This window comes from Brachyistius frenatus, unplaced genomic scaffold (genome assembly GCF_029030835.1).
Source record: "Brachyistius frenatus isolate BFR_SWC_R1_liver_20210118 unplaced genomic scaffold, ASM2903083v1 Contig_8, whole genome shotgun sequence".
Taxonomy (NCBI): domain Eukaryota; kingdom Metazoa; phylum Chordata; class Actinopteri; family Embiotocidae; genus Brachyistius; species Brachyistius frenatus.
Genome location: NW_027210607.1, coordinates 3,978,216 through 4,049,332, shown reverse-complemented (window position 1 = coordinate 4,049,332; position 71,117 = coordinate 3,978,216). Strand labels below are relative to the sequence as shown.

General features: G+C 39.8%; 1 protein-coding gene across 3 annotated transcripts; it reads left to right on the top strand.

Moving 5' to 3' along the window:
• Positions 1-10,417: 10,417 nt before the first annotated feature.
• Positions 10,418-28,161, top strand: fam204a (family with sequence similarity 204 member A). Of its 3 annotated transcripts, none has more exons than XM_069689943.1 (7): positions 10,418-10,733; positions 11,001-11,085; positions 11,461-11,491; positions 12,078-12,180; positions 13,763-13,852; positions 27,105-27,214; positions 27,415-28,161. In XM_069689943.1, exons 1-7 carry the CDS (start codon positions 10,542-10,544, stop codon positions 27,464-27,466), a joined length of 663 nt encoding a protein of 220 aa, XP_069546044.1. In that variant the 5' UTR covers positions 10,418-10,541; the 3' UTR covers positions 27,467-28,161. The 3 variants fall into 3 exon arrangements, with proteins under 3 accessions (XP_069546044.1, XP_069546043.1, XP_069546045.1); XM_069689942.1 differs by having other exon boundaries at positions 12,075-12,180; XM_069689944.1 differs by lacking the exons at positions 27,105-27,214; positions 27,415-28,161 and adding an exon at positions 23,477-24,402 and having other exon boundaries at positions 12,075-12,180.
• The last annotated feature ends 42,956 nt before the right edge of the window (positions 28,162-71,117 follow it).

Below are 71,117 nucleotides of genomic sequence, written 5' to 3'. Positions count from 1 at the left end.
TCAAAATATAGAAGTAAGGGTAGAAAGGGAATAATTTACTGAGTATAAGAGCGCTGCATGTCAGTAAAGGGTGGAATTACATTTCATTATCATAAATAAGGGAAACCAAACTGTAGCTTAGTTATGAGGAGTTTACAGGCTGGTGAGCCAAAGAATCAACCCCAGATCCTCCAGTGCACATTTCTTTTAGACCTTTCGGCTGGTTGCGTTTGAAGATTTTGGTCAATCATCAGAATAAAGTAGGTGGCACTGACTGGTTTAAGAATAATAGACATTTAACCGTATGAAATGCCTTTGATTAACTAACTGTACAGTCATATAAAGATTAAAAAGTGCAAAGCAACAAATCCCAACCCTGAAAAGGAACTCTGTGCCCAGAAACAGAAGATCAAGCTCCATCCACATTCTCAAAGTGGCACTAAATAACAGAGCCACACACAGAGCAGTGGTGGTTTACAGTACAGAGGACTGTTGAACTAACTTGACAAAGGGCCCAGACACCACTACAAAGTGGAGATAATGCTGTGGAATCGACTCAAAGGACAGAATTACTGTGGATCTGAAAGCACTGCACAACATCTGTGATTTATTTGCCTTGTACTCATTTTTCCAAGGAAAGAAACGGCTCCAAATTGTAAAACAAGCTGACTTACACAACGTTACACAGCGGCTTTGTCAGTTCTCAAACGCTCAATAAAAATCATTACAATGGAAAAATAAAGTCTTCAATCCAATCAATTCATAAACAAAGCCAGCAACGAATAAACAATGTTTCAATGAACAGCAGCAGTCAAGTTTTTCTTCTTAGATTGGAATCATAACATGAGTGTAGTTTGCTTATCATTATTATATGTTGAGTGTCAAAACCAGTTTATAACTGAAAAACACAATTCATTTATATGGAGGGTTTTTATTGGGGTTTTAAACTTTAAGTGAATTTGATTGTTTCAAGTCATTTTTCTTTGCATTTGTCTTAATAGTAATCTGTTTAATAGACTTCGTGGTGGAAGAAGTCATTGATAACGTCAAAACACTTACTGTATGAGTAAAAAATATGCACCACATAATTAAACCTTATTTATTATTATTTTTGTAAAGTGATGTATCTAAAAAGGACATTTTTCATGTTCTTGCACTAATAGTAGCATCAAGCGTTTACAAGTGTAAATCCTAAAACAGTTGTTGTTCTGTCTTCCTGTTTTCCTTTATATGTCCAGTCATTAGCTGACTGAGGTGCCGTGCAATTATCATGACGAATTCTGAGTCATAAAGCTGTGAAAAACTCTTCTTAACACCAGAATAGCCGAGATCACAGGATTTTAATTGACATGGAGAAATTGTATGCATGAATCTATGTCTAGTTTTATTCTATGCCAGGAAGTGTTGACTTTTCTATCTGCCACAATGATTACCAAGAGCTTCACAGCGTCGTGGAGATTTGGCAGGTTTGCTTCTGCTTTCTTCTACCTGGTTTTGAGATGTTGGTGCGAGAATTTAGGAAAAAAAATCTTTTCGGCAGACTCGGTGCGTCTTAACTAGACGCAGCGCAAACTACTGCTCTTTGCCATGTAGGGTCTCATCACTTGGATAGAACTAAACCCGCTGACAGCGAGACACATCACAGGTAGCAGCTCTGAAGTCACCGACACTATGTGGTTTATACAGTGTACGTTCACATATTGTAGACATTTCTGAATGAAGTGAAAACACTAGAAAGCAGCCAAATAGGTATATTACTTATTGCTCAACTACCAACATCATATGATATTTTTTCTGCTTTAGTCAGGCTCTTACTGGGTCAAATTGTTTCGTCAGAGGTCGTCTACAATGATTTATTTACATACACACACATTGAAATTACATGAAACCTGCAACAGTAATAGCGTAGTCTTATAATAAGAATGTCTCTGCACTTTCATATTAAACTGAGCTTTAGGAGCACATTACACATCACCTCACCTTTGCTCACTAACCGCAGTGCAAACAAAAAGTTTTAGAAGTAATTAGAACAAGTTAGAGATGATTTATCGTCTCCCTTGGTAAGGATTTCTAAAGATTAAATCTCTCTTAACCCACTCCACAAACACAAACAGTGATAAAGCCAAAATCTGATTCTGGTATCTCCAGCCCCCAGTTTGCATCCCTATCCATGAGAAAGCTGCTTAGCCTTGGCAGCTAGCTAGCACGCATGTGAATTGCTCCAGTCGTAACAGAGTGCAAAAATAATAATAATAATAATAAAAAATAATAATTCCACAATAAATAAACAGGAACAATCAATGAAAATGATTTACAGCCATAGTTACTGCCACAGCTTAAGTAGCCTTTTCATCATTAATAGCAGAGTTGATCATATGCTATTGCTGGTGGGAGTTTACTCAGCTTCAATCACAATCAAAATTGGGCCTCTATTCAGATCTATGGCTAAATCCCAGGTGAGTGACAGGTGCCAGCTACAGGGCTGTTAGGAGAGAGCGTTTGTTGATATAACCGTGTTTTCCTCTCTTTGAGCGACTGATCTGCAAAGGTACACATAAAGGCCCTCCTTCAGCAATGTACACAGAGCACTTCGAAAGGAGTACATAAAAAATGCCTCCACCCCTCTACCTCCCCCCCTCCTCCTCCCTGCAACATTAAACAGTGTGGAGGGGGTGCGGTAGGGGAGATACGATGGGGGAGCGGGTGAGGCTGGGGGACTCAAACAAATGCTGGAGAGTGGCAAGTTTGCATTTGCCCATACCAACAAGCTCCTATCTCATTAACAAACCGCTGAAATAAAAGAGTGCTTTTTTGGCTCACAGCTATAAAAAAAAATTATCATAGTGATGATGTTCCTCAGCCGTCAACAGAGCTGTGATAACGTTGTTTGATGATGACTTTCCCATGAATGTTAAGCAGCCGCCGCGGCAGAGGAAAGGAGCTTATCAGCGCCTAATGCCCATCTCTAATTCCTGCCCTTCTTGAACTAGCCATTTTCTAACAGCGTTAACTGTCAAATTTACATCCCGTCTTAATGCCACTAAAGAGTACGGGGGATGAAGAGTAAATGACAGCAGTGTAATGAGGAAGGCAAGGCATTCCTTCTCCCACTTTCTCTCCCCCTCGCTTCCTCTAAGGAGAAGGAGATTTCCACAATATGGGGGCTTTTTTTTTCCCCTCCTGTGCCACGATGCCGTGATGGAGAGCTTACCTGTGAACTTACTGTAGGTATGTATGAGCTTAATTAGTGCTGGGCTCTTTTGTGAAGGAAAGAAGGAAGAAATAGATTTTTTTTTTAAATTTTTTTTTTTTTTTACACTGTACATGTTAGACAAAAAAATATTTGAAAAGATATTTGAAAATTCGGGACAAATGAAGAGCAGTTTGAGAAACTAGAGGTGAAAGGCTTCAACTGGGGCTGAAAAAGCACAAACAAAGACATTATTTTAATAGAATAAATGGACATATTCAGGCATATTTAGAGAATACCATTAACCTGTAATTTTGCTTTTCAAGAAAAGTCAAATCTCCACTGAATGTTTCTTTTTGTTAATCCCTTCACATAAGAATTTTTTTTTTCTAATCTTTTTTATTATGATTTATTCAATAACAGTAATACTGCAGATATCTTCATAACATCACCGTACAGGCTTTCATCAAGCTTTAGTGAAACAGACATGCTCTCATCCAATCCCCTCCACCAAACCTATTTTAGATGCTGTGTGTTAATAGTCGTTGGTGCTCAGTGCACATAATGAAACAACACAATGAATTACATCTGCGTTTTGATTCAGTACATCCGAGCGTTTGTTATCTGGGAACTGACCACTTTAATTCCCTGCTTCTAAATTGGCAATAAGTCAATTAAAAATGCTGAACTATTGCAGGAGACAATCACTCCTGACATTTCAAATATAGTAATGGAAAAAAAATGTCACCGTGTCAACTTGAAAACAAATTTAGTTTTTAAATTGATAGGGGATAAACTTTGAGACATGTATATATGTATGCATGCCTACAGACAGACATACAGCATATATAAAGTACATGTAGAGTAGATATATGGTCACGATTATATGTGAAGCATTTTCCTTATTTTCTCCTCATCATTATATCATTAATCATTTCTACATTAAATTGAACTGATCAGGTTTCCCAGTGATTATACAAGAGAGCCTTTGTATTAATACATAGTTCGGCTCCTTTTTTATGCAAATGAGACAAGTTGAAAGTTTTCTAATGTGTGCATGTAATTTAAGATGGCATTTAAGTCTTCTATACCCTAGATGCTATCATCATAATTAATTCATCAGGTAATATTTCCCATTATTCCAAGACATTATTTTATGTCCGGGTAAGTAATGAAGAGCTTCGAGGGCACCAACACTATTTAGCTCCAAAATACAACAGTGTCTTCAGTGAATGTTATACAGATATGCTGGATATTATAGAAAAGGAGTATTTAAAAATGACACAATCCGTTAAGAAAAGGGTTAAATAGTGACTGAGTGGTTGTGTAAAAGCAAATGTGATTTGTTCATAGATTTACTTGGACAATCAGCGAGCGGGAATTCATATTAAATATTCAATCTTCATTCTCACATAGAAAAATTGGAATAAAGGAAAACAGAAGAAAGGTTGTACCTTCCATCTGTGCTGCTATAATCAACCATGCAAGTGAACCTATGAATATGTAGTCCATTTCATCTGAGGGGTCGGACTCTGGTAGGGCAGGCCGGCCAAGATTAAATCTCAGCTCATCTGATTGGACCGTATAAAGATTCAAACTGAGCTAATTTCATGCCGATCTGGCTGCCTCCAGTGAAACTATCCAAAAGGCAAGAGGCTGTAATGATTTGGAAAGGAACAGACAACAGATAAATGGTGAAATGAAGTTGAAGGGCCTTCTTACCTTTGAGGAGAAATATTTCAATTTAAATGTATCGTTTTATCAGGACAAGGTCCTCCAGCTTTACAGCTCTGAGATTACACCAATTAGATACCAAATATGGTGAACTAACTGCACATGAACAAACGCTTTCTGTGCTCCTGTTTGGCTTTATGCTGTTCAGACACACTCAGTTACAACCAGTCGTATCTGCCACATATTTATGACAGTTTTACTCTGTCCATAAACACATCTGTTGCCATGAAATAACACCATTGATGAGCTGCAGATCATAAAGTAATTCTCGGTTTGCCGCATTTTGTCTAGAAAAATACATTTTATACAATTAAATTAGGGCTAAAAGGAGACGAGACACTGTTTTAGATTTTGGATATAATTATATCATCATGTGACATAACGGTTGTCTTTTCCTGGTTTTAAAGGCTCCATCACAGTAAAATGATGTCATTTTCTGAATTTACCAGAAGGTTGTAAATGCTCTATTATTTGCCTTTATCCACTTAGTCATTATTGATGATCATTGATAAAAAAAAATCTCAGTGTAAATATTTTGTGAAATCACCAATAATAATCCCTACAATGTCCTTGCAATATCGATAGTGAGGTATCTAAAACATATCGTGACATTTAATTTTATCCATATCGCCTAGCCCTTAATATAATAAAATACATAATACATGTATGTGTAAGAAATATTTGCTGGTTATAGTTTTATGTTGACAAATAAAAGGTGCTTTTATAGTATATATACACATATTGTTCAGCAGTAATATTCTGTCATTGTTGTAGAGAAGTGTAAACAGACTGTGTATTGTACATATACTCTCAGTATATGTATGTAAAACCACTTTATATTCTGTACTTTACACAGAGCAACTCATCATTCACACAATACTTGGTCCAATATTCTGTATACAACCGTACTGTTCAGTACATATAGTTTCTTTTCGAGCTCTTACCTGTAATGATGTAGATATGTATTTGTTTATATTTGTTAAAACTTGTTGCTTTTTTATTGTGTTTTCTTGTAAATTTGATCTTTGCTCTGTCCATCGTCAAACATTCTCAGCCAATAAGGTTTATCACAAATCTAATGCTTATTTCTCAAGACACCGCTTTTGAAACTGCTAACTTTTGAACACCCTTTGCCACGATTTTTCCCATTTAAGTCAATCTTGGTAATAAATTAACCAATTAGCAATCAAAAAGTAAAGAGATGAATCAATAATTTAAGTAAACTTGTTTATTCGAGCCAATGTTTTGACCCCTACGCTACTTTAAATGTCAAATTATTTCCATCTAGTTCAAGTGGCAATTCATTTCTGCTCTTCCGAAGGAAAAAAGGCATATCAATATCAAACGCTGAGGTTCATATTTCAGCTAAAAGATCACGTGACTCGGTTTGGCTGAACCAGGAAACATCCAGAGGACACAGCTCTAGCTCGTCTCCAACCCTTCCCTTGCTCTGCAGTTTTCTGCAGTTGAGCTCTGCCTGTGGGCGCAATAGATTTGACACAAGAGTGCTGATGAATCTCATCAGTTTAATGTGTTTATGCTTGCTAAGCCCTAAAAGCTTATTGCTGTTCAATGGAGTGCTACAAAGTTACCTAATTTCCCCCTGGTCGTCTCTCAGCACGCGGCCTCTCTCTGGGTCTGCTGGCAACACAAGACTCCCAATAACATGATGTACTCTGCAACCTGTGGAAGACAGAAGGCACGCTGTGTCTCACTGATTTGTGTTATCGGGCAGAGAATAGACCTTGACAGAAATACAGTCAGCACAGATATTACTGTTTTTCTCCACCTTAAATTCAGCCCATGACTGTCTCTCTCCCTCCACATTGATCCCTTTTACAGCCTTTTCACAGTAAGTGCTTTAGTCTTATCTTCACTGCCCCCACCTCGCCTGTCTCATATTCTAACCAACGAGGATGGCTGCCTATATGACAGCTAACACCCAGTATTAATTAAAATGTCATGCCTCCAAATCAATATTGTAAAACAGTTCAAACACAACTCATTGCCACTGCTGTGATAAGTGCTTTTGGGTGACAGGTAAGTCCAACGAAAGAGATGCAAGAGAATGGTGTGACGGAATTATCCAGAGAGAACATGTAACATTAAAATGTATGACCCCCCTATGTGTTACTTCATCGCTCACAATTGCAAATTATCCACACTGTCATGAAGTGCGCAGCGCTAAACTGACAGATCCATAAGTCAGCAGCAACAGGCCAGGAGGCTTGACGCAAGAACTCTTTAGCCTCACGTATGACTGCAATGCGTTAAAAGTGACTAATACACACTCATTTGGGAAGGAGGCTGTCAGACGGGGGATTTATCGGTGCTGCTAAAATAGCTGCAATCCATCTGATTATGTTCACGTTAACGCTGCTCTATTACGGCAAAAACACAAAAAGGGATGCAGGTTATTACCAAACGAGTTTCTGAGGTTTTCTGTGACACAATGTGCAGACTTTTGTCATGGAAACTTTCCATTAAAAAGTCAGTACAGACCAAGAGCTACTGTCGCTTTTTCGCATTATTCCAACTATTTGTCCCTCATAATAGGGTTGATTCAAAACTTTGTGAGGCTGTACGTGTTCGCACATACTCATTGTAAGACAATGTTCAAAAAGCAATGCTCAGGATATGGATAGAATGTGACAAATTCTGTCAGAGTAAATATGGTTTAATAAATGAATTAGCTTCATAAATAATGGCTGTAATGACATTTTAGGGGACAATAAGCCTAAGCGTTGTCAGGAAATAGTTGATGTATGAGTTTCATGCCTCAGCGGTTCCTCAAAATGAATAGGCTTGGGAAGATAGCAGGGGCCTGCAACCAGCCTATTTCCTCGAATTATCTACTTGTTGTCAATTTGCACAGTGGAATTACACATGCAAATTGAACTGCCTGCACAAACACCACTTGGAGATGATAAAAACAAATTAACAAAGACTATAGAAGGAGGATTTATTTCACTGGCTAACCCAGGTCAAGCAATACATGTATTTTACAATTGTGTGTACCCAATTTTGGTGTAATTATATCAGCAAATTATTCTTTGTAATCTTATTATTTTTTCCCCAACCTTCTCCTTACACACATAATTAACTTCCCTCATATCCTCACAAAAAAAAACCCCAAAAAAACAAAAAACAGCTTGCCTCTGAATCAGAGTAACACAGTCTAATCTGATTTGGGGTTCATTTTTTGTCACCTTTCTGCAGCTGAAATTCAGAAGAGGGTGAGAGGTCAACAGTTTAGTGACACTGTTTAGTGTAACCGCTTGGTAAAGGAGCAGACCAATCTACAGAGCAGAAGTCACAATGTTAAAGTATATATATAATCACCTCTTAACATCGTCCCTCATACTGGGGAGGAAATTAAGAGTCCCCAGACCTCCACGTTTGCTATTAGATATCTCATTTACTTTGTACACACAGTGCTAATCTGCACTAATGAATTCTGCCACACCAAGCCAGATCGAGATGACTTAAAATTATTACCACTTCCACAGATATGCCTTTCCTCATTTGAGGCTCAATTTGGCTGGCTCGCAAAAACAGTCTGTCACAGTAAGATACTAATAATTAGGGTTTTAAGATGATTAGTTTATCTCTGTGCTCTTACAGTCCTGCCTCTTATCCACCATGGCCAAAACTTAATAAGAGGCTCTAAGTTTTAAACAGCCAACTCCAAATTACCAAGAAATGACAGAAATAATGAACTGGAGCACATGCCAGGGAGAGAGAGACACACACGGAGAGGGAGAGAGAGGGAGACAGCGAGATGGATGGTGGGAAAGCTGAGAGACATTAATTCAAGTGTGAAATAGAACACAAAGTCGAGTAATCAATAAGGAAATGATTCAGACCTGTAATGCCAAAATTGTTTAGTATTAACAGGACTTTGTGACTCTCATTTACCTTCAGACGCTGATGCGCTCATCAACTTGTCACACATGTAATTAAAGTCACGATAATGCCGAGTGAGCGATACCAGTTAATGGTTGCATATTTCAGAGGATGAGATAGAGATTTTACATGTTCGGGATGACATTCAATATAGCATAAGCCTTATCAGTCAATTTTAATATGCATTTGCAAAACACAGCCTGGGTAAATCTCTAGTTTAGGAAGGTCAAGGAGACAGCAAGGTCTCTGCAGCTGTTATTGGTTTTACTTTCAGGTCAAAAGACAGGGCAGGGTAAACCTTAATACTTATTTGTTAGAGACCAAAACGTGTCACTGAGTATCAAAAGTTGACACTGAATGTTTGGTCTGATTCAGAGACTTTTATCAGACATTTTTGAATTTAAAGACTGCACAGTAAGAATACTTTCAAATATCCTGTATATTAGAGTGTCTAGTTTGTAAAATATGCCAATTATAAATTATGAAAGGTTTAAGTTGTCTTCAAATACTTTGTTTGGTCTCACTAAACCAAGAGATTTAGCTTTACTACAGTAAACCGAGAAAAACAGCAACAATTTCAGAAGCTGGGACCAAAACATATTGGATAAATTACTCAATAGAATGATGATCAAAACTGTTTTTCTCTGCATGAATTACTCAGTTAATTGGCTACTAATTTCATCCCTATCTGCTTTAAATACTATACTTTTTTTCATGTTAAAACGTGTATGTTAGATTTATCAGCATTTGGGAAGTTAAAAAGAGTGGTAAGTTACAGAAAAAACAAAATTGGTGAAAAAAGTATTTAAGGGAAGCAACCAATATTGACATCGTTTTTCTTTCCTTTTTACTGACTTTACAGTGTCCAGCCGACCTGAGAGTGGCTATTGGCCTTTTAACATATACATTAGTGTTATAGGTCTCCTTCTTTATACTGCATTCATATGGCACACAAAATAAGGGCTATAATTTATGTATATTACGGCCCTTGCAATAAGATGCAACCAAAAGAAAGCTTAATGTGAATGAGTGTGAAAGAGCAATTTAAGGGTAGATGCCTCTGCCAGTGCCAGGGGCTATGCAAGATTTGCATGCTAATCATTCTAATAATAATGTAAGGCCCAAAGCACTTTGAGCAAATTGCGAGCCATTGGTCATAGAAGGAAGCTTATCTCCCCGAGAACATGACACAAATATAGGTTAACATTTGAATGATTCCTGGTAATTCACGGACCTGTCAGGAGCCTGGCTCACCTCAATTAGAAATGGTCCACAACAGCCTGCTCTTGACTTTCCTTTCCTGCTGAGGCTATCTCAGACTGCAGCAACTCCTTCAATGTCTTTCACACGTCTGTTCTGAGCTCAAATGTCGCCATAACAATTGCTCCAAAAAAAAAAACCCGCTCAGTTTACTAAAATACACAAATTATTATTATGATTAACTAGTTGGACGTAGTTCTTACCAAACAGCCAATGAGAGCTTTTTATTTGTCCTCGTGCTCCGGCTGTTTAACCTCTGTTAAAACATTTCCGATTGGGCAACGTCCGCTGCGCTGCTTGCTGTCAGCCAATGAGCGCTTCTTAACAAGAAGCGTCACATTGTTTACCCGGAAATGAGAGCTTTCAACAACTTCTGTCAACACACCCTGAAAATGTACCGATTTCTGTCTGTTTTTGGGGGTCGTGAAATGATCAAATACCGCGTCGTTTAATCGTAAACGTTTGACTCGGTATGTACAGCGGACTCCTGCCCAAAGGTGTAACCGAAGACGACCTCAGTCCAGATGACGAGGAGCACGATCAGGGAGACGGTGCAGAAAACACAGGCTCGGTGCTGGAAGCACAGGCGACTCACACTGCCAGCAATGCGGACAGTGATTCCCCGACATGCGGTGTGCCTGGTATATCCCAGGAGACGTGGCAAGTATGTAGTTTCTGTACACAGTGAGCTACAGGCTAGCTGCTGTAGTTGTGGATCTGTCAGTATTCAGATTTCAGTCTTATCTCCTGTCTGCGTTTACCCAACGTGACGTGGTTATTTGAAGGTTTTGAAGCCCTGCTGGACTGCGTGTATGTGTGCAGCAGAAATGGATGAAGAGTTGTAGCTCTGTTAATTCAGTGTGTGTGTGTGTGTGTGTGTGTGTGTGTGTGTGTGTGTGTGTGTGTGTGTGTGTGTGTGTGTGTATTTCAGAAATTTCAGGATCTCAGGAAGAAGAAAGATGAGATAAAAATGATGAAGATCCCCGAAAGAAGAAAAAGGAGACATCGCAAGAAAGGTAGCAGTGATACTGCTGTAGAATTTGAGAGTGTTTTGCTTGTACGAGGGCCGGCTGATATGTCTTCCCTACAATATCGTTGCAATATAGATATAGCGGTATTAGATATTTGATTTTGTCCACATCACCCAGGCCTAGTTGTTACTTGTTTTACCTATCATGAACAAAAATGTTTCACTCGTATATTTGAGACCAAAGGGAGGAAGAGAAATACTATTCACGCTTGCCTATGGTAGAAACTTAGGCAACCGTCTTGCAGTGGCAACCGAGCACCCTGTTGGTGCACCTGTTGTACTTAAAAACTCCTGCATGGTGCTAATTTGAATGCAGATATTCTACAAAACTTTAACTGTTTCTTTTTCTGTCATTTAACAGGATCAAAAAGTGGGAAACCTGCAGAAACAAGGTATCATCATGCTGCAATGTCCATTCAAAAAGTAGCTGGCTGTAAAAAAGCACGTGAAGTGTTATATGTCAAACTAGACATGCAAGTTGTGTGCAGGTACCAGTAGTAAATGTGCAGCTTATGGTATTGACTGCAAAGGCAGCTTCCTCTGAAATCTCATCTGGTGGATCTTTACACCAACATGACACATGAATGTTAAGAAACAGGACACTTTTTTCACAAAATAATAGCAAGTGGAGTTTCTTGTACGTTTTGGTAAATGGTTGTTTTGTAAAGCACAATATATGGTTTTGTAGTAAACATTACAACAACAAAAAAAGTGATCTTTATGGTGAATATATGTCATCAAGTTCTAGTAATCAACCAGTGTGACATCATAGCTGTGTTGTGTTGAGGATGAAATGTGACAACAGTAAGATAAATGCTGCTACCATGAAGAATGAAAAACATGAAGATCTAGTTTCAGCATAATGACAGAAATAGATTTAAAGACGGGCACTTGTGTGGAACAAGTGAATATAGTTGGCCTGATTGTAATGCTGGTCGTCATTCATTGAACATTAACAGACATTTCCTCTGTCAGCAGTGAGTGTCAGGAGGAGCGGGAGAAGCACTGGGATGAGCTTACGCAGTATTTTGGTGTAAATGATCGATTTCATCCCCCCGCATGTTCCAAGCCCCCTCCGCAGGTAACAAAAGACTGCCTTCCAACTTATCTCCTGAGGTTTTACACTGTGTCTGTCGTAGCTGTTAGTAACACCTTCACATCCTTTGTGTTCCAGCGCCACTGTATCGGCTCATTGTTTTATGTGATATGACATATGGATTAGAAGAATCCTCACGGTGGCTCGACCTGACACTGAGAAGAATGTTAGGGATTATGTTCAGCTACGTTTAGTGATAAGATTAGGACGACTCTCCTTTCTGGTGTAGTTGAGATTAAAGTGAGATGTAGGCTTTTTTTCTCTACAAAAAAAAAAAACTAATGAAAATCTAAATGTTGCTCGACAAAAGAAGAGAGGGTTATAGTACGTGGTTGAGACTCTGTGATTGCAGCTGGAACATTAAAAGTAATGGTGAGATAATAGCGGGCCATGTGCTGCTACTTCTGTGGAATTCATAGTTTAAAATATTAAAACTTTCTTCCATTCGAATAAATGTCTGCACTTAAAGATGAATGAACAATTTATGCAAAGGCTTGCAAATTGCTAATGAAGCAAAATATTTGCAAGCTTGATGAACATTGTAAGTGACCCAGTGAATGGGAGATGTTCTCATTTCAATTTGAAATCCCTTTAATGATTATTTTGGAGTATTTTGTGCTTAATTTATCTGAGAGCAGCATAAAATTGAGTTTTTGCTGATTTTTTTTTTTTTTTTGCTTCGTTTTGAATAGGGCAACTATGAAGGGATAAAAGAAATGATTAACGAGCTGAATGAAACAGAACTTGTCACGTCAACATAATGAGGAGCTCCTTCATCCCTCAAATGCAGATCCTTGTAATTAATATATATTTCATTTAATTCTGAAACGTCTTTCACGCTGTCATTTGAGGAAAAAAAACGAGGATCTTCAGTGACCTTAATCGCAGTTCATGGCATAAAGGATGGTGGTCTGTCAGTTTGAGTTTTGTTTGTGAGACACAGTATATGGTAATTGAGATGATAAGTTATATCAGCTTCAATATATATACAGATCAATAAACAATACTAAGCATACTAAAGCATAGTTCAATCAAGACCTACCAACCAGAGTTATATAGCAAATTGTTTTACTAATTCTGCCTTTTTAAACCTGATGCTATTGTCTTTGTAGTTTTACAGTGAGTCAATACATCAGAGGGGACACATTCATAATTAAAGCCTCTTTCCAGTCTATTTTTCTTACCATGATGAAATATTTGGGGCTGAAGGAATCTGGAGCTCGGCTTCCTCAGATAGTCTCATCACAGCAGAACTGCCTTGCCATCAGTAACCGGGGGCTTCTGTGCACCCCCCCTCTGCTGAGGCCTGTAATGGAAATGTGTAATTAAAGAGTCACATTTATGTTTGGTAATCTCCTGTAGCATTTCTAAGATTTCCCCACTAATATCCAATCAAAAAGGTTTTCATTTGTGAAGCAAAATCTACATATTTGTAGTAATGGCAATCATATTAAAAATAAGGCCCTGGGGACTTTTGAAGTTACTCTTTGATTTTTTTTTTCTCTCTCTCTACCCCTATTTCCCAAAAAAAAAAAATCAGAATTTTTTTTTCTTCCCTCTTCTGCAGTCCGGCCTAGAAAAGAGCATAGAGAAGGCCATAGCTGAAGGGGACATTGCAAAGGCGGAGGAGATGAGCGACAGACTCGCCACTCGAGAGGTACGTTGTGCTGATAAGAGATCTTTGGGGTGCTCCCGCTGTGACAAATCAGGCTAATGGATCCGTGGCCAGTTCTGCTGCAAAGACATAGAGGAACAAAAACACACGCAGACATCCGCCATTCAGTCCTGCAGCCCTTTTCCATTGAGTTAATGGAAAGCCCTCCCCTTAGTTTTGAAGTGCTGCAGTGTCTAAAGGACTTTTGGCTCTGCTTTTTAATGAAGGGTACATTGCTTTCAAGCCAACTGTTAAATCATTCTCCAGGTAAGAGTTTCATACCTTTGAAGTGTACATGTCCCTAAATGCAGTGCCTGAAGTTTTGTAACTAACCGCCTTGGCAGGCATCAAGGATCAAGTGGTTTGAAACTAATTTAGCATAAAATGTAGCCTACACACACATATAATTGTGGTTAAAAAGACATACAGCTGCGGTGTAACTTCTCCACTGGGGGAATTGCTGCACTTTAAGCATCAAAGTTAAACTTCTTTGTTTTATGATGCATGTTGCTTACAGCACCACATGAGTTTTTTCATTTTATAATAGTGGCAACACAAAGATGGAACATACTGCAGGCTCAGGGTTTATTGTCGAGGGTTTCAGTAGAGTTGCAAAGTTGGAGGGGCCACTGGTTCAGAGAATGTTTTGCCATTTCAATTTTCTTTTTTAATGATATCCTCACATAAAAGCAAAGAAATCTCCCATAAAATGTGATTTTTCTTTTTTAGCTCTGAGTTATGGCCACCATTTAAAAAAAATTGTGTAATAAATGTTGTTTCCAAAAAAATATCTTTTATTGTCATTTTGACATAATTTCCATTGCTTTGGAGCCCGTTAGGAGCACAAATTCATATATATTTGTCATTGCAGTTCTGAACAAAGTAGGCGCCATTGCTTAATTCTTCAAAAAATGTCTACCTACAAATTAACTGAGCAATTGGTAAATGCACTTTAAATAAATGTTTACATTCTGTCAGAGAGTTGGATGAAAAAAAATCAGTACCACCCTGGTGTTTAAATGCTGAACATAAAGCTCGGGCCAACAGCCAGTAATCTTAGCTAAGACTAGTGGAAAAACAACTAACCTTCTCTAACCTCTTTGTTGGTTGCTGGGCAACTGTTCCCTCCCTGCTGTGATTGGCTGTTTCTTACCAAAATTCACCTTGGAGTTGTAGACAACTTTTCTTTATACATTTTGATGTCCAGCGGACGGTAACTTTTATTTGTATTTTTTGTTTTGAGGATTCAGTTGGGAGAAGATAGTGAGTCATGTAACATTGTGTAAAATAGAAATGAATGTTAGTTTTACTTCTAGAAGCACGGACGCTTATCGTAGCCTCTCCTTGTTTTTGGCTTGTCTAGCCCAATAATTATGAATGTCTGTGACTGACTGAGTAACTGACAGATGAAGTTACACCATTGGTCGGCCGAGTGCTGTGACTTCCTGTGTTCATTTCAAATTAAAAGCCCCCGTTTCAAATTAAAAGCCTTCTGGCGTTTCATACACGGTCCAGCCATTCAGTAAGTAATGACATACAGACTGTAACTAATAGTATAGAATGTGTTTGTATCATATTTTATTCCTGCATTCATATTGTGAGGAAATATTTTCCTCGCCGTCTTAAATGAACAAGTCGGCTCCCAAAACAGGGTTGTGTGTTTAGAAATGAAAAAAGCAGTTGTACTATTTACTGAATTGGCATTACATATGTGGCCCGGTATCTCCAGTATGTAATACACGTTGGTGTGCGGCATCAGAGCCCCTTCATATTCACATCTTAACTGCTAGCAGGGTGGTCAAATATGGGGGAGTTAAATGAAAGCTCTCGTGAGTGGCACCTGCGCTGTACTTTCAGAAAGCCTCTTAGAGTGCTGGTGGATTGGTTTTAGCCTGAGCTGAGGTTCTCGCCTCCCTGGCACCTGCCTCGTGTCTTGCCAGAACCGTGATGGGACGTGACAGCAGTTTGGCAGCCGCAACTCATTGTTTAGCAGTGATAACTTCATTTCAAGAGAGTATACAATCGACCATTTTGAAATCCCTTAAACCAAGGCGGTGCAAAGTTGTCCATGTTTACTTTTGAATACAAAGAAAAGCAGTCCTGCATATATAAGTGTACAGAAAAGAGGAGGAGAAGTGGCAGCTGAAAGCCAAAAAGTTTGAAGGATCCTGAATCAGTTAGAAAGGATTATAGTGTATCTTAAATGATGCAGCCTGTAATGCAGATAGCATTAAGACCAGCATGTTTGTTTACAGCGCTCCTGCTCACTTTTGACAGGAGCACTGTGACAAACATTTAGAGGATCAATAATCTCCGCTGTGGCCAGAATCAATTTCAAGGTTATAATTGAGTGGCTCATTTGGTACGGAATGGCTTAGATGTTTAATTTGTTTACGGTCATAACACCAAGACGTGATTGTGGAAGGCTTTTCACCGGAAGAATAGGAACAGGTTTTCTTCGCAAAAAATGCAAAAGCATTCCGACAGCTGTGAAGAACTAAAGAGGCCTGTTTGTCCCTCTAGGCATTGTTTTGTAAAGAAAACGCTGGTACATGTTGGATGACAATGTTTCAATGTATTTTCATCCTCAATCTAACGGATTCCCACTTATCTCCTCAAAGCAAAGGGAAATGGAAGGAAGATAGAGAGCCTGCTGTCAGAATCCCCCCTTTTATAAGATGAAAATGTTTGTTTCTGCTGTTTTGAGGATCCCTCAAATCAATTAATGATTTCCATTTGCTCTACTTTCTCTTTTTTTAATCTGAACATTAAAACAATTCAGTAAAAACCTGTTTTGAAGGCTCCTTACAAATTCTGAGATATGTGCTCTTTCATCTGTCAAACTTCTGAGACATGCCGCTTGGATATTGCAGGTTGAGGTTTTTTATTCTCATTACAGTTTTCAAATATTTCCCAAGGCTGAAAGTCTTTTGTTTTAGATTAATTCACAAAGACATGTTCAGTTTTTTAAGTGAAAGTATTAACGCCCCCAAAGATGGCGCAAAGAAATCACATCCCTTTTTAGGTAACAAAATATTATTAATGTCTACATTGCCTAGACGAAAGCTCCCTAATGTATTCCTTTAAACTTTGCAGATAGGGTTTCTTTTCTCATAAAGATGTCTGTTGATCCTCCTCAGCACGTTTAGATTTCTTTTCACAAGCCCTAGAAGACACAAAACAATGTGAAAAGCTTCTTGCCTCTAAAGTAGTCCTAGTAGTTCAGTAGATTAAAAGGTGCAAGTCCTCCAATTAAGCAGACTGGGTCTCCAGCCTTTGATTACTGCACATTATTTTACACTGCAGCGAGTTGCATGTGGGCTAATTAATTCTGTAATTAGCATAACATGGAGTGACTGTGTTGGGTATAAACGGCTGGAAGCCTGTCAGGAGGCTTGATAGGATCCAGCAGCTCATATTGGACGGATTCATTTTTCAGCTTTGCCTGTTAAATGAGCCCCTGCAGAAAGATGAGTACTGATGAGTACTGCAGAGTACTGAGGGGTTTTACATGTCTTGGTTTGACTTGTCAGTTATTTATTGTGTAGTTTTGACTACTAAAATGTTTTCTTTCCAAGAATTTACAGACAGGCATTCGATTTCTGGGCGATCTCTTGAGCCATAGACTTACCCGAATATTTGAATCAAGTAAAACACCTAAGCCAGTTACTAAGATGTGTGCTTTCATCATGAATCTATTGTAGATAGATACAAATTTGGTTTGAGCAAGTTTTTTTGTTTGAGGCAAATAGAATAGAGAAGGTAATTCAAATGTAATGAAATGGACTAAAATTGGACACATCTTAATCTAAGAAAGCCCAAACATCAGCAAAAACTTAAATCAACTGCAGGTTTGATATAATTTACATATTGTACGAGGAGTAAAAGTACCAGTAACAGCTGCTTCTCATACAAACCTCATACCGTGTTGGCTAGAGGCACAATTGCACTAATCAACGCGACAGTTCACACAACTCTCCTATTTCCAGCCTCAAAAACCCTGAAAAGCTTCTTTTTTTTTCCCAGAGAAAACTTCTCGGTTCCTGTGGTAGTTGTTCTTTTTCCGTGCTCCCATGTGAGCTAAACTCCAGGGTTCTCAATCTCAAGGATGCATCTTTTTTAGGATGCTACATCATCAAATCCCACGAAAGGACTGTTGCAATGAAATTCTACCAAGGACAGAGTCCTTCGCTCAGAGAATTTCCATCAGCTGCGTCGGTGTATCTTTGGCATCCTTAGAGCATCCACAGTCCGATGCACACATATAAGGATTGGACCTTTTAATCACACACCCAGAATCTAAGGACTCTATAACATAGGTGGGACTGTTTGAATGAAATACACCTGCACACTCACTAGACTGTCTTATAGCCTCTGAATGATCTGAGTTGTAAGGACCCGTCCGACCAAGGACACATCCGTGAGATTAAGAAACAACCTTTTCCTCCTCACCTCTTGCTGCCTCCATCTCACAATGGATGAGGAGAAACAAGTGATTGTGGTTGAGTCATATCCCGAATCATACGACCAACAATCCCATCCTTGTAAAGACAGCTGTAAAACAGATATTGCCTGGCGAGCCATAGTTGTGGAGAAGTCAAGTAGTAAGTGTGATTTTAAGCACATGTCTACATAGTTTAAAACATTTTTATAGTGGACATTTTGTTCGCATAGTATGATCAGTTTTAGTATAAAAAAGCGTGACACCTCCCACTGATGGTAAAGACGTCACATGATGCATGTTGTATGAAATGAAATCCACCTTCTCATCGTGGTACTCAACATTATCCTTTCAATAAATATTTATTTTATATAACAGAGCCACTGAGTTGTTGTGGAATTTTCAGTAGCTTTCTTTATATAAAGTAGGTGGGTATATTTCTCAACAAAAGACCGTCATGCTGTGTTAGAGCTTACAGTTCCCCCTGTAGCACTCATCACAGCTATTAGAGTGGTATTACCACTTCAAAACAGAAACTCTCTTTAGTCTCTCACAATAAGGGATGTAAAGTCCATTTCATGACTTCCGGGAGCTAAAGAATATGAAAAAAAAGTAGTCTGATTACTGCCGGCCTCGCCTGAACCACCGGCAGAGAAGCAGACCTGCAAATGGCCTCAAATACAAAGAAGCGTGTCCTATATGTTCTAAAAGGAACCTTCACTTTTCAGTTTATACTGTGAGAAAAGCTCGGCACTACGGGGGATCAGTATGTTTCAGACATCAGGGTGGTACAATCAATTTAATAATTAAATTCATACTTTAAATACTACAAGTATCTGTGAGTGGATTCTTTTCCACAGCTCACTGCAGTCAGTGAAATAAGTGGACTTTAATTCAGTTTATTGATGCATTCACTTTATCAAATACATTCACATCTTTTGGATGTTTTCCACAATAAATTGACCTCACAGTTGTATTAAGAACTGTTATTTCAATCCTTTATTTCCTGGATCGATTTCCATCGAATAATCTGATCACTGTCTGTAATCCAATTCAGGTTTTTATTCAGGATTATGTCTACTTTTAACATACATCCTAGGCAGAACACGTTTTAATGCCTTTTTGGCCATAAAATACAGAAATAAATTGAAAATAAATAGTATATTCCAGAAAAGAATCACATCACATCTGTGTTGAGTTGTACATACTGCTCATGTCTGTCATCCTAACATGTACGCTCATGTATGACCAGTGACTTCCTGTGCTCTGGATGGACTTCTGGTGGTGGACCTTTCTGTTGGACACCATTTTGAGCCAGATTAACCTGATTAGTCAACATAATAGTTAGATCATACAATAATTAGCCCTATGAATATGTATTAACTGGAGCCATTTACGTTTTCTGTAGCTTTTGAACATGAGGATGGTTATAATATCCCTCATTATGTTCGAGCTTCAATGGAGGCAGCAGCTGAAAGGAAAAGCCCCACTGTCCTTGAAATCTACCCTTTGGAAAGCCTCGCTTAAATGCTGTGAAACAAAGGTGGCGCGGCATTTTGTCAGAGGAGACATGGTGGCTTAGTTGAAACAAAGAGCTGAACTAAGAGTGTTTCATGATATTTATGTTATTTAACACCTTTTTTCTTCTCACCACCTTCTCACAGCCGTGTTTGTAATCAAAAAATTAATGAGCGCCGCTTTTGTGGAAAGTGGGTTTTATCAGATGCTGACTTTCCCCGCCCCACATCAGAGAAGGAGTCTGACTCAGTCTCCCCCGTGAGTCCCCCCAGGCCACCTCGCAGAGAGTTTAGGGAAACTCTCCTCTTTGTTCATTTTTCCTTCAGCGTAAGCAATTTATCACTAAATGAACTTTTATTGTATCTCTGGATGACTCACATTAAATTTTCGCCCATTAATTTTGAAATGGATTTTGAAATGGGTACTAAGCTTTTATCAAATGCCTGGGAATCTCATTTGGATTATTGTATTTCATTAATTACTTGATAGACAAAGCATACTTTTCAATGTAGATTTGTGTGCTGTTTAATTAATTAGCATGTTTTCTCTTTTAATTAAAGCCATTTTTTTTTAAATTAAAGCCCACAGCAAAACACATATATAATTTGTTTGTAATTAGGCCTTAATTGGTGGTAGTGGAAGCTTAGCACCCTCGGTTTCTTTTTTCATGATTGCCATTTTATTGCCAGTCACTCATTAATTAAACTGTTTTTTCTAATTAGCTTATAAAACTGTTGATGGCATATTATTGTAAGTGTGAGTTCAAAGCTTGCTAATAAGCCTACCCTACTCAGAAGAGGCGAGATAATGGAATGTGCACAAAGCAGGCGAACTTTCACAGATTTTTTTTTTTTTTTTTTTTGGTCGACTCCCTGAAGATGACATGTCATGTGTATCTAGCATCAGATTACTGGTGAAGAAAACGGAGACATGGCTGTTCTTCTGTGCCTTCCCTGGAGTGGCTTTCTTTTTTGCTTGCCATGTAATTCTGTTTGTCAAAGTGGAGGCAAGATTACAAAAAGCTCTTATGAGACTGCCCCAAAGAGGACTGATAAACTTTTGTGGGAATGTGGCAGCAGGAAGGTGCATGTTGTGATATTATGGACTCAGCGCTGTTATGGAAACATATTGTCATATTTTTTTTTATTATTATTATTTTTTTTTTATGGTATACATTGTTTAACAGTGATTCTGAATATAATATCAAAACAGGCATTGTTTGAGGTCATGAATTATACTCAACAATAATTTGTCCACTACTACATGAGTTGACTGACCAGTGGAGGAATGTAACATCATACATTCACTCCAGTACTTGAAACAAACTGAAGATACTTTACTTGATTATTTCCTTTTCATGATCCTTTGTACTTCAACTCCACTTAAGTTCAGAATCAAATATTGCACTTTACTACCTTTATTTAACAGCTATAGCTGCTAGTAACTGAAGAGCTCATAACATATGATGTACTGATATTAAAACTATCCAACAGTATCTGAAATTAACAGAGGTGATTGGTTGGTTAAATCCTCCTCCTAAATTTATATGATTAATCACTTAATTCCTCTTTACTGCTTACATATCAAACATATACTAGTCCAGCTTCTCAAATCTGACAATTTTCTGCTTTTCACTGTCTCAAATTACAGTAAACCGAATGACTTGGTGTTTGGACAAAAGTTGTTTTCAAAATGATATTGAGTAGTTCTCATTATTTATTGGCATTTTACAGACCACACAATGGATAGAGAAAACAGTCTGTAGATTAATGAAAGATTAAAGTTTAATAATTTGTTGCAGGCATAGTTAAAATTGTTTCACTGTTAAAATGCTGCAATAGTGAAATGCTGCCTAAACACTTATAATTCATCAGGAAGAAGAAATATTGTCAGAAATATGCAATTACTTAAGTAACATTTTCGGAAGGCGTTGGATTTCATTTATAATAGAGTATTTTTTAAAGTTTGATTCTTTTACATTTTAACATAGATAAAAACAAATAAAAAAAAAAATCATATTACATCCTCAATCCACCAATGAGGTCAACAGAGAATGAATTTCAGGCAATCGTTGGTTTTAAACAAAAACGGCAAAAACCTTTTTCTGTCTCTCTTTTGTTTTCTATGACAGTAAATAACAATTTGAACTGAGAGCTTTTAGATTGTACACTTTACAGTTAATTAGGTGACAAATCTGTAGATAAATCAGTGATGAAAATAGTAGGCGGCGCTTTAAACCTGGAGGTGTGTGTGTGGTCATTTCAGGTGAATCTAAGGCCTGAGTTTGTGCTTGATGCACATCTTTTGTGTTCACCCCAGTCTATTATACTCCACTTTACTTTAGGGATTTCAAAATGGACTAACTGAATGAAACGTTGTATACCTTTTCCTTTTGAATGCGATACGGGTGGTATTGATTGACCCCTTGATCCTTTGACCTTCCCTGTGTTTCAGCAGCACTGATGCTCTGCAGCCACAGACACATTTTCCTTCCCCCTCTGCCTCAGTCCCAAGAAATTATTCTGAAATAACACACAAGCTGCCTAATCTGATATTCATTCCTTTCTTATATAGCCCTGCTTTCCAAAGTTGACTAAGGCCACATTATTTAGGCATTAAGGTAGTGTGATAAGGGAATTAGGCTGGTCATTAATCGTTTACACGTCAAATGCAGCAGAGCAGCTCGGGGAGGTGATTTAGCGAGGCAAAGCCATATAGCCCCTGTTAATCCACCTCTCACACGTTTTAATTGGAAGAGGCTTCCTGGATAGGAAATTTATGAATGGGTTTAAGGCCATTTCTTCCTTAAAGCCATCATTTATTTCTTATTGTTAATAGGAGCTCTAACACTTTATCCACATGGAGACGTATTTTTCTTCATCTTTCATTCAGCTATTGTCTCTTAGCACTTGCTGTTTAATTGCCATAGTGTTTTTGTGATCCTTGTGCTCCTCATTTATCAAACGCCTCAGAAATGATGCAATAAAACAGACACACAAACCAAAACAAAGTGTGAAAAATACTGTTAAGATAGACTTGGGATGTCTTGTGGATGGTTTACACTGCAGCAATGCTAATTCTTTTTTTCTTTTTTTTTTTTTGTATCGAGGCCCCCATGTTTGGGTCTCCACTTGAATCTCCATGACGACCCAAACATGAATGAACAGAAAACAGTAGTATTGACTTAACCCTCCTAGTGGCCTTAAGCTGCTGCTGCTGCAGTGCCAGCATTGTGCAGGATGAATTTTTCTGCCTTCAAATCTTCCAAAGGTCAGAGAATTAATCCTCTGAATAAACCTTGTTTTTAGTAGGGCTGTGCACAGGCCACACAGGAGAGGCACAGCAACGCGCCTGTGATGGACACTTAAATGCATATTAATATGTGGTGGAGTGGGAAGGATTGCCGTTTAGGAGCCACATAAACAAAGCATGCAGGAGGTTTCCTGTCTCCTGCCTTTATTCCTCGCTTTGTACTTCCATTCTTATTTTTTAGCAGCCTCTGATGTGAAAGGATTTGGCACTAAGATGCACGCAAGGGGAGGGGGACAAAAAAAAAAAAAAAATCCTGAAAAGTGGATCAAAAAAGTAAATGAAAAATAATGTCATATTACTGAAAATATGAGAGGCTAATTTGTGCCGACTTTTTGCTAATTTTGTTCTCGCCACAGAAAGAGGAGCCGTCACCTGCTCGGCGCCACAGCGCTGACAGTGCCAGTGATCCATGAAATAAGCTGCCGCTGGCTTTGTTCAGATAAGAATGAACAAATCTGCACAATGTACTGCTCTCGGAATCTCATTTTCATACTTGCATGCAGGCTAAAAGAAATAAGCTGTTTGCAGGCTTGATTAATCAGACATTTGAGGGTTTTTTTGTCTCTTTGATCTGTTCTGTCTCCTAGGTAACTTGGTTGACATTAATGTTGAGCCCCAGTAAAGACAATCAGTGAGTGTAGACTAAACTGATAAAAAAAAAAAAAAAAAAAAAGGTGGGGGGGGAATTAAAGACCTTTAATGCTTTAAATATAGTAAAGGCTACGTTGTGAATTTAAAAGAGGGAAATGAGGGCCGTGGAAGTGGGTTTTAATTTCGCTTTTGGAATGTTGGGGAAGGCGTGTTTTTCAAGACCTTTTGCATTTCAAATTCAGCCCCACAGGAGAGCAGGTTAATGTGGGTAATCCTTGTGTAGGGGAGAAAAAAGAGAAAGCTCTGTCTGTAAATCTCCAAATGAAACCATTTAGCATCCTGCAGTTTCGTTTGATTTGCTCCCAGAATGAGCCAATGTGTTTTTTTTTTCTATAAGCATAGAGAGCAGGAGCTGTTCTCCGATTTGTCAACAATTTAATAAACGCATGCTTTTTAATCTCATCGTGCATCGCAGCCACTCAAAAGCATTTAGCACTTACCCGGCTCCAACAGGGAGCAGGGAACACCCTGGAGTGGTTTTATCTGCCTGCTGATCTACTGCGGACGTTGGAGCGAGCACCCGTTCTGACTCTCTTCAAGAGGAGAAAACATGATTTGAGGAATTTAAAACCTATAAAATGGCAAAGAACTGGAGAACTGTCATAGTATGTACGCTCCAGGTTATGCAGACGCTTTCACAAATCTTCCAGTGACTGTATAGATGAATGCCTTGAGGGCCCAGCCAGAGCCCAGCACTTGCAGCCAGCCGAAGCCCTTATCTTAAATCCAAGCAAAGTACCATTAATCTTTTTGAAAGACCTTTATGGCTTTTAATGTATCCCAAATTAGAACATTTTACACCCTTGGTTCCTGAAATATGGTGATAAAAAGCCTTTAGAGTTTAATTTTTCCTGCCTGCTCGCTCTGACCTGCTTAATCCCAGCATGCATTAGGAGATATTTTAGTTTCAGTCTTTCTAATAAAGTTTATCCCACTTAATTATAATTGAAACATTTTTTTCCAGCAGGTCTTTTTTTTTTCTAAGTGGCGCAGTGGTGGCACATTTCTTCATTACCTTAAGACTTGCTTCCCCCCCCCCCTGATTGTACTCTGAATATTACAGAGAATTACCCAAAGGTTTGGTGAAATTGTTCCAAGTTGTTTATCAAAGTTTGCCTTTGCTTGAATAATAAACCTATCTCAGGAGTGAGAGAGGAGGCAGGCTTTTTCCCTTTGTTTCCCGTGCTTCTGTGTGACTGGGGTTATTGGGATTATTCTGCTTCACAATACACACATGTCTTCCCTGGGATTTGAATGTTTGCCTCTTGCAGTCACGGTCATTCTCTTCACTTGTGATTTCAGGGACTGCCTGCATTACTCCAAACAGAAAAGTATCTTCGACACTGGTGACGAGTGAAAAAATGCCACAGCAACATTATGGAGGGGAAAAAAACAGCAAAATGTTTGACAATGTGTCTCATCATTTGTATACTAGTTTCAAATGAGATAAGGAAGAAGTGTATGTAAAAGAAACAATGTGACAGACAGGCTGCATGCTGTGGGCTAAAAAAAAAAAATGATTTCCTCTTAAAACTCTTCAACAATTTCATTAATTTATCATTTTTGGAGCTATGGGACACTTCACTGCCAACAAAACAACAACAAAAACCATATCTATACTCAGACACATATTTGCCGGTAACATAGTTGGACACTTATGTATTTTTGTCGCTACTATTTCTCTTCTCTAATTATTTTTCATTGATTATTGCCCAAGGTGCATGTCCAATATGTTAGAATATATATGTTAGAATCAGCTTGCAGGGTTGCACTTTTAATGAATCACTTCAGAAATCTCAATCTTAACTAAGTATTGTTGTTATTATCAATTAATGTGATAATTGTGTTTTTAATAATCGGAGTGCCTGTGGGCGTGTTGGCCTCAAAATGAGGTGCCGTCAGGTGTATTGTTGACCCTCTGCTTGTTACACACAGAAACATGCAGCAGCTGAAAAATATGTAAAAGATTTCAAAACATTTCAGTGTGAAAGATTATTATTGTGAACATCAGTCTGAGTACAAGAAGATGAGTTTCCTCTGCAGAGAAATGTTCTTTACTCCTACTTGGCAAATCTGCGGCTATAAAAGAAATCCACCAAGGTGCAAGCAGACCTGGCTGTTAAAGGGAACTGAAGTTGACACTGATTGGTTTACTTCATGTTACGCCCAAAGCACGCCTACGATTAAGGGAATAAGTACCACCCCTTCGAACCATTAGTCTTACATGCTTAGATTATCAAATTTAACAAAAGCGGATTTGGACATGCCGTGAATGCACTTACACCATGCACTTTAGATTGTGTGCTTAGATCATTGAAATAGAGCCCTTGGTGTCTGAAATGTTCACGCACTGATGTTATTCTGAGTTCTTTAATGGCCAATATGAAGCAAATAGTCTCATTTAAGAAGCTTGAATCTGTGAATTTTCACTACTTTCTTTTAAAAGCTGCATCAAATGATGAACCGATTATTGGAAATTTTATCTTTTTATTTTCAATTTTAGAGAAAGATTGATCAAATAAATTTCAGCTTTAGCACCCACATCAGAAACTGTGCAAACATTTTAGGCACTTTAGACATTGAGATTCATCAGCAACTCCAAACATAAGTGATAAAGAATTATCCTCAAAAACAATAAGAACAAAGAGGCCTGGTACAGGTGGTGTGGCCCTTACAGAGCCATGATATGAACATCACGAAGTCAATCTAGGTTACATGAAGAGACAGAAGACACAGTTAGACTAAATCCACAGAGGAAATGTGGCGAGTTCTCCTCTAAAAACCATTAAAAAAAACTGACTGCAAATATACCAAGAACTGAGCCTGTTTTAAAGGCAAAGCATGGTCACACCAAATATTGATCCTCTGTATTTATTTTTCAGTTTCCTGCACTTTGAATGCATCCTCGCTCTATAACTTTTATAAAGTACTGTACATCCTGTACTCTTGAGAAGAATGGTTGTTGTTTATGGAACAAGTATTAGACAAACAGAGCCAACATTAACAATATGTGTATGTCATTCATAAAATGTCAACATGTTCCTGCTACATTATATTTTCCTTCTTGACATATATGATCTATGCATTTGTGGTTTCTGTCTGTGAGGTATGTTGGACCTCATAATCACCAATCCTAATGTCACATATGTCACATAGAGGGACGATACGACCTCCATATGTTGTTCAGTTTAATATTGTGGTGTGGAGGATGAGGCAGCCGACGCTCTGACGAGAAGCCACCCGCACACATCAGTCAGGGAGCTTCTTTTTTTTTCTCACCACAGCCTGATTTCCATTCTCTAATGGGCCTCTCCTCTGTCTGCCTCTAAATAGATGGGTGTGCAAATCTCTCAAGCCGCCGATTGCCGTGACTTTGTGCGACGCAAACAGGAAGAGGAAGCTTTGAGGGAAGCGCAGAAAAGGAAGAAGCAAATACCCTGGGGGTACGACGCCTTGTCTCTGTCCTCGTGTTTATGTTTGCTATCCAATCTGCCATGTGTGAAACTCCGGGTTCAAGTGCAGTTGATATGGAGCCGCCGAAGCCCAAATCAGCCGGACTTTGAAAGATTCCTCATGCAGTGATTGAAGTTAACAGCTGAAATGTATTCAGAGAGGGTAATTTAACGTTTCTGTGTGTTTGCAGGTTTGAGGCGAAGAAACGATGGGAGACCAAAAGCAACATGGGCTTCATGTGACAAACACGGAGGAAAAGGAGCAAGACTGTGTTTTTTAATTTGATAAAAGTGCTGTTTTTTTTGTTTTTTTTTATTGCAGACCGTTTCTTTTTATTCTTTTTGTACATTTTGAAGACTCTACACCAGCAGCATGTGAGGTGGGGGGAGGGGGGAACGTAGCGCAGTTGGCTGAGGAAATAAAATCCCAATCCAGAGAGTACAAGAGAGAGAAAAAAATGATGGAGCATTCAAATTAATTCCTAAGGCGCCCATTGGTGTCTGCATTGTGTTATTTTTCATTACATTTCAGTGATTTGAGCGTTCTGGCCCTTTTTTTTTTCCCCTTCAAATTAAATCTGGTGTACATTACTGGATGATGCGTTTATTTATTGCTGTAAAGTGGGTTAATCATGAAGGCGCTCCTTTCTTCTTCTGAGCAAGAGAAAGGAAAGATTAGGGCTCTAATGCAATGTACAGGATAATGTGCGATAGGATTTGGGAGTAGAAAATGAAATTTGGCTGCTGTAAACTGTTGTGAGCAGTCGTAAACTGCAAGTTTGAGACAGAGGCTTTGCTGTTGGCCCTCGCCCATGCCGGGAGACGTGCTATTGTTTTCTCAGCCGGAACAAGAGGCACGCGCTGGTTTTCTCGAAGCCGCCGTTCATTGTGTGATGAGCTCTCCTCAGCATCTGTAAACTAAAAACACATCAATTCCTCTCGCTGTCACTTTGATCTTTTTTTTTTCCATCGGCACCGTTTGTCTGCACAGCTACACTCCTGAAATGCAGATTCCAGTAAGTGTTAATTGCAAACAGCATGCAAAAAAAAAAAAAAAAAAAAAAAGAAGCATAAGAAAGATAATTACTTTTAGTCATAATGCTTGCTTTTTTTTTTTTTTTTCTTTTTTTTTTCCCAAACCATAGAAAATGATTGCTTTGCTTCAAGGTAATGAGAATTCAAATTAATCCACCTAAGTTGTTTGCATTGCACATATTAGGGCACTTTGTCCCCTGGTGACGTCGGCGATTCTCACAGCTTTGCTGCGTTGGCTGAGTCAGTGCGAAGGAAAATTAACAAAACATCAGCAATAAAAGTTTGGAGGCAGTTACGGCACAAAACACCTGAGCTGGAGAAACCTAGATATGAGAGTGAATTTTTTTTTTTTTTAAACAACAACTTTTTGTATCGTCCTCTATCACATGACTGTGTGTCTGAGAAGCTGTCAGTTGGTGAGAATTGGTGCTAATTAAAGTATTAATTATCTCTGTAATGAGACGCAAGTTAAAACTGTGTTAAGCACATCAAAGTACAACATGGGATTTCTTCACTTTGATGACTGCTATGAAAAATATATCTTGACTGAGGAGTGAAGAAACATCAGAGATGCTTCATTAACGGGAAGCCAAATTTTCGGGCCTTTTGAAAGTTTTGGGTGAGCGCTCAAAGAACGGGTTTTATTTACAGAGAGCTGCTGGATGCAGGTGGGATTATTTGGTGTATTTTGTAAACATTGTACAGCGGCTGGAAGATAAGAGTTTTTCAAAAAGTTGTATTCTGTTTAAGCTTCCATTAATCATCTCAGTGGAAGAGCTTGTGTAAAAACAAAAGCCTAAAAGCGTCAGAATATGCATTTCACATATTTAAAAGCCATTTATTTTAAAGCTAGTATACGTCAGTGAACATGATCAGCGCTGATCCAAGAGCAGCGCAGCGGCGTATCAATATCATCTCACTTTATTAATCTCTTTGAACACAGGATAATGCCTTGAGCAGAGATGATTCTGCTTTTAAGCTGGAAAATCCACTTCCCCCTTCTCGTCATGTTGAGCTGTTTTCAATAGTCTGTTACTGGGGGCCAATCTTAGCCCCTGACCCGGGCTGATTTGTTGTGAAACTCTGAGACAAATTCCTTGGGCACATGTCGAACCACTTCGAGGAAAAGGTGTTTGTTGTGTAAAGCGGGGTTTTTTAAAAACCAACAACAACAATCCCATTAAATGGTTAGAAAGCTGCTGTTGTATGAAAGGGAACATATGTCGCTGGTATCAAGACTTCGGCGCTATCACTTGCTGCTATCACCGGCTAGAAGAGGATTAACTGGAAGCAGAGATCTGCGAGATGCGGCTGATAAAGGCTAGCTCCATTCAAAACACCTCACACCTAGCGCACCGCGTGGCTCAGAGGAATGTGCCGCTCGCTGTTTATCTATTGTTCTTTTTTCATGTCAAATTTTTTGCTGCAATGTTGTTTATCATCTACATTTTTTGTACACTTTTTATCGGAAAACAACTGCACGGTGGGCCTGAGAGGCAAAACAACGACTGACATTGAAGAAAAACCATAAAACACAACAACATTCGATTAAGAGCTCACAATTAGAAAAAAAAAATGAAAAAAATTCTTAAAACTGAACAAAAACATTTCAGAAAATACATTTTCGGAAGAAAAAAATTACCAAATAATTTAATGTCATTTTATTTCCAGCTACATTATTAATTGCTGTAACTGTAATTGTTAAGTGCTGTAATATTTTCTGTTTTTTTCTGTTTTTCTTCCAATGTCATGTTTTGCACTTCAGAGCTTCCGTAGTAAACAATACATTAGTTTCATGTCGGTTATGAACACATTCCTGCACACATGAAGTCTCCTTGTTTCTATTTTCTCACAGGAACAGATTGAGGGAGCGAAAGGCAGCGTGGATGTTGACATATTCCTTGGCTGATTTAATGACCTGTTTAATTCTGGCACATCTGCAGCCCTCTCAGATGTTTTGCAGTTTTAATTAGTGTAATCATCGCTCTTAAAAAAAAAAAAAAAAAAAAAAAGGCCACAGGCTTGTTTAATGGGTCATGTTTGTCAAGATGCACAGAATTATAACACAAAAGACGCGCCATTTATTCAGTGCCACAGTCTTGGAGTGATTACGGGTGTCACAATTGATAATTAGAGGAAGAATTGATTCATCTGAAAGCCAAAATGAACCTCTGTGGCGTGAGGAAATTAGTTTGACAGTGTTTGGATGAGCCGTGTTTACACTGCAGTGTGGCGGTGGGAACACTTCACCGCTCTGCAGTGTGCACACACCTACTGCTGTTTGTGGAGAGAGGAAGGAGACTTCTGATGTGACATCTGGGGCAGCAGCTGGATATTTTCAATAGTAACAAAACTTCACATTTCCTTCTGCAGACTTTTGTCACATGATAAGCTGTGGTTATGGTGCTGATTTCAGCGCTTCACAGTTCTCAAACTGTAGGAATTAGGTCAAGCTAACACTTCCAATTTATAAAGACTATTTAAATGCACTCCCTCTATAATTATATGGCTTACATATACACCCACTTAATTGTTTCTTAGTTCAAAACTGCTTGGAAAGCATCTATTTTATCATTTAGTGTAACTTGTAGAAAAAAAATAAATTCAAAATGAACTTTCAATTAATTTTCTTCTTTTGCTATCGTGAAATGAAAACATTCCCACGCACAAATATGCTGACCAGGCTCTCGTTACATATTCATCTTCATTCTGCAAACCTCATATTGCATTTTATCTGAATGAATTATTAACCAAGTTAATGAATATTTCAATTTTCTTTATGGAAGCATTTAACAGTCCCAGCAGAGGTAATGACATCTTAAACAGAACAAGTACCTGGAAACAAGGGGCGGGGAATATTAATCTGACCAATCAGATAAAGTCGTGCAACATATGGGTACCAATTAAGATGTTAAAATCTTTAATTTAACAGTGAACATTTGTAAATCTAAGATCTGTCCTTTTGTTATGGTGTATAAACACGCCTTTACTGTATAACTTACACTGACCTGGTTTGATTTCCACACAGACGGACCTGAGATCCCCCTTCCATCTAAAGAATGGACACAGCATGATCTAGAGCAGCCGGGGGGGGGGGGGGGGGGGACTTACACTGAGAGAATGAATTTAATGGTGTAATTAATGGTACCTTGATTTGTCCCAGGAAAGACCTGAGTGAGTCGGGCTTGTGTGGTAATTTACTGCTGAGACGCTCACCTACTGTACAGCAGCTAATTACAAACACAGGCCTGATTAGAAGGGGCAAGAAACTGCTCCAGACTTGTTTTGGATCAATTAATACTGGTAATACTGCAGTCGTGCTGCAACAAGACAGTGGCAGGTCAGTGTGTATTGAATTAACCATAAGATGCATTAGTCATTTGAACACTCTTCCACAGTGGGGTCAAAAATGACCTGCTTTGTAATAGATATTTGTTATTAATCTAAAATACACATTTCATTTTACAAAACTGTTAAACTAATGGTCACGTTTACTGGTGAACATCTAACATTACTTCCACTTAACACTGCTTTCTTCTCTCCTTTAGACGAGTTGTGCCTTTTAATGGAAAAGGAGAGGCTGCTCAGACACACTGAAGGTGCCTGATGGCCTGAAACAGGAAGGACATCAGGCGCCTTTTCTGTATGTTTAGTTAATATCTGTATTTTTTTTTTAGGTGATCTGCATATAGGTAGCTTTTTGTTGACATACTTGACATAGACATTTTAGGTTGAAATAGTAGTATAGTATAGTAGTAAAATAGTATACTAAGAGACTACGCTGCTCAGCTAAGTAGCTAAGCAACAAATCCACATCAACAACAATCTCTAAACAGCTTTGTTAGTTAACTGTAGAGTAAGTTAATAAGTGTGTCGTGAAGGATACTCTCTAACAATGGTAATCAATCAAGTAAATAAAATGTAAAACAATCTAATTAGTGACAACATTGGTTTTGTATTATTACTTCTTTATATCAGAAGTAAGTGTCTTATGTGCATCGCCTAGGCATGAAAAGTATAGTGGCTTAGGCCCTGTCCACCTATGGCAGAAACCTGACTGCCCCACAGGCCTGTCAATCAAACAGACATGCCCCTAAACATACAGATTTTTGAGGCGTAATATCTAATTAATGACAGGATCATATTGAGATGGAAGGCCAGAAAACTAATGAGTGACTTTAGTGAATATCACTGTAATGACTTGTGGAGAAAATGTATTGACTTTGTATTTCATGAGAAAACTTTAATGGGAGTCTATGGAGCCAGATGATTTTTGGAGCCAACCTCTAGTGGCACTCTGTGGTTTTGCACTTTATGGCATAAAGAACCATAAAGTCCAATACCTGGGAGCTACGTCCACTTTTATAAACAGTCTATGGTGCAACAGCTTGAAAAGCACAGTCACTTCGAGTTTTAAAGAAGGTTCAAGGGACAGCCAGTAACTTTTCGTTCAGCAGACCTCTGATCCCGACTGGCTGTATAAAAAAGGAGAAGGTCTGTAACATACTGGGGTGTGTGACCATGCAAAGGCTCTAAAAGTTAGTAACACTTTAAAATGGATGCAAAATTTAATTGGAAAGCTGAGTAAAGAAGATAACATTGGGGGGGGGGGGGGGCGTGATCTCTTGTTGTGTCTAGTTGAAAGCCGAGCAGCTGAATTTTGGACAGTTTGGAGACGTTTCAAAGAAGTTTGATTCAAACAGGTAAAAAGAGTGTTACAATAATGTAGACAAGAAGAAATAAAAGCATAAATAATTATTACTTTCTCAGCCTTGGTCACCACAGGTCTTTATTTAGCAATGTCCCTCAAATGGAAAAAACATGAGCGAATAAGCTGGCTGATGTGATAATCAAAAGGCGGGGATTGGTTGAAGATAACCTCATACACTGCTTGATGTTTGGACTTAAATACATCCTTTTAGAGCACCATTTTTAAGCCACGTTTCGTTAACATGACATAATGGTGAGTAAAAGGAAAACATGTTTTATTCTTGTGGGTAAAAGCTCCACCTTCCATCATCAGCCAGCTTCAACACTAATACAAGCTGCCATGTTGACTGCAGATCCTCATTTAAACACTGTTGTCTCACCACTGCAGTCTTTTATGAGTGCTCGTGTTGCCATGTTGGAGGCTTGTCTAACAGTCAGGACAGGCCCAATGAGCAGGGAACCAATTTGTGTCCAAACCCAAAGGAACGACAACACCCCTCCCTCCCCCCCTCCAAAGTAATTCCCTCCATTCCGACTCCTTAAAACCTTGTCTCAACACAAACAATAGCAACGCTTTGTAAAAGTGACTTTTAAACCTCTGCCAAGCATAATTTATCATTTGAATGACAATAGACCACTTAGCACTGCTTAAATTATTTCTGTGCTCTATCTGCTACTTGACTGTCTTTGTGTTGTAACGGCGGACGATCATTAACGCCACGGGGTGATGTGGTGCTCTCTTATCTCAGGCTCGGTCCTCAGAGTTTACTTTAGATGGAAACTGCTCGGCCATGACAGAAACAACTTTGTTTTTTTTTAATTCCAAGACAAGTCATGATTGAACAATGGACAAAGTAAAATTTGACTTTTAAAGAGGTTTTGTCATGTGAGAGGCTATCTCAAACATTTGGACAAGGGCACAGACCAGTCTTAATTGTAACAGTGATCAGGAGAACAAGGTGCAGAGAACAATATAAAGAAAAGAGAGTTCAGTAATTAAAGAGAAGGCCATCAAGCTGTTCATGTTTTTATTTGTCTAATTATGTCAAATTTAGGAGAAAATCCATTTTGAACTAATACAGGAAGATGTTTTTATGAGAGTGGTTCAGTTTACTGACATCTTACTGTTTTGAGCTACTCCATTGGAACAGATGTTGAAATGTTTTGATTATTCATATCACCCATTTAACATCTTCAGTTTTTTCTTAATTTTTACCCAAACCTTTATGAAAAGATAAGTGTTAATATTGAAAGTTTTTCATGCTGAAAAGACCAAAACCAACAATAAATTGATGCTGTCAACAAATTTTCTTGCATAGCCAAAGCCTGATCTTGCCACACAGCTCTTAAACCATAGAAAAGTGGTTTCCGGTTCTGACAAGTAAGGCCGATGCAGAAGTGGTTTAAACTGCAATACCACTGCGGGCCACTAGGGGTTTGCTCCAAAAACGCTCTAGCTCCATAGACTCCCATTCAATTTCTCTCATGAAATACAAAGCGAATATTTTTTTCCCACAAGTTATTATGGTGTTGTTCAATAAAGTCACTTCTTCTTATTAGTTATCTTATGGTCCATCTGAAAATAATCCCATCATTAATTAGATATTAGGTCTCAAAAGGGTTGGCTCGGTCAAAAAGTAACCAAGAAGTTCTAGAGGTTTCTCTAGGTTAAAATGTTATATCTGGTTTGTTTAATCTAAACATTTTGTGTTTTATGTTGCCCTGTCTCCAGTTCTCACACTAAGCTGCTTCACATTCAACCTGGTATAAAACCAAAGCATGCAATACACCCAACAGTCCAGTAGAGGACAGTGTGTCAGTGTCAAAGCTTTGCCTCACCGAGGTGTTAAAAACCATGTGGTGAGGTTTTGAAAAACAAAACTACGTGGTTATGGTTTGGCTGGCGATATGTTTGTATGACATACCTCGTGTGCGTGTGTGCATGACGGCTGCCTCGCACATCCTGCGTCTCTTTAGAGTGATGGTTGTGCACGTCCTCAGAAATTAGCGTCTACTTTTCCCACTGAGGCGAGGCAAACCATTGCCCTGACATGCTGCTCCCTAGTGGCGTGGCAGGTGTATTACATACTTTGATATACTGGGCTGCCAATTTTAGTGTAAACATATGGTGGTGCTATCATGCCAGTTAACTATGAGCAGGAAAGCATAACCTAAAATGTTGTATTTTTATTTCATGAGATCAGTTTCGATCAGTGACATTAAATGTATTCTTCTTTCTTATTGCTTACTTTTGATTACTTGAGAGCTTTAAAAGTGCAAGTATATGAGTATTTTGTGTCTGCTTTACTAATTAATAACTTCATCTAAACAAAATCTAATTTGAAATTCTCTCCACGATCTGACCTGACAGTAAGTATCATGTTCTCCAGCAGACAGGTACCAAATTCCTGCATCGGACGGCTTTGTGGCCCATCGTTCCCGTCTTGTTCTCCATACAGTGATAACTGCCATAATGAGATTTGCCATTAAGAAAGAAAAGAATGAAAAGGACCCCAGCCATCTGTATAGCTCACCATGGTTGAATGCTATCAAGCCAGAATTCAATCGCTGAATTATACACTCTTTGTGTGCGTAGGGCTGGTGAGTACCTCACACTATATTCATTTCAAAAAGGCCTCAATTTAATTAGTTCTCATATGTTGAAAAATTCATGAATTTGTCTGCAATTCCCGCTGCCATTGTTTGGAGTGACTTAAGCGGTGGTGTTAGGCTTTCAGGCAGTTTGGAAGGAAAAATAGCCCCCTCCACGAAAAAGAAACAACTGTTTATGTAAATACACACTGCATGTTTACTTGGTGGAAGAAAGCGAGGGTCCTGAACGGAGTGCTAAGCTTAGCGTGGCTCTGCCAAAGGGGACCTCTCACCATCAACTTCAGTCTTATTAAACTGATTACCAACTCCAGCTAATTAATCAGAGACAGTGCCCTTTCTTGTCATGCAGGGAGGGAGCTCTGTGTGTCTCACAGAGTTCCTCTCTCTCTGCCTCCCCCTCCCATCTGCTCGCCTCTGTTCCCCTTCTCCCTTTTCTTTTTCCTGCTTTGATTGAAGTAGGGGGAATGGTAATTTTCATGCATCATCTGGGCCGGCAGGATGGGAGGACAAGTAGTAATTACGTTAAACAAACAAGGCCGAGATTGCTTGAGAAGCTACCTCTTTATTTAAGCTCGTGAAATAAGGAAACAGGCTGAGAGCATAATGGTTTCAAAACACATTTTACAGCCCATTTTGTTCATTGAGTTTGATACGGTTTTCATCTTAGATAAGGACTCCACCAAAAACATTTTAAGCGAAGACATAATTGCCATTTAGTAGTAGTTTGGTTCAGGTGCTGCGCCGTGAGAGGTCAGTGGTTCTGAATGTAATATCCCAGCTTTGTGTGTGGATGAGCACGTCCTGCAGGACCAACACGCAAAGGGATTGTACTCTTTAGCCAGATGATCAAGTAACCTTTTTTTATGGAGACACGTGTGAATGTTACACCTGGATTATAAGAATTTAAATTGTTTTACACATTGTTTTTTAGCCCACGTCGTCCACACTATTCCGTTTTCATTTTAAACGGCGTTTTAAAACAAAACTATCGCCACATTTTAACACTGTTTTACAGAACAGAAAAATAACCGTCCATACCATACTAACACACCTGAAAATGCATATCACACAACCATTATTGTGTAAAACCGCTTGTAACTTGTTATTCAAGCTGAATTAACCACTGGTAGTCGAAGCTGAAGTTGTTTGTTTTATTCTTGAAAAGGGTCACATGATAGGAGGGCGACAAATCAAAGAAGGACACATTGTCACCCAATCAGGAAATAAACGCGGGTTTCTGCATCATTGTTTTCAAAAGTCTCCGCTTCCACCTGTCCAGACTAAAACATAATCCTGGAATTTTCTCACTAAAACGGGGTCATTTAGGAGTTTAAAAACGCTGGGATAGGATGGATGCTAGGCGTCAACGTAGTCAAGTCATGCATCATTAACCGATGATGTATTAGTGTGGAATAATATAAGATATGTTGCTTTGGCAAAGTCCTGAGTTGTGCAAACCTAATATTATTCCAGTCCCCTGACAACAGACCCTCTGAAGTTAGTGCCTTCTTAATAGGCCATGATGCAAATATTTATGTAACATAGACAGATTATTACGGGAAACTAAAAGTCTCAGATGAGTCAAATACTGTAAAATGGTATTTACCAGCTCTGTTGCCTCAATTTACAACAACATAAAATAACTACTACATGAATTTAGTCAATGTGTGAAGCTGGCTTTTAATTTGAAAACCCAGTCAAATTGTATTGAGCTGACCAATGGTGTAACTTGAATGGAACAAACACAGGATGTTCAATCAGATGACGAGTCCATGAGAAAAAAAAAGTTAATGTGGATTTTTTTTTTTAAGGTAATATAAGTATGTTTCGTACGTAACACAATTTAATTTGTAGTTTTATTTCTTTACTTTCAAAAAGTAGTACAACAAAATAAAAATAAAGCTCATTACAAATTCTTCAATTTGGTGAAGCTGAAAATAGAGGGTTACTTTTTGCATAACTAGTTTAATGATTAAATAACAAAATGAAATCACGTCACATTGACGTACAAGCTAATAGCTCATTATATGATTGAGACTTCCATGTGATGTCACACACATCAGCAAAAAGTAAGCCAAGTACGCGAATCAGTTTCTGTTACAGATGCATTTCAAGTCAAAAAGAATTACTGCTGCTGCCCTTTAAGAGCCTTCATAGTCAAACTGGTACTCAGGGACTTTTCCTATGCTTTTGCCAGCTGGTTGTAAATAGCATAACTCAAACAAACCTTAATTGGACATTCATTAAGTCGGTCCGTGCATGTAAACATAGCCCGGGTGTGTAGCCTCTGCTTTGCACCGGTCATTCAGTCCTTTCTCCATGAGGGTGATTCTTTTACAGCGAAACTAAACCTCCCCGAGTTCAAGCCTCGCCTCCACACGCTCTGAACTGTTACAGACGTTTACACATTCACGTGCAACCGTTTCTCACTTCAGTGACTTCTGTGTCGCTGCTGCATGTTTTAAAACAATCACATCATGTGGCAAAAAAACTAGTTGGTTGAGACGCGTGTTGACGTTTACTGAGCTTGTGCAAAATAACATTTCTTAGCCACTAAACAGCAGCAGGAAAATACAGTTTCGGTTGCAAGGGCCAATGTTTTCTCTATATACAGTGAACATAGGTGGTTTTAGGATGGATGGGACGATGGATGTTTATCAGCCACATTGTGAGAACCTTGACATTAAAGTAACACAGAGGTGAATGAGTTCATCCAGACTGTCCGTCCACGAGTATCCAGCCTGAGTTTTTGATCGAGGAACAAGAGCTTTATGTGTGAACGAGGCTTGAAGCAGCTCAGATTCCCACTCTCCCGACTCCCACTTCCTGCTGTTCTGTCTGATTGTGTCGTCTTTGTCTTAGCCTGATGTGCTTGCCTCCTCCTCTGGAGAGGCTAATGCAGGCCTCTCCCCCCTCCCCCCTGCAATCTCACCAAATGCCAAGTGTAACTGGTGCCCTATTGCTCCTAATTAATGCGTGATTAAAGAGTGAAATAAGGGATTCTACCAACGATTTGTTTTTTTTTTTCCAAGGAGTAAGAAATTAATCCCCTTTGGATCTTGCAGAATCATTTAAGGATTCTCCTTGTTCTGTTTATCAAATAAACCAAGTAATTAGAGACTTTAGATAAGTAGGCTAAATTGATGCCCGCCCTATGTCTTCCCAAGCTAGTGTTCGCTGATAGAAACAGCTGTGTTGCTCTGGTAATGTGCGGCATTATACTTGTCCAATAACAATGCCCTTTGTGTTTGGTAGTCGTGTAATTACGCTGGGGAGCCTCCTTGACCTTGGTAAGCACATCTATCTTACTTGTGGATCAGTGAATTTCATTTCGTAACCCACAAAGATACATCACAAGGGAGTTTACCGACACCCCCATGAATGTAATTCAGAGCACAGTCTACATTACTGGCAATGCCCGATTGTGTGGTATGCAATAGTGCAGTTATCCGGGCTGATGATACAGGTGCAGCCTCTGGCTATTTAACAGCGTAATCCTCAGCTAACTTATTGTGGCCCTACTGTATCTGGAGAAGCAGCAGAGTGATTTTCATGACTTTCACCTGGGTACCCAGGGGAGGTATCTTATCTCACCACTTGGTTTTATGCAGTTTGGTTTTGAAAGGTCTTCAAATGGTGGAAATTTGAATTTAGGCAGCATGTCTTAGCAGGTAGACGCATGAGGTGACTTCACTTCGCTGCCTCTCCCCTGCACCCCTCCCCTCCCGTATGGAAAGGACCATTTCTGGTGTTGCATCAGTGTTTCCAACACGGCACCTGCAGCAAGCGTCCGGTCTGAGACCTCAAACAGACACTTTGAAGCCGAGCAGAGCCGTTTAAATGACTTCATCTTGTCCAGATAAAAGGGGAAAATGTGAGGCCTGTGCATCACAAACAAAGATGGAGCTTGTGCGTTAGGTTTTCCTGCTCTTTGCAACAGCTCAACTTTGCTGTATGAGTAATCATCCAAAGAGCCCTGCAGGAGTCGGGGATTTCCAGGAGTAATTCAGGACTACAAATTAGAAATGTCCACTTTTAAATTACTATTTTGTGCACTCTAATTAGTCATTTGTGCTTTTAATTATGGTAACTGTAAATTTCAAATTATTGGATGAGCAGCAGGTTAGCTCTTTGTAGTTCTTACACAGCAATATTGTGTACAAAATAAAGGGTTAATTCTTTCATAAGTATTTTGTTATTTAATTACGGCATTTATTACACACATAACATTCAACCTATACTAATACAAGCTGTAAAATTGCACTGGATTTTGTTTCAGCAACACTGACCAGCTGTGAATGCAGTCAGTTAGGTGCACTTTGTGTTACTGTGTAGTCTGATGCAGTACAAAAAGAAACAGGCTATAGATAGTCTGATCTAAAGTAGCTTCTTGAATTTAATGCAGGTTCCCACTGATACAAAGATACAGCTACACTAGGGTTTTTTTGCAGGGAAAACAGTTGTGTTGTCTTTGGCCTCGCTTCCATTTATGTTAAAATATTGCCATTGTATTGTTATTATATTTTTTTAAATTCACACAAATGATTAATTTAACAACCTGAACTAAAAGTGCTCTGTTGAGTTTTCTTGTGAAAGAACAAAAGTTAGGTTTACATAACAAAACTTGGACCCCCTCTTACAGACATGGCTCTGTAACACTACACGAGGTCCAAAATGACACAGTAGGTAATTTGAGTACACACATAACAAATTATAAATAACAATTATCTTTTCTTTTTTTAATTTTTTTTTTATGACATATTCGAGGCTGGAGGCATTACCAGACCCAAATTCACTTTCTAAATATATGGGTCAGGCCACGCTGCATTAAAGACTATTTCCAGTCATTGCATCCAAATGGGCATAGTTCATTAATTTGAAACTATTGGAGCAGCCTCTAACCATTAGGTAATGATTACTATATACCGTATACCAAGCTGTAAACCACAGAAACCCTCCATCGATGTGTCCAACGCCATGTCATAAATGACAATTGCAGATTTAATTTTTTTAGGCGTTGCTCTTTATTCTGTAATCTTTATTCTTTATATTAGCTCCAACTATTAGAGTCGCCTCATCTCGCTCTACCACCCACCGCCATTGTTGGATCTACAATTAGAAACAAACAATTGACTTTAACGTCGTCACATTCGCCTCTCCCACTGCTCAGTAAGTCAGCCCTTGACGGTGGCCGTGCAAACCTTAATGTTAACAAGGTTTCAAGATTGTAAGCATAACAACAACTGAAGTTGTGAGCAAGAGGTGGGTCAGGCTAACTCTCGGCTCTGCACTCTGAATAAATCAAATACTTGCGTCTTATTAAAGCTGCTTCACAAACCTAATTTATATCAAATGTTTTGAAACTACTATATTTAGAATTTGCTGATTGATTTTTACATTGATTCTTAAGTTTAAGAATTCAGTGGATTAACTGACTTGGAAAAACTGTGTGACGCAATTATTTTTGACTTCTTCTTAGCTATTGCTACGGCATAAAGAGATTAGCACCCAGTGCTAATTAGCGCCACCATCCAGTCCCCCTGTTAGTTTCATTGCTAAAATACAGAATGTTTGTGTATCATTTCTGAAATATGTTGGCTCTTACAAAGTTGCATGTATTTCCAAAGCTGTTACAGTCAGTAATCTTCAACATGAGCACACGGCGCTTTAAATCAGTCGCCAGCCACGTTTACCTGCTCAGCTCACTGTAATGTGTGCTTGTTTTTCCTCTTTCCTTCTCCCACTTCCTCTCTCTTTCTGTTCCACTGACTTCTTATGGCTTCCCTTCTCTGGGCACACGCTCTGTCTGTGTTCAGCATGCTTTTATGGCAGGCCCAGCACCGAGCCTTCCTCTAATTAGATCAGGAATTATGGTATGGATTAGGTGATGGAGGGGCGTGCCAGTCCTTCTGACCATGGTAGCTATTTCAAGTCACCATTTCAAAGTTATGCGCTTAATGCCTTTCCCCCCTCCTCCCTCCTCCCTCCTCCCCTCCTTGCTTTGCATTATAACACAGCTGCAGGAAGAGTGACAAACACTGTTAATCTCTTGTTTGCTGGCAGTCCATTACAAAGGGGTAAAGCAGGATTTTTCTCCAGCGCTGTAAACACTCAAAATTCAGCATTGTCCATTACCTCTTAAACACAGCTGATAACAAGCATCATTAATTAAACTGTGGGAGTAAGTGGGGTTACATAAATTGAAATTAATAATCGGGCGCAAACAGAAATAGAAAGCATGTTTCCGAATTGTTTCCTCAGAAACTCCCCAAATGTAGCCACGTAGATTAAGAAGGTTTGGCTCCTGTTTTGCTTGTGATGTTTCCACCAATCCTAGGGATAGGTTTAGTCATGGAGTGCTCCTTTAATTTGTTTGCCACATTCTCACATTTTCTCCGAAAAAATGATCAAGTAGGCATTTAATTACTTTAAGAAAATAAATCACTTCCCATAGCTATTGTGCTGCTGCCAAGTCTATTGCACATAAGCTGCAAAGAACATGAAATATTTCACCACTTGTATTTAAAATAACCCACTGTTGAGGCAATTTGTGGCACACAATAGCGGGAAATGTTGACTCCAGGTTGTAGTTGGACACCATACAGCCTGTTTTTGACTTGCTGAAGAATTATAAGCAACACACGAGGCTGGTAAACGTTTCATGTACATAAGATGCTCATTGTTGGCTATTATGTCACATCTAATTACGTCACTATTACCGGACTCCTGTGTGTGATCCTAAAGCATCAGTAGGCGGTGTGGCATGATCCAAATCGAGACTAGCATGTTGTGTTGGGAGTGCTGACATTTCATGAAACACCAGCGGGCCCTCAGAGGACTTCAGCATGCCTGACTGAAGAGGCAGCAGCCTGCAGCTCTGTTGTCAGGGAGAATCAAGTCGTGACATGCCCCGACAGTTTGACAGCAGCCGCATAGGAGCTGTACCGCCAAAATGTTTTAAGATACAAATAAATCTGTACATTTCAAAGGATATGATCCACCTTGTTCCTCTAATCTGAGCACACATTTTACACGTGAACATCAGGAGAGACTCTCATGAGTAACTCCTGGTACTCATGTACACCCTCATATAAATAACAGCCACACCGGGCCGTAATTTCACCTTTGGGAAAAGCGCCAATCCACTTGATGAAGACTCATAATCAAAATCTGACAGAAATGTCCCAAAAGGTGACACCAAACTCCCTTCGGGGGACCAAATTGAGCGATGGGTTGGACAAACATCTGCCAAAAGGCACAGTTGAAATCCATATGGTTGGGAGTTAATTGGCACGTGCAGGCCCGGGCTTGACATGAGCATGGATACATAACAGCGTCTGTGGGTGGGCAGAGGTGGCTGGAGGTTTGAGGTCGAGCCTCGGTCCCCTCTCGTACTGTTTCACACGGACGTCCTATCTGAGGGAGAGAAAGAGGGGAGATCTTGCGGCGCTTCCTGCAAATGGCATGTTAAATGTTTCATTTACGTTGGTGACCTCAGCCTCATCAATCGCCCGTTTCCTTACGGGGGGAGGCGTGTCTTTAGTCTGTGACTAATCAGAGAGACATGAGGTGATTTTCACAAAGGTCTTTCCATGTAGGTTTTTGTTGTCATTTTTAGCCTGTAATCTGACATAACAAGAGTGAGGAGGGATCTGTGGTGAGTTTGGCAGGTTTGCTGGAGTCTCAGTCATAAAGAATCACAGTTTTCTCCCCTCAGGTCCTTCCCACATTGGAGAGGCTTGATTCATTAGGACAGCAGGTCTCTTGAGGGAAATCTCAAGGGTCTTCTAAGCATACAAGTGACTGGAATAACACACAAAAACACTCAGTGAGAGAGAGAGAGAGAGAGAGAGAGAGAGAGAGGGGGGGACAAAAAGCTCCTTGTACTTCAACAGACTACATTGACATAATTTGCGTTGTTTTATTTATTTATAGTTTAAAAGTCTTTTCATAATCATTCACGGCAAAAAACAAATGAGCTCCCCCTGTCACCAAATTGCCATAAGCGCTCCACCCCCGCCCCACCAGCCATGGGAATTTCCATTAAAGGCGTTTGAGTCGGATTCGGCGTACAAATAAATGACGAGCTCCTGGGAAATCACGGCAACAAGCAGATACATGTTAACACTCAGGAGGGGGCGTCTCGTCTGAGCTGAAGAGGGCTTCCCAAAATCCAGATGTGGTGCAAGCACAGTCGGGGCTCAGGCCTCCTCGCCAGTAATGAAGCAATTAGACAGACAATTATGAACACCTGTGACGCTGATTGGCACCGTGCGGCTCCGTCTTCTTCTGCAGCGCTAAAGACGCCCGAATGTTGCTAAAATTAACCTCTAACAAGGCCTGTAATGACAACGAGAGGGCCAAAACACACCACACCGATGCACACACACACACACACACGCACACACACACACACACACACACACACACACACACATACACACACTCACAGGAGGTTCGCATTAGGAAGACGGGCTCATCCCACACAGGCGCTTGCGTCATGTATTATTGAAACCAGCTCTTGTATAAACACAACTCCAATAAATTGGGGTCTCAATTTTTCTGATTCATTAAGGTTCATGCAGTTTTAATTAGTGCTTGATTTGGAGCCTATTAGACGCAATTTATAAGTCCTTTTCGGGGCCGTTCAAAATTATGTTGCGTGGGATTAATTTGATAAAAGGCACAAGTTGGAGTTTGAGTCCCTCCTGGGTTAATGCACAGACTCAGGGTTCCCTCTCTTTTCACTGTAACTGCTTGTTTATTTGTACAACTGCTTTCAGGCACATTAAAACAATCTAATGAATAGAGAGCTTTGGCTTCATGGATTGCATCACCCAATGGATGAACAAATGAAATGGTGGTTAGGCTACAGCCTGATTAAAAGGATGCTCAGGAAATAGGTTTAAACATCTGTAAGCCTCTTTAATGATAAAAAGAAAAATATAGCAGCGCTTTAAACAGCTTTTCACCTAACTTTACAGCTCGTTCCTATTTCTCTTGTTGATCTATTTTAAATCAAACTTCATGTTGTGGTCAGTGGTAGAACTGATGGTTACTTCATGTGCTACCAGGAGAAAGTGGGACTTAAGTTAACAGTTTGCTTCAATGATCTTGATTTAGGGACTGTATGAATGTTCTTAGTGGGGACGGGAGTGTCCGAGAAGGGCGAGATATATGCATTTTTCGCTTAAGGAACAGTAATATACATTTGTTTCAAGGGCAGAGCTGGATCTTTCAATACTTTTTTGCCCCAGATTTAAAATGTTTTTTTATCCTTAATGGGGTGAATGAATGAAAAAACCTCATCACCACCAAGAGAGTTCCCATTTAGTCCAAGCAAGCAGCTATAATCATTTACCTGTATTCTCAATATTTTGCTGCATTCTCCATAAATAATGTTTTGAACTATTCGCGGTAGGACGGTATTGCAGTTTTTTACAAAAGCAAATATATAAGATTCATATGCCCTCCCAACCCCAATAATTTTCATATTGTCCCTTTGCATTTAGCATACAGTATATACCCCTAATAAACTGTATACAAACACATTATATTGTGGTTGTGAGCCGATAAAAGGACCTATTTAAGTGTTTACTAATATACTAATCAACATGTATAACTTCTTTGAAGGATTATAAAATCCATATATTATTTTAATGTACTATGTATCATTATCATGGATCAAATAAGGACAGCTAGGATTTGAATATTATAGAGTTAAAAAAACAACAACAACCAAAAACAAATAAAGCTAATTTGCTGATGACCCGTGTAGCCTCACAGTGTGTGTCTTCCAGTACAAATAAGTTGGTAAATTTGTGCTACATTAACTAATACTTTAGCATAATCTTTAGCACTCTATTTTCTTCTTTAGTATTTTTATTGGAGTGTGGGACTCCTAAAATCCCACTGTCACCATCAGCAAACTAAATGGGGAGATTTAAAAACGAATGAAACGTCATTAAAACAGTTGGATAAGAATAAGGGTCCTACAACGGATCTGTGTGGAACCAACCATTTGCTTTTACATACAATATTGCTCCTTCACACTCATGTCACTAATTACTGCTTCGTTTATGACTATATGGAAGTCATAGTTTCATCATTTAGCTATCAATACTATGATTAACAGTGTCAAAGGCTTTAGAAAATCACTTATTACAAGTGCATTTTGTTGAAAAGTTGTAAAAATCATGTAGATTTTACAATACACACTATTTATTCATACTCATGTAAACACACCCCTGTTGATAAACTACCTATCCATAAATAGACTTGGACAAAAATATGTAGACTACTACTATATAATTACAAATGTGTTATACTACAGTATCAGTCATTTATTATCTGCTATTATACCAGTTACAGATGTTGCATAGAGTTATAGTTAATAACAAAATATATATTTGGTATATATATTGTAATGTTTATAATGTGTGTGTGCTTCTTAATACTAGGGAGGTTACACAGGTTGTGATTTGTGCTTATTTTTTACAGTGCAGTGTAACAGCTTTACTCGCTGAACAAGCATATAGAACAGCTTGTAAAAAAAATTACAATATTAATTATTTCTCTTCAAAAATTCCCCAGCATTAGGAAGCTCGGTGATGTTTAGTTTCTACAATAAAACAGCCGTCAGCAGAGTCTCTCTGTGCGAACAGGTCCAGACTGTACCTCAGAGACTGGAAGCTGGAATTTACAAGGAGACCATAAATACAGCACAAAACCGTGTGATCGTCCTTTCAACAGGAACATCTTTAATTCAGCTGGCCCACACAGGTGTTTCCAAAGCATCTTTCTTTGCTTTCTCATACAATGTAAAACATCAAAACCAGAGCAAACACTTAATAGCCCCCGCAGCTTCAGTCTGAGTGATAGTGAGCAGGCTTTTGAAATGGTATCAGTGCAGTGGAGATGGCTGGAAATTACAGGAAGAGAGTGCAGAGCTGAACTGCTGACAGCAGGAGTCACAATACATTAGCAGATCCTCCAACTGGCTGCTCTTTCTGCAAGACATTCCCACTGCACGGAGGTGAATTGTTAACACACATTGTTTGACAGTGTCACTGCTCCATTTTTTTTCCTGCGTGGAGGATAATTGTGCTCCAACAAGGTTAGGAGGCAGGTGGAACTCGTGCATTTGGCTCACAGGTTGTGGTGGAGAGCTCTCCGTTTTGCATGTTTGTAAATTGCCACCAGAAGTGAATAAAATGGTCCCATCTGTAAACTCCGGGTCTACAGGCCCACTTCAGAGACCTGAGATCAATTTTGGTGCATTTATTCTCTGAGAGAGGCACACAATGGGAGCTTGCTGAAGATCAGTTTTCAATTGGATAATAGGGTTGTGAAAAGAGGGGATCCAGAGGGCATTGCTTTCACACATTCTTATAGCTTCATATCTGTGTAACACGAACCGTGTACCGCTTCAGTCTCAACACCTCGACAAGCCTTTTTTGTTTTGTTCCTTAAATCAAATTCAATTTGCACCTACAGGACTGTTACGTCTTAAACAACTTTATTGTCACACCATATCGAAGCTCTTCTTAATGAGATATTCAAACACATGATCAAATTAAATCAAATTATGTCTGTTTTCTTTTCATTTTAAAGTCATATGCATCCACAGTTGGGTTTCAATCAAAGCAGCACAGTTTTCTTTCTAACCATTCCTCCATCCCTCTATCTGTGTTTTGACTTTAGTGGACTGAGCAGCTAGTTGAGATCTGAGAAATGCGGCTGACACTGCCCTCCTCTTCCTCTTCCTCTTCCTCCTCCTCCTCCTCCTCCTCCTCCTCGTCCTCCTCCTCCTCCTCCTCCTCCTCCTCCTCCTCCTCCTCCTCCTCCTCCTCCTGTCTCCTTTAACCCACTGCAGCCACTAGATGGGGTATGATAACCACAGAGAGGCTCTCCCAGTGGGATGCTTCCAGCTCTGGTGGGTGCTGCTGCTCCTGGCTGAGGTGAGGAGAGGAAACCTCTGCCAAGTTTACCGCAGATTCCTATCAGCTTCTCATTTGTTTTTGTTTTTTACTGTTGCTTTACTAATTAGATACATCTCAAAACTATTTTCATGCTTTGCTCAAACAGTTATGTATTTATGGACAACAGCAGTAAAAGTTCAGATGTAAAAGACTCCTCTGGTAGTAATGCTCGGTTCAGCTGAGTTAATAGCAGCTGCAAGTTTTAAAGGGTAGTAAAATGCTCATTTGTTAAATTATTCCAATAGTTTTGAAATTTAAAGCTCCAGTTTTTGGGAAAAAAAAAAATCATATTTCAAGTATATGTACATTTTCTTTGAAATCTATTTGATAAGAATAAAATAAATAGTAGTAAACTGTGTATTTAAGTTGATTTAAGAAGGAAAATAAACTCAGCTTAAACTAACTGGATTTATCCTGATTCAACACAGCTATTAACTCAAATGCACAGTTTACATGCGTTGTAATTTAATTCTCGGTTTCAGTCAGCTCTCACACACTTGAGTTCGGACACACACCGTACAGACACAGCGATGGGTTTGCTGCTGGGACACGACTCTCTCCTCTGCTGGGACCAGAACCTGATTCGTGTACGGCGAGCTACAGAGCAGGGAAATAAACATGCAGATTTAACTTTGTTTTACTGTTTGAAACTTCACATCTGAGTTTCTAAAGTTAAATATCGAAGAGCTTTAAAGTGATAATAGTACGTATAGTAAGCAACTGTCGTGGTAATTTATTTGCTCATTCACTCCACAATAAGTGTCTACACTGAGATCATACTCATGTCTACTGTGCCACTGGTGCCCAAACTGTGGCTCTAAAACTCCTTGGGGTCTTAAAGAGGCTCGCAGGGGTCCCCAATCTAACAAGGACTTATTATTTTATTGACTAAAGTTCAGAGAAGGACGGTTCCCTTGATCGGTTAATAACAAATATTTTGTATTGATTAGGTGAGGATCTCTCTCAGTCGTGCCACCACTTTACAGTGTTATATATTCAGCACCCTGCTGCCAGCCAATCAAAAATTATTTGTTAAAAAAGAAAAGAAACACTCCAGAGAGGAAAGTGAAATGTTAATTTGTCAATTGAATTTATTTCATTTATAAAACCCAGCTGGATTACTTGTGATCATAAATTGAAACCATGTATGTTGTTAAAAGGAGCCTCTCTCTCTCTCTCTCTCTCTCGCCGTCTGCTTATGTTTGGTTTAAATCAGTCAAAATTCATAACATGTACTGCACTTCTGCCTGCAGTCCTTCAAATGGTTAAACAAATATTTTGGGGTAAAAAGAGAAGAAAAAAAAAAGACTTCTCATAATTGCATTTTGCTCCTGCTTGTGAAGACTGTTTTCAAAGGCTGCTGCATTGTACCAGTGTGTGTGTGACATAGAGAGAAAATAGATCTTTGAAGAATATAAACAGCACCGTGATTTTCTTGAGCTCTGTAAATCATTTCCGACAAATTGAAGTATAATTTCTCTTGCCAGTCACCCGCCGTTTGGATGCAAAACTCTTGTAACTCCTTTGATATTCTTATAAAAATTTATTTTTATATCCAATTGGAGATTACTTTATATATATATGTATATCCTGAGAAGATAATTGTTTCTCAGTTTTATTGAGGTGTTATTGAAATTTAGAAGTATTCGCAGCTGATCCTTCAGTAATAACTCTGTGGGACGCTAATGATCTGAGGAAAGGGAATGTATTCTACTTTATCTGCATTAATGCTTCAAATGGTTCACACAGAGTTCATTCACATCAATGGGCAAAATAGATTTATTTTACTTGGGGCACCTAAGTCAACAGTAGTAACAGGAATTACTCTGGATGCGATCCCATTATAGGATGTCAAATATTTTGATGCCATTGGTAAATGGCAGAGTGGTGTGGAGGACAACAACTGGATGGCAATTCTGCAATTTCTGGATCAGAATAAAAATAATAAAAAACATACACAGGCTGTCTGCTCACCTTTACAATCTCAGGGCTCACCCCCAGCGGGCAATGTAATGCTGAACAATGAATTTTAAATAAAGTCAAACATTTGCTTCATGCTCCTCTACAGTTTAAACAAGACATTTCTGATGGAGACGTGTGGATTTATTGTAAGTAAGAGATATAAGATAACTTAATCCCCAATTGGATTGTAAAGCCCACCTCCACTTCACGTGGCTCCACCCCCATCCCTCTGCTTTCTTGACCTTTTGTCTCATTTCTCGGCGGGTAATGAATGCTTTCGGACTATTTCAGACGGAAAGATCTTGCACATAGTCCGGAGCATTGGAATGTCATATCGCAGAAATCACCCAATCAGCATGCTGGTGATGAGAGCAAACAGAGAGCGAGGCCGCGGCGCACGCAGAGCAGAGCAGGACTGGGTCGTCTGGATGTCAATATAATAGACTGGCTTATGATGTGTAAATAACACACCACTTAATGGTCCTCTCCCACTCTGCCAGAGCATTTTGAATCACATGGAGGGCAGCGTCTTCCTCTCCTCTCTGCACACTCACCCACTACACACTCAGCTCCACTCGTTCATCCACAGAATATTAAAACAAGAGACTTAGCATTCAGACTTTATGTGAGTTTACAGTATTATCTTCCAAAACATGTAACTTGTGAGTTCATTGTATTGTCTTGTATGTTTGTTTATAAATCTTCATCCTCTCAACCTTTCACACACAACAGTATAAAAACTAAATTCTGAGATTTATGAGGAAAACTACATGTTTGTAACACAAAGCTGCTGGATAAGTATTTAACAAAATAATTATTCTCCCTTAAAACAACTTATTTCCTTTAAAATGTACATTTAAAGGCAAACGGAACCTTTCTTGAAGCTTTTTATGAAGGCGATCCATTTAAATAAGTTTATAAACCAAACTTTTTTTACAACTTATATGTGGCTAAATGAATATTTGTCACGGCTGCAAGCACAGTAAATTCCATTATTGAATAAACTGGCATATCCTCTGTTGTTATATATAATTTAAGTGTTGCATCAAAAGGATGAGAACGTGTGGACGTGTTTAAAACACAATTGTAATTTTTGCACTTTAGTGTATTTTGCATAATTTATTTTCACTCTGACCAAGTAAAAACTAAATAAAAATACTTTTATTAGTCACACATTCTTCTCCACCTCTATGCTGTTGTATTTTAACCAGAATAAATAAATAAATTCAGACTCCCTGAATGTAAACATTAAAATCCTGCATTTACTAAACATCATAATTAATTCTACTAGATGAGTGAATACATGGGGGGCGGCAGACACATTTAAAAAATATTTACAAAACAAAAGATATGCCCCAGAGACATAATATGACACATAAGCTAATATTTTTTTTGCGATTTAATAATTACAACACACACTTTTTTTTTGTAATAAGTGTTTGATGTTGGGTGCCCTTACAATGGTGGAAAACACCATGACATTTATTACAATAGCCTTGAAATTACAAGACTAAGTCAATGACACAGTCGCACTGTGTTTTTGCTTTATTTCTTTATAAATGTGAACAATTTTGACTTTAATACAATGAAATGCTTTCTGTGTTAATTTCACACTCTGAGCCTCAAAAATGAGTTAAAAGTTAGAGGAGAGTATTCTCTGTGTCCTTTATCCTGATACCAAAATAAAAGTACGACTGCCATTTAAAGCATCCACACACACACACGCACGCGCACACACACGCACACACACACACACACGCACACACATGCACGCACGCACGCACGCACACACACACGCACACACACACACACACACACACACACACACACACACACACACACACACACACACACACACACACACACACACACGCAGCAATGTAATGTTGGTGCTGAATAAACACATGCAGGTAAATACAGGGTTTAAGTCACTTGGATAATAACTTCCAAGATGACAAGCCATTCACACCTGCTGATGACATACACCAGGCGTCATTACTGTCCCTTCCATTGCAGGCCCGCTGTATATGTGATACTCTCCCACTGCAGTAATAAATAGACGTGACCTCGGTGCACGTATCACTCATGAGCCGTCTTTGATTTGGTCACTATTTCCGTTGGACCCAGGAGACGCGGCAGCAGTTCCCACATCCACTGACCTTGGAGTCTCTTTAGAGCTCTCTCCAAACTCGCTGCTCAAGGTTGCATCCAATCTGTCTGTTGTTTTTCTACATTAGCAAACCTCAACCCTCCTTCCCCCCTCACCGAACCCCTCTTGAAAACTAACACCTGAGTGTGCAGTGGGAGAGGTGGCGTGGGAGTGCAGGTTGAGGTGGGTCGTATAGGGTGATCAAAAACAAAGCAGCGGGATAAAAAAATATAATTTTACCTCCCCCATAATCCCGGGCTTCCAACAATGACCTTTGATCTTGCAGCATGTGTGGTATGCTGAGCTGCCTGCTCGTGCTGCATGGCGCTCTGATCCTGGGAAGCAATCACCGAGCGCGCACCGCTATCAGAAAGGCTGCTAGGGAAACACTCTAAGCCCGAGTGTGGAGGTGAGCGCCGAGCAAAAAAAAGCAAATGTGCAGGGATGGAAAAAATAACCAAGTGCAGCCAACCACATAGAAAGCCTGATGGGCCAGAGCACTGCATGATAAAGGTAAAGTGGATACTGTATCTACAACACAGCCGCAGGCCGACTGTGATTCAACAGCAAACAAAACTTGAACGATCTCAGCTGCTGAAGTGGTGCTAAAAGAAAAGATTTACCCACTTATTTAATTTAACAGCTGTATTACAATATTAGTTTGTATGACTGGAAATGACAATGTGTCATGAAACAGCAATTTTTGACATGGAAAACACATCATAATGTTTGTTGTGGTTAAAATAACTTTAAAATATGTTGGGTTTTTTTTTTTTTTTTTTTTTTTTAATGATTCCTATTCGATTGACACAGAAATACATTTCCTCCATGTTTTGTATGTTTTCAAAGGTGTCAAGTCCAACCAGTGAATCTGTGATCACTGCTTCACAAGCTCCATCTTAATGCCCCGGGCACAGCAAATTCCCTGCATGTGCGTTTATTTGATTGTTTAAGAGCGATTTCCGGAAACCAAGTTTTGGGACGGGCCAGGAGCTGCCTTGTAACAATTATGGGGTTAAATGGCAGTTGGCCACACAGGAGGGCATTTGCCTGCTGGCAGCCCCTTCCTGCTCGGCAGGGGTCAGAGGTGACAGACTTTTCAGGAAAAGTCCATTTCTCAAGCACCCCGAAACAGGTGGAGGCCAGGACAGCCCTGTTTACTCAAACAGCACCAGGAGAATGGGAAAGATTAGACGGACGGTGAGAAGAAATGAACTGTGCCTCGTTTTGGGCCTCTATACCTGGTACTGACTCTTTTTAGGATTCATTAACATCCTCTCACAATCCAGTCATCTCAGAAACCACTCGTGTCTTGTCTTTTTATATGAGAAGTTGTTTCATCTGTGTTCATACTCTGATTGAATGAAAGGGATTCATTCAGAAAATGAAGATGGAATTAGGAGGACTCAAGTACCCGAAGCGATGTCAAAAGGCGTGTAGAGCAACATTTTATGAGATATAATACAGGCTCTTATGTTTTTACAACTGCATCTGCAGATCTTCAATCAGTGGGAAAGAGTTAATATACTGAATTAAAAGCAAAAAAGGGCAAAAGGCAAGTCGGCCGAACTCGACCCCTCAGTGCTCCCACTATTTGGATTGGTTAAATCGCCGGGACCTGGAGCTGAACCCATCAGGAAGGGCTTAAGTGTTTAGGATTAGGGATCTAAAAGGCATTTGGAGGCCCTGAACCAAACCCGCAGGACCGGGGCGGAGGAGAGCCCTGGTGTTTGGCCTGGGCTGCAATCAAACAGGGGGAGGTAGAGGACCTTAGCACACCTGCAGGAAGGGCCCACAGCAAAGATCTGCAGCGAGGAGGGCCGGGCGAAGCAGCTTTTTCTGCGGCTGCAGAGTGACAACAGCTGGGGTGGTGTACGGTGGTGTGGCCCAAGGGCAAGGTCAGCCTGGCAGACCGGGGTGGAGGGGGGGGAGGAGGGGGTGAACAGGAGGCGGATTGTTTTCACTCCACTAGTGAAAACAGCAACCGTGGAGATGCTGAATGTGCCAGCTGTGGTTGTGGATTTCTAGTCCACAGCCTGACCCCATATTAACACTATGAAGGGAAGCTGGATCGCTAATGACCGGTGGCCTCTGGCCTCACCTGAGCTCCTCCCACCCTGCAGCCACATCTCTGGACACATGTAAGGAGATTTAATGCTTTTATTTGCAGCACGTAATGCATTAGGCTCGTGTATTAGCTGTTGATTACTTTTAATTTGGCGTTTCCATGTTCTCTAAACTACAAACAACTGGAACTACTTTTAAGAATAATAAAATCATTTCCTGTTTTAAAAATCAGAGTAAAAAAATTAGATTTAATTTAGATGAAATTTCGGGGAGAGGTTGGGGTGTGGTTGCAGCACGCAGACAGTCAAACCTGAATCCATCCATGAAAGCGTCAGGACTCACACATGTCCTCGGGCTTAATTGGGCTGGACAGTTAACATCAAAGAAGCTGGGCTTTATATGTAATCTGTTCGCTCCTCTGCCACAGTCTCATGCCGGCGCCTTTTTTTTTTTTTTTATATGTTCAAACGTTGTAATGAAGGTCATTCTCCATCAATTCACTTTGATCTAAAAACGACACAAAATTTTGCATTTTAATAAAAAATTCCTCGTTGCTTTCAGCGCTCAGTTTGCTGTCGTCTTCTTCTCCTCACTTTCTTTTTTCATTTTCTCTTCCTTCTTTCTTCTCCTCGGTATCCCCCCCACCCCACCCACCCACCCCCACTCTCTCTCTCTCAGTGTGTGAAAACATCTCAGCTTATATAAAGTAAATGAGAGCATTTGGGGGGGGGGGGGAAATAGCACAATAAAAACACACTTGGAGTCTGATAATCAAGCGTCTGACATGCCCCAACACCTGCAACAGATATGTAATTAAACTGTGTGAAACTCCCATGCTTTATAATGATGAGCTCCTTTTATAGGTAGTACAGAGTGAATTATGTGTAAAGTATAAAACATTTTTCGTGGTAATAAAATTCACGTCTGTGGAAATCCCCTCATAGCAGACTAAAGATTATCATTTGGACTCTTAAATTGAAGGGAGGCTTGTTGACACGGGCCAATCTAAATCAGTGAACGACTGTAATAGTCTCCTGGAATTTTCTTACAAATAACACATTTGCTGTGGAGGAAAGTTGCACATGACAGCATGCTCAGACACCCTCCACTGCAGCTGTGTGTTTCTATCAGTGTGTTATAATGAGAAATCAACTGTCTGCAGATCAGCTGCTGAAACGCTGTAACGAGCCATGAGCGCTAATACTTGAGGATCAGTTGCACTGGATGAGGCGGCTTTATCCAGTTATTAGGGTAATGTAATGGAGTCTCCTAATCCAAACCCACCAAACCCTTCCACCGTAGGGGGCACAATAGTGAGGCAACACGTTATTCCGGCACAAAGCTGACTTCCCCGCTAATGTAGCAGGACACTGAGGCTCACGGCCTGTTCAAACAAGTCCTTCACAGTATCTCCCATAAAATGATTTTCTCCCCTCTTTCTCTCTCTCTCTCTCTTCCCCCCCTTTTTACCCCACTAACTCTCTCCCGCCGACAAAACGCTCTGCTGGCAAGGCACATTCTACGCTCCTTAATGCCAAATTAAACCCCAACTCTTTTATTTTAAATGAGAAAAAGGCAAAAAGAGAGCGCTGACAATCTTGATTAGGGCCGAAGAGAAGGAGGGGACGGAAGAGGAGCAAAAAAAATTTAACGGTATTAAAAAATATAGAACATTACATTAATGCCGTCCGGCACAATTGGTGCTAATTGGCAGATAATCCAGGAGCTCTGGGCTGCCTAATGCATGGGGCTGAGTGTAGGAACAAGCCGGGGCCTCTTGTCCTCTCCCACCACAGAGTCCTACAAGCCACGGGATGGGGTCAGAGCGCGGTGGAGGAGGAGGGATTAGCACTGGCATTGTTGGCTCTTTCCAATGGAACATGACCTTGACGAGAGTTTGGTTCACCCCCCCCCCTCCTCCTCATCCTCCTCTTCCTCCTCCTCCTCCTTCCCAATATTCCAGCAACATGAACTTTAATAGGAGCATAATGGGCAGTTTTAGAGCGCCAAGAGAAACACATGAAACACCCAAATAAAACCTGACATACCAACACCTCTGAATTTGAAGCCACTTGGGAAAGAACACTCTTATATTTACGCAACCCCACGCTACAAATAGCTTCTCAAATTAGGATTATGTATGGATTTAGACCGAGTCAAAGGGAATATATAATTTATGCACCAACACAAGCAAACCCTGACATTTTGTCAGGATGGAATGAAAACAGTTTATCCTGGATGCTGCGAAGGCCTAGAGCAACAGTTTTAATAACACTTTGGGCTCTGACACAGCAGCTCCATCTATAACAATAAATTTAAGTGTGCCAAAATGAAGAGGGGTGATCCAGAGTGCTGTGGGAAAGCCAGCAAATGTTATGTGTTTTGAAAATGGTTCTGATAATCTTCATCTTAATCCCTTAATTGGGAGTCAATGTGGTCTCCAGTGAACATACAAAGCCGCCGGCTGGAAGGAACTCGGGGGGGCCGAGAGAGAATCCCTTAAAGGAGACCATCTACACCTGGGCGATGAGCGTGCTTTTCACTACTCTGAGGAGGCTTTCAAGCAAGTCCTTGGCTGTGAAAGTTCCCATGTTAAAAGCACTACCTATTAAGGTACATCCGAAAGAGATGTATTTCCGCACGCTGTTTGAAGAGTTCCCATTTGCATGAAAAAAGGGCCTCCGCAAAACTGTAACTTGTGAACTGATCAAAAGCCAGAGGCTGTTCTCGAGTTGAATGGCTTTCCCCCTTTGACACGAAAGAGGCTCTCTTGAGGCGCCTTCGCGGCGGTGGCCTTGGAGGTTAGGAAAATGTAGCCCCTCAGACCATACGGGACTATTCTCTGGAGTCTGGACAACACTTGAGTCTGCAGCGAGAGAAAAGAGCCGATTTGCCGCTGTGGATCAGGACTTCAACGGGCCTCACTAACATTCCATAAGAGGGCTTCTATGGATGGCCTTTCATGTCGAGAGGAGTGTGCGTGTGTGTGTGTGTGTGTGTGTGTGTGTGTGTGTGTGTGTGTGTGTGTGTGTGTGTGTGTGTGTGTGTGTGTGTGTGTGTGTGTGTGTGTGTGTGTGTGTGTGTGTGTGTGTGTGTGTGTGTGTGTGTGTGTGTTTTCATATACGTGTCTATGCATGCTTACAGCTGTGTTGTTTTTAACGTCCTAATATTATTTCTAAATTACAATTAATTGCAAATAAATTGTTCCCAATTAAAAGACTAGTTTTAAGATTCCTTGTATCAGAAGATTCGTGGTTAAATCTCTTGTTAGGAGCTCTGAAACATAATAAAGTATAGCCATGCAAAGGAAAATAAATGTCTTAATAGGGGTCTTGCAGGTCACACACACACACACACACACACACACACACACACACACACACACACACACACACACACACACACACACACACACACACACACACACACACACACACACACACATCTTTGGCTAAATGTATATTGGCACAATCGTCTCTTGCAAACATCTTCAAAGTGCAGAGTTGAGCGATAAGAAGCTGCAGCATTTGTTATTCTTTCCAGGTCGATTGGATGTGTTTTGAGCGGATGCTTTGCTCGGGCAGTGGAGCAGTGGAGCTGCTGAGCTACGTAGCGTTTTGGGTGACGGCTTCACACCCGTAAAGTGTCCGCTGAGCGGCGACTGCTGACGGGCGAGTGAAGCTCGGCGATCGTCAGGCCCGGCCGGACCCTTCCCCACTCCCCCTCCAGCTCCCTCACCACTCTGTGACTCAGCTGGTTTCACTTAGAGAACATGGAGAGAGCGGGTCACGGGGTCATACCATGACCTCATCAAATTAGCCCCAACCGAGTGAGGTGTTTAGCACGAGTTAAAACAAGTAATCTGAAGGGCATTAAATGCAAATGCGACGACCATATGCCCACTTCAAACACGATAGCTCCTCTCCAGCCCACCCCCTTCACCTCCCTACCCTTCCACCCCCTACCCTCCCTACGTACACACAGCAGAGCCATTCACATGTCTCACAGAGCGGGGGGGCTGTTCAAATGACAATGGGTTTCTGTCATGCCGACCAGGTGCAAAACATTTCAACTTCTGGTAAACTTCTGAGCAGTTTGATATTTCGTAAAGGAACATTTGCAACAAATATGTCTGCAACCGCGTCACTCTTTGAAAACAGATATCTCTCACACATACATCTGCATCACTATCACTTTTTATCCTGACCTTAAACATGGAGTATGGAAATAAAGGGGGAGATGCTTACAAAGGTTATCCAGCAGTTCAGGGAGGAGAGAAGAAAAAAAAGAAGAGAGAGGGAGCGAGAATACGGCGGGGTAATACCTCTGCTGTGCTTCATAAACGCTACACCATGTGCCCCTGTTAGTGGGAGCGAGGGCCTGGTCAGGCTGTGGAGATTACTGGCAAAGACTGATTTTGCCCCCTCGGGCGGTGGCCAGGCTGGGAACATGTGGCAGCTCATATGTGCTAATAAGCACCTGTGGAGAAGGAGGAGAGGGAGCAGAAAAACCCCCGCCGGGCTCAGCAGCCCTGCCACCTGCACAGACCTCCGCTGTGCCTCTGACTCAGAGCGGCTGGGAAACATAACTACCACTCAGACACAGCACCGGAGAACCAGGAAGTAAGACGTCTTTGCCTCTTGTCGCTGTGTGTTTTTGTGTCAGCCATAAATCGAGCGAATACTGACGTTTGGGCGGCGCCGCACCTTTTTTCCATTGTTTTTTGACTTTTAAATTATATTTTAACCGTTACTTTTTGTGCAAACAAATCCTTCGCTAGATTAGTAAACATGTTGCCGCCGCAGGAAATGTAAAATACATCACTTCCTGTTCAGCAGTCTGGAGAAATGCAAATGGCAGACAGGCAAATTAAATGAAACCGTCACAGATTGATATAAATATGATTTTGACCAACAAACACTTGACGGCTGCTGTGATGTGACTGCTTGTCCTGTACACATGTTGAATTTATAAAACTTTCTAATGATACAAAATAGCTTCTGAAATGTGTCATGAGTAGCACATTCAGGCCTGCAGAGACTTGTATAAAAGTCTCGCTTGTTCCAAGACGATAGTGTGTGTGTGTGTGTGTGTGTGTGTGTGTGTGTGTGTGTGTGTGTGTGTGTGTGTGTGTGTGTGTGTGTGTGTGTGTGTGTGTGTGTGTGTGTGTGTGTGTGTGTGTGTGTGTGTGTGTAGCGCCAATTTTTCAGCCTTCATCTCATTCAAAACGGCGGCACAGCTGCTTACGAGGAATGTGAGAGCAAAAAGAAGACATTGTGGGAGAGCGCTGTGCTGTCAATCAAAAGAAGTCTTATTAAATTTGTTTAAGCTGTGAAAGCATTTTAAAGAAAAGAAACAAGGTTTTTCATGTGTTTCATGACCACCAACTCCAATCAGACAAATTTTTCTTCAAATTAAAGGTGGAATTGGATTGATTATTTTTACACCAAAAAAAAAACAAAAAAAACCGAGAACACAGTACATCACTAACTGAACTCTTACACCCACTCGGTCTTTTTCCTACCTGAAAACTGATGAATAGATATCACAAGTTGAAGTTGGTGCCTAACAACGAGTACAAATGAGCTCCTCACATGCGCTGCTGGTAATGTATCTCTGCAGCACATGTTTGTATGTGTGAGAAACGGGCAAATACCTCAACGTCGACTTAAAGAAACAGCCGTCGGTGTCTCCACTTTATGAATCCCGCTCGCTTGTTCTCCCATCCGAGCGCTCTATAAACCACATTAAAAACCTGCCACTATTTCCAAAAATATGTATCTCTGTAATCTTCAGAAAATCTGCTTTGAGCCATGAGTGATGCACTTTTACATTTTTCAATGGCCAAAATGCAGAGATTTAATCAGCCTGCAGTGATTTATGGGATTTCATATTTTCACATCTGGATGTGATCTATACAGGAATATTTAAGACACCACTTTACTCCACTCTGCATACTTCATTGACAATCGGACTGCATCGCCACAAATATCCTCCTCTTTACGACTCGGGAGGCAAATGCCAGAAGTAAGACGGGTCTGTGTGGAGATAATGAGGTCCTACCGACGAGGTAACCATCACCAACACAGCAATAACCTTAATTTAGCTCAAACAAATTGGAAATGACTCTGAGCTCTTTGGGCAATTTCCAACGCTCTATATGAGCAAGAGGGAAAATATTTAGATTAATTTATATTCAATGTTTGAGGAACATTTAGACTTTTATTCAGAAACTATAACTCCCTTCCTCAAAATGATACTTCAAATAAACTTTGCCAATTCTTGTTATTCTTAAAAGTTTGTTAATAAAATTCCCAATTTTAATTTTAATTGAGCAACAGAGCATTTAAGGGTCAGGCTGATATTAATTTTCTACCCAGTTAAGGATGTTTGATGAAATTAGCCTATGTCAGCACAAGAGTTATCACCCGCATTGGAAGATACTGCACATTTGAGTTGATGTTTCTGCGGCTCTTAAACTTCCACAGCTCGAGTCGGAAACATTACAAATATACACACGTCATTAATAGAATGAATTCACATCATCGGCAAATTACATAGTTTAGTTCTTCGGCGTGATTCTTTTAAAGAACCATAAACTTAGCAATTTATCTCATAATTTACAGTCACTCCACCCCGCGTCTTTTCCTCGTAGTATTGCTGACTTTGTTGAACAGAAATTATTCTCGCTGCCTGATGTAAAACTGCGGCAGAGCTTCTGCATTCTGCACCTGAGAGATACTGACGCAATTAACTGCATGAAGAAATTTTACCTTTTAATAGACTCGATGAGAAAATATTATGATATTAATTTAGTGGGGCACCGAAACAAAGCACTCGTCAAACTGCCTCGCACTCATTTAACTTTACAAAGAAACTTTTTTCTTGGCATAGAATTTGAGAGAAATTAGGTCAAATAAATAATAAATAGTAATAATAAATAAATAAATATCAATATTCATGAAGGGATATGCCGTTTTGAAACTTTACATGTGCTGTTAAAGATGGTGCAGTAGCTAAGAATAAATCAGTATCTGTGATATTTTGTTTTTAAATTGGCTTGAAAAATTCTCCAACAGTGTGGAAACTTCAGGTGAGAACTGGTGATTTTTTTCCCTCACAAATTATAAAGCATTAAACGTCGACCTCACACTAATTGAGAAGTTTACGTTCTAAGCGACCACTAATAGGAGCCCTTTGCTTCCACAATATTCCCTCTCGGGCCACCATTAAATAAAAATTTTCCACGTCTTTCATTAACTCGACAAAGAACCGTGTTCCCCGGTTTACACGATGCTGTTATATTTCTGTGAGAAACCACAGAGTTTTTACTGTGGACTGTATTTTGCAGTTGGCTTTAAATGAGAATAAGCCCCTACACATCTAAAATCCCCTCTCTGAAACCCTGTGGGCTTTTGCCCCTTCAAGGAGCAAAAGTCCTTGATAATGACTACATGTTTTAGACTGGTGACCCCCCCCCCTCCCTCTAAACTTCTAATAAATAGCTTCAAACGTAAGGGATCCTGATCAGCGCTTTGAGCAAAGGAAGCATTGCAAGAGCATGAGATCAACCCCTGGATTATTCCTGCCGATGCTGAAAAGCAGCCCTCTCCAGCTCTTGGCCCGGGTATAATACCCAGTGCTCGCCACAAGGAACACTATTCGGATTAAGTGGTGCCCCTTTCACAGAAGCAACAAGTGACAAAGGAGGAGATTGGGCAACTAACCTGCTGTTTAGATAAATAAAGGTACTCTATCAGCTCTAATAATTGCTAACCCCCTCTCCTCTTGCCCCATTGTCCACTGACAAGTGCTGCTTGGCCTCCGTCTAATTGCTGACAGATTTGATTTTTCAGCGACAGCAGGAGCTCTGTTTGTGGCCTTTACATAGAGTAATTACTCTCTCCCTGTCTCCCCACCTCCACCTTTTTTTGTCCTGTCCTTTTTCCCTAAATCCTCCTCTTCCATTGCCCCTTTTTGAGGCTAAACTTCCCACGTCTGAATACATTTCAGTTACATTGAGAAATGTTTTCAAGAAATGATTGTAATTATCCGGCATGCCTGGACCACATCTAAATTAGCAGAAGTGACCCTTAGACAGGATGGGGAAAATGTAACCTTAATAAAGGAGTGCTTAACTTGGAAATAACACAATTACAAATAATGCTTTGGGTCTTTTTAGGCTGAACGTCACTTTGAGGTGTTTATGGGTCGTAAAAAGGGTCCAGAAATCAGCACTTTGAAATGTGAGTTTGTTAAAAGTCCCAAAGGGGCCAAATTATTTATGACCAAAGCTCCCCGAACATTAGTCAAAAACTACTAAATGATTTAATAACAAACTGCACTGACAAAGAAAAAGTTTTAAACTTACAACAGAAATATGACATATAGAGTTATAGTGGGCTGAAGAAATGGCAATGAAAGTAATAATGATGATGTAATGATGATTTACTTTCTTTAAAGGTAAGTACTTTTTCATTAAGTGATGCTCCCTGTAATTATAAAAATGCACATCTTTTCTACAATTATAGTCTCAATAGTAAACAATTGTTCTTGAAATTGGAAACTTCTAAAATTGTGCACTCATTACCAAAATGTACTGAAGGTGTAAAACGTGTGTAAAACAAGGTGCTGAAAGAGACTTGAGTCAATTGCTCCAAATTTAGCAACAACTCGGATTAAGTTCGAAAATGATTCTGTAACCTTTCACTTTCGCCAAAACAACACTTTTATCTGAGAAAAGTGCGTCTGTACATGTGTGATCTCTTCACCAGTGTTGCCCTCCCTTCCTCTCCTCTGGCCTGCGGGCTGCGTGTAACGAGCGCTGCTACCCCACGGGAGAGCTAGAGGGCTCACTCCAAAAGCAGCCGAGCCCACGGATAGCCTCCACAATCACCCTCGCAACATTTAAAAAGCTAATTATCCCAGGAACAAAAGTGCACTTCATTTTCACTTAACACAATTAGTCATAAACTGCGTTTCGGACTTCTAAATCGACACAGGCTCCCATTCTCTGCCAATTATTCATAGTTTCATGTTCGTATCACATTCAGAGTTTCAAAGCAAACATATTTTCAGTGCTGGTGTCTGTGTTAATCATCCCACCCACACATTTCATGGATTAGTCATTCACATTGCATGAAATATGAACCAGAGTGCAGCTCTGCCAACTATATACGTACATATTATCCAGAATATTTCTATTGGGGAGTTAGAAAGGGTTAGGTAGACACTATATATACAGAGAGAGAGAGAATCAATGATTCCTAATCCACTCAACAAGCGGCTGAGATAATTATGCATTTCATAAATGATTAGCAAAATACAGGAATATTTAATCCCTCTTTGCATTGATGTTCTTTAAACAGCGCTTAGGTACACCAGGGCACATGATGAGCATCAAATTGGCCTTTCTACTGGAAAATAGCGTATTTGTGGCAAAAGCCATGTTTGAATGTGACCTTTTTTTGCAGGCATTAGAATGGTTTTTTTTAAACATATTCATAATTGAAAATGGGTAACTATTTGCAAACAGATGGGGAGGCTTAGAGTGCACAGCGTTGTTATCAAAATCAATTCAAATTTAAAGGATTAACTGTCAGGTGCTAAAACCATATGTGGATTGAGTCTGTTTCACATATTATCGATGGTTCTAATGGAGCCAAACTGGATTTTCTCATCCACTAAATTTGTCACATGTTCATTGATGTACACGCTAGTTTCCTGTTCAACTGTTCAAGATATTGATTAACTATTTAAGCTTTTGCAGCGACAAATTCTCCAAAGGTAAATGTGAAAGCAGTGAGGCAGCTTTTATGAATCACACACCTCAGCTGACTCGAACAGAAATGTTTTTAATGCTTAAAAAAAGCTCCTACAAAATAAGAGATCTACTAGAAACCAGTCACTGTGATATCAAGAAATCACAGTACAGTACCGGCTGTGTACATCACAAAAGGTCATGAACCTCAAATTGCCAATCAGAGGTGTCAGCTCTGCTTAATGTCATCGGAGTAACCTTTTGTGGGCGATATGACACAAAAATGAGACAATACTTCAGCGTTCCTCCATCATAGACCTTGACCTTTGTTGTCACATTGACAATGTAACAATTATCAATATGCCATCACCTCAAAAAAGGATGAGAACTATTATCAATTGAAATATATTTTCACGCTTACTATTTAAAAAAAAACTGCCACGACAAAATAAGCCGCGAATGAAGGCAAATATGCCGAAGCATCTGCGATCAAAACATCTGGAAGACTCCAAGTGAAGATGTAGTGTGTGGAGATTACGAAGTGTCAGTGGTGTGAGGAGCAACAAGAGGGATGATGACAGAGCAGCGGAGTGTCTGACCCGAGGGAGGCACGACTCCAGGAACAATGACCAGATATCTTCAGCAGACGCAGGATGACTCCGACCAGCAGGCAATGTTTGAGGCTGTCGCGTAAAAACGAGACTATTTTTTACCTTCAGGCAGTTTAAAGACTCAACTGTTTCTTTCTGTTGGAAGTGTTCTGTAGGGGGAGAATGCGGTACCTAGAAGCATTGGTGATTATACTGGTAATCATCAACTCTACGAGGGGTAGTGACGTCTATCATGGCAGCTATCATGCAACCTGACAAGTCATCCATAGTGTAATCTGTGAAATGTGTCAGTCCAGGTCGTAGGTGCTCCCACTTTCTTGGCCTTTAGCACAGGGAAGACAAAGGTCATCTATTTGGGCTTTTATTTCCCAAAGATGGAGGCACGTTATCTTTTCCTTCATGACCTTCCTGACATTACGCTGCCGAGGAAACATGTTGGGCGATATTTCAGCTTTTCTGCATTAAATTCTAGAGCCGCTTTTCAGCACCTTAAAGCAACTTTGACTGCATACAGTACAAGAAAACACAATCCTTTCGCAATTATTCTGTTTAGTAACAGAGCAATTACAAGAACAGTAAAAACATTGGTGTTTCATAGGAAAGATGCTTATTGTTTGTTGTTCTTTTCTGTCTCTGCTCTCTCTTCACTCCATGGGCAAATGACTTCATTAATTAATTGCCTTTAGATGCATCTTTAAATATAAATATTTTTCACCCGAAAGGCTAAAGATGATATACGTAGCTTTGTTTTTGTGGCACACTTTTAGCACAGTAATTCAAAGTGTAGCAGCACTGTCTCTCACCACCATCAATTTAATCACTATTTAAACAGACAACATGGTCACAGCTCTTTGAAAGTAGCACATTAGTTTTGTACCAGATTGTCCTTCATTTTTTTGTTTTAGTGAACAATAAGTTGGATATATCCACTTCTTTTAAGCTGTTTTTAATTTATAAGGTTTCATAAAAGCAGTTTCGTGCAATTTTTTTTGACCCAAAAATACACACTTTTACTTTCAGTTGTTTTTTGTTTGAAGAAATCTCAAAAACTATCAGATTTCAGCAATTTTTGGCATAAGAATTAGTGAAAATATAGTGACACAAAGTTGCTGTTTTAAAGCACTTAACTTGTTGGCACAAGGATCTCCAACAAATTTCCCCCAATATTCAATAAATATGTAACATAACATTATGGGTTATGACAAATGCCTACATCCAACCGAAATAATCTTCTAAATTTTAATGAGCCAGATCATAACAACCTCTTTTAGACCCAGATACAAATACACATTGCAAATAACATGGGCTCGATCCTATTAGATTTTCTTCTCATTTTGTAAAAGCTGCAGATAACTCACATATGTACATGTATTAATTCATACTTTACTCATTACTATTAGTTCTGCGGTTTCAGTTGTCAGTTGTTCGGACTCATGGATATTTTTTAAGTTTTATCTTATTTATACACAGATCGAACTTTGCTACATTGTATTGCATGTATATGTGTTTTGAAAAAATGTTAATTTGAGACTTAATATAGGCAAATTGCTATAAAACTGTGCAGACTGAGTGGCTGTGTGGGATGTTGATCCTTGTAGAAACTGGTAATAAGATGATTCCTTTCTGCTCCGAGCTTTGAAGACTGGTAAACGCAATGATACAACCCACTCGTTTTTTTTCTGCGGCGCTAAAGTAACACTCCTTTATATTTGTGTGTTTGGGAATAAGCTTTCTGTCCAAATGCAGTATTTGTTTTACATGTAAATGTCCCACTGTTAGTAATAGTTAAGATGTTGGCTATGCAAATGTGGGTACACTATACATTCTTCCTTCTAAGAAAAATGGTAATTTGCAAAGAGTCTTTATTCATTACTTTAAATTACTTTAAATCATCCCACTGTAAAATGCAGCAGCGTTTTCATTTTGACTGGAAAATTCGGTCTTCGGTAGCAGGGTTTAACAAAATAAATTAGTTTTCATTTTCATACTTTCAGATGGAACTGCATTGACAGGGAGTGCAAATGAGCCACATACTTTCCCGAGCATCTAAAAACATCCAACAGGCTGCGCTGTAGTAAAACTGGACTCACAAATTTCATGCAAACCAAGACAGAACATAATGCATGCACCATGTGCTACAAAACCACCAATTTCTTTTGGACATTTGCAGGCCCTCTTCATGGATTATACCAAGATATAAGGAGTTTGAAATGGCCTAACCTCTGTTCTGCCATTCCCAATTCATTCAGAGCTGACAGTTTTCCTTCTCTCCGTGAACATGCTCTTGTCATTAGCATGCCTCTGAACTTTGCCTCGCAGTGTCTCTTCGGAACCGTTCTGATGAATTATTTCATCCTGTACAGGGCTGACTGCAGGGCATACACATGTAGGTGCTTCCTCTGGCCTGGGTAGAGTCGTTTCATGCTCCTGCAGGACGGCCACCTGTTCCCCTGCCCTGCTACACATGACCTCCGAGTGTGCTGCTGACATTAAACTGTGCATGTTAGAACGCACTAATCGAGAGGCCTACAGGGGCTACGACCTGAGTTTCTTGTCTTTCTTGTCTTGCATTTATAATACTTACTTAACTTAACTTAGAAGTTGTGTCTTTAAACAATTTATGCATAACTTTTAGTGTTTTGTCCAACACACATCTACATATTATGACAATAATAGGAAGTAAGAAGACATTATGTTCATGTACAAAAAAAATAATTCATTTTTCAGTGTCCTGATCAGTCCTCGGGGACTGGGCACATGTGTGTGACACATTCGATAAAATAACTAGCCAACTAACTAAAAAAAAATTTTTTAAAAAAGTTTTAATGTGTGTCTGATTATTTCTTGGAAAACATTGTGAAACATTACAAGTGAAGAAATAATCAGGAACGACAGACAGAGATGAAAAGTTTTGTTAGCAACTTAAAAACAGCCATAAAATGATGCATCTTAAGATTAAATTAATCAAATACTTGCAGCCTTACTGCATATAAGCATGTGTATTAGAAGGTGGTATATCATCATGCACACACCAGCTTAGTCGAATCAACCTGAAATGCACTTTTGTCATGAAAACTGAAAAGCATCTAAGCATTGTGTAAATTAGAAACTTAATATTGATAAAAAAAAATCCATTGTTATTAATGACATCTTAAATTTATCACTAAGCCGTTTCTAATCTAAAAAGCGTTTCTTAAATTGTAGTTCTCATGACATTCATATGCTTCCAGTCAGTAGACAAACACTCGACAGAAATAGAAATCAGAATCCATCCATTATCTATATTCGCTTTATCCTGAACAGGGTCACGGGGGGCTGGAGCCTATCCCGGCTCACTTTGGGCAAAGGCAGGGTTCATGCTGGACAGCTCGCCAGTCTGTCACAGGGCCAACACAGAGACAGACAGAAACAGAGACCATTCACGCTCTCATTCACACCTAAGGGCAATTTGTAGAATCACCAAACAACTTGACATGCATGTCTTTGGATGGTGGGAGGAAGCCGGAGCACCCGGAGAGAACCCACGCAGGCACAGGGAGAACATCCAAACTCCACGGGTTCGAACTGTGTCTTACTGTGAGGTGATAGTGCTAACCACTGCACCACTGAGCCGCCCATGAAATCAGAATCCATGCATCCATTTTCCACTATTAGGGTCTGGATCCTGGTGACAGTAAAGAAGCCCAGACATCCTTTAACACAGACACTCTTTCCAGCTGTTTTTTTCTTTACAGCATCCCAACATTCACTGTGAATATATGGGTCTGGATCATCTCCGTACAGAATCATTTCCAGTCCTTGCATCCTACTGGGCATCGACCTCTGGTTCATTCATCAGGCATTGACCACCATCTGCACTGAAACTCTCCCATTACTGGAACTACATTTAGAAAAAAAACCTCTTGACTTCAACATCATCAGACTTTGTCACCCTCACTGGTCGCTGATTGATATTTATGCAAAATGTTTATGCGAACAGAGTTTCCAGACGATAATGACTGTGAAGAAAACTGAAGCTGTGAGCACCAGTCTGGCATCACCAGACTAATACCAGGCAAAGTCTCCGCCTTGTTGGACAAGCCTAAAAAAATCTTCACAGAGTCTCTAGGTTGTCACATTCCTGAACAACCCTCTGAAATCATGCTCATCTTGACTAGGGATCGGCTTTTCAAGCCAAAACACTAATCAATATTTGCTGTGAACTAGTCAATTGTTATTCCAGAACTACCAAAGCTAGTCATTGATTGTGGATGGACTGCCTTCTCAGTGCTTCACTCTCAAATGACTGCAGAGTTGTGGTTGACGAATGGAAGATATGGCAGATACACTTTTTGATGGCTGTAATAGTCTTTGCATGTTTCTGCTGTTTGTAGCGCATCCAATGTCACAGTGCCTCACATGTTTCACAGAAGCCTGGTAGTAACGCTTTCTTTTTTCTTCTTTGAATGCTTAGTGGCAGTTGGCAAACAGTTTTTAGGTGCCAACTTCTGGCGGTACTAACGCATTACTACCAGGCAGTGGTAAAAACAAGGGACATGAGACAAGACATTAGTCGCATATACTAAATGACTACTACAAATGAAAAAATATAGAACCAATTTCCAATTTTGGCCACTGAGTCTGGGATCTCATTCTTTAAGTCAGAGTTCACAACCATTAGGTAAGGGGGAACGTACTGTAGATAGACTGGTTAATATTTACACCATGACAACGTACAGGTGCATTATTGACGTTGCTGCTATCAATCTGAAAATAATACTGCTACTGCTCCCCTCTCAGAGTTACAACCATAGACTGTATGTAAAGAGGGATGTTACCTCCAGGTCTGAAAAATGACGCCAATGCTGTAGTGCCTTGAAGTGCAATACCACTGAGAGCCACTATGGGCTGGCTCCAAAGGACTCTCATTTAATTTCTTTTCCTGAGTCATAATGGTGTGGTTCCATAATTCCATAATAATGATTCCATCATTTATTACATATTAAATCTGGGGCATGTACAGTATTGTTTGATTGACTTACCGGGGATGCAGTCAGATTTCCTGTATAGGTGGCGGGTAAAGTGTCCTCGGTTTCTCGGTCATATTGAGTCAGATCCGCCGCTCGCTCCTCCCCAGTTTGTCTGAATATGGTCACTTCTAGATCCAAAAAAACCGGATGGCAATGGTGTAAATGTCAGACTCAAGGCTTCAAAATGGCAGTACAGAAAACAATGGGTGACACCATGGTGGGCTGTCACTTGGTTATAAGAGCCATCAAGTTTCCAACAGATCATATAGTCTCAGACTTGAAGGAGCTGTGACTTGTTCCAATCACACAAAACTGGCAAACAATATTATTTCACCAGCAAAAGACACGATAATAATACTGTCCAGAAGTCAGCAAGCTAGACACCAGAAAGTCAAATTTGGTGACATGGCATGGCTTTGGTGGAGCCTCATGCTCACTGTCACAACAACTGCTCTGGTGAGACGAGGACTAAAAGGCTCAGGGCTGCACATCCTGGAATACAATGTGCTGCTCTACAAAACAGAAGAGCACTTCTGCACAGTGAGTTAAGGTAAACTACGGAAGATAATATCTTGTGTAATAAAGGTGTAACAGAGTAAAGAGCTGTGCACATGACATGACATGCTGCACAAACAAACCTGTGCTAGTTGGACTCATTTCCTTGATTTATTAATACAGCAGCAGCTTTAAATTTCCCTCTTTCTTTCTCGATGTTCCTCCTCTTCACTTGGTTTTTGTTTTGCAAAACAAAAAAAGAGTCGATAAACCACAAGCACATGTAGCGCATACCAGTGATGAGTGGATGTTGTAGTTTTTCTGGTGTTAGTTTCACTCTTTTTGAGGTTACGAGGTAGAAGAAAAAAAAAACCAAGACCTTTAGGGAGTCAACGGGCTGACATGTTGCCCCAGCTTAGCGGCCCTTTTTAGCTCTGTTCGTCATGCTGCAGTCGCACATCTGCACCTATATATCAAAGCCATGCACAAAAACATTCCTGAGAGCAAAGCAGAGGTGATTTGTGTGCCTTTCTCCTTCTTTTTTGATTAAAATTCATCTGTGATCTAACTGTTCTCTCGGCTAAAAGCTATACCTTTTAAATCAGTCATCCGTCCAGGACTTAGACCTGCACCACATTAAGACCAGCACTGACATCACAACTGTTTCCCCTCTCCCTGCCGTGCCTCATGCCTCTTTCATATATTTTCTCTTGTCCTCGACAGATGGACAACCTTGCAGCCAGAGCTTTTTTTTTTTTTTTTTTAAAGTGTTTAATAAATGTAATACAACCTGTATAGTGTTGAAGAAAGGGGCCTAAACCAGAACCATGTGCACCGAGTGGATGGCGGCCGTTAGGGGCCACAGCTAATGTGGTTCAACATGTGGACCCAGCCATGCGGGAAGGTTCACTTACAAGTTGGACAGTTTATGACCTTCAATGCCGTTCCCTTAAAAATGTGGACGGTGTCCTAATGTTACTGCTCTCTAATTTATAGTGTGATATTTTGTTTTTAAATGTACCAATGTATTCTCTATAAGAGGAGAGCAATAAAAGGATACAGGTGATGCTGGAATGCAGTCTTTCATGTTTTTTATCTCACAGATGACAAGTGCTGTGGTATTATGTTCCTCCAAAGGGTAATATATGAAAGTGTTTGACTTATTGTCAAATTAAGGAAGAGTGTCATGACCCTGGTTGTGTATCTGCGTGCCTCTGGTCGTTATTTCATTCAGCCCAGCCTGACACTGCTAACCACAACAGATAATAAAATATTCTTGAGAAGGAATGTGAGTAGTGATAGGACGGGATAAATCCTATCCACTTGGACCCGCAGCTGTGCAGTGTGTGAATACTCAGATTGAAGCCTTATCAGATCTTGTCTTCAAAACTCAATGGACTCCCAGTGGTCTTTAAGGTTTTCTTAAGTCTTCAAACTTTCCCCCTGCTGCTCGCCATACACTTATAAAGACTCCATCAAGCCAATCAAATCTTCAGGATGCT

Coding starts and splice junctions, on each gene's coding strand:
- fam204a (XM_069689942.1), top strand. CDS start 10,542: ATGTACAGCGGACTCCTGCCCAAAGGTGTAACCGAAGACGACCTCAGT. Junction 11,086..11,460: donor AAGGAGACATCGCAAGAAAG/GTAGCAGTGATA, acceptor GTCATTTAACAG/GATCAAAAAGTGGGAAACCT. Junction 27,215..27,414: donor AAGAAGCAAATACCCTGGGG/GTACGACGCCTT, acceptor GTGTGTTTGCAG/GTTTGAGGCGAAGAAACGAT.